This window comes from Daucus carota, chromosome 4 (assembly GCF_001625215.2).
Source record: "Daucus carota subsp. sativus chromosome 4, DH1 v3.0, whole genome shotgun sequence".
In the NCBI taxonomy this organism is placed as follows: Eukaryota; Viridiplantae; Streptophyta; class Magnoliopsida; order Apiales; family Apiaceae; genus Daucus; species Daucus carota.
The window spans coordinates 48847846-48917396 of record NC_030384.2 but is presented as its reverse complement, the minus strand read 5'-3'; the positions used below and the strand labels follow the sequence as shown (position 1 = coordinate 48917396).

At 33.6% G+C, this 69551-nt stretch overlaps 10 protein-coding genes and 1 long non-coding RNA gene across 17 annotated transcripts; 6 read left to right on the top strand and 5 right to left on the bottom strand.

Moving 5' to 3' along the window:
• Nucleotides 1-9111: 9111 nt before the first annotated feature.
• Nucleotides 9112-12634, top strand: LOC108215768 (uncharacterized). 2 transcript variants are annotated; one of them, XM_017388335.2, is made up of 7 exons: nt 9112-9445; nt 9825-9996; nt 10128-10348; nt 10723-10942; nt 11489-11574; nt 11807-11898; nt 11998-12634. In XM_017388335.2, exons 2-7 carry the CDS (start codon nt 9904-9906, stop codon nt 12237-12239), a joined length of 954 nt encoding a protein of 317 aa, XP_017243824.1. In that variant the 5' UTR covers nt 9112-9445; nt 9825-9903; the 3' UTR covers nt 12240-12634. The 2 variants fall into 2 exon arrangements, with proteins under 2 accessions (XP_017243824.1, XP_017243823.1); XM_017388334.2 differs by having other exon boundaries at nt 9177-9996.
• Nucleotides 10654-55073, bottom strand: LOC108218337 (tetraspanin-19-like). Of its 2 annotated transcripts, none has more exons than XM_064091570.1 (6): nt 54693-54982; nt 54318-54417; nt 53906-53986; nt 53720-53824; nt 53162-53357; nt 10654-10664 (listed from the first exon to the last, which is right to left on the bottom strand). In XM_064091570.1, the coding sequence occupies exons 1-5, from the start codon at nt 54842-54844 to the stop codon at nt 53163-53165; spliced, it is 633 nt and encodes a 210-aa protein (XP_063947640.1). In that variant the 5' UTR covers nt 54845-54982; the 3' UTR covers nt 10654-10664; nt 53162. The 2 variants fall into 2 exon arrangements, with proteins under 2 accessions (XP_063947640.1, XP_017246735.1); XM_017391246.2 differs by lacking the exon at nt 10654-10664 and adding an exon at nt 52098-52430 and having other exon boundaries at nt 54693-55073.
• LOC108216835 (uncharacterized) lies at nt 16316-23829 on the bottom strand. Of its 4 annotated transcripts, none has more exons than XM_064091125.1 (10): nt 22465-22843; nt 21693-21795; nt 21125-21225; nt 20857-20925; nt 20477-20592; nt 19539-19593; nt 19231-19351; nt 17775-17822; nt 17588-17646; nt 16316-16852 (listed from the first exon to the last, which is right to left on the bottom strand). In XM_064091125.1, the coding sequence occupies exons 1-10, from the start codon at nt 22666-22668 to the stop codon at nt 16751-16753; spliced, it is 978 nt and encodes a 325-aa protein (XP_063947195.1). In that variant the 5' UTR covers nt 22669-22843; the 3' UTR covers nt 16316-16750. The 4 variants fall into 4 exon arrangements, with proteins under 4 accessions (XP_063947195.1, XP_063947196.1, XP_017245170.2 ...); XM_064091126.1 differs by lacking the exon at nt 22465-22843 and adding an exon at nt 23387-23829 and having other exon boundaries at nt 16319-16852; nt 17588-17682; XM_017389681.2 differs by having other exon boundaries at nt 16319-16852; nt 17588-17682; nt 22465-22841.
• LOC108216387 (ethylene-responsive transcription factor ERF054) lies at nt 34465-36789 on the top strand. The gene has a single exon (XM_017389141.2). It carries the CDS (start codon nt 35051-35053, stop codon nt 36242-36244), a length of 1194 nt encoding a protein of 397 aa, XP_017244630.1. The 5' UTR covers nt 34465-35050; the 3' UTR covers nt 36245-36789.
• Nucleotides 40908-43743, top strand: LOC108219463 (probable polyol transporter 4). Its single transcript, XM_017392929.2, has 2 exons — nt 40908-41375; nt 41898-43743. Exons 1-2 carry the CDS (start codon nt 41150-41152, stop codon nt 43265-43267), a joined length of 1596 nt encoding a protein of 531 aa, XP_017248418.1. The 5' UTR covers nt 40908-41149; the 3' UTR covers nt 43268-43743.
• On the bottom strand, nt 43992-46413 carry LOC108218033 (lanC-like protein GCL2). The gene is made up of 6 exons (XM_017390954.2): nt 46154-46413; nt 45899-46077; nt 45453-45561; nt 45224-45340; nt 44826-45140; nt 43992-44518 (listed from the first exon to the last, which is right to left on the bottom strand). Exons 1-6 carry the CDS (start codon nt 46331-46333, stop codon nt 44180-44182), a joined length of 1239 nt encoding a protein of 412 aa, XP_017246443.1. The 5' UTR covers nt 46334-46413; the 3' UTR covers nt 43992-44179.
• Nucleotides 46845-49128, bottom strand: LOC108217818 (lanC-like protein GCL2). Its single transcript, XM_017390707.2, has 6 exons — nt 48841-49128; nt 48537-48748; nt 48088-48196; nt 47881-47997; nt 47481-47795; nt 46845-47342 (listed from the first exon to the last, which is right to left on the bottom strand). Exons 1-6 carry the CDS (start codon nt 49033-49035, stop codon nt 47004-47006), a joined length of 1287 nt encoding a protein of 428 aa, XP_017246196.1. The 5' UTR covers nt 49036-49128; the 3' UTR covers nt 46845-47003.
• On the top strand, nt 49919-51561 carry LOC108218339 (clathrin light chain 1-like). Its single transcript, XM_017391248.2, has 3 exons — nt 49919-50258; nt 50699-50852; nt 50936-51561. The coding sequence occupies exons 1-3, from the start codon at nt 49999-50001 to the stop codon at nt 51299-51301; spliced, it is 780 nt and encodes a 259-aa protein (XP_017246737.1). The 5' UTR covers nt 49919-49998; the 3' UTR covers nt 51302-51561.
• Nucleotides 55074-55660: 587 nt separating the features above from the next.
• Nucleotides 55661-57348, top strand: LOC108218336 (agamous-like MADS-box protein AGL103). The gene is made up of 2 exons (XM_064091036.1): nt 55661-55807; nt 56232-57348. The coding sequence occupies exon 2, from the start codon at nt 56232-56234 to the stop codon at nt 57216-57218; it is 987 nt and encodes a 328-aa protein (XP_063947106.1). The 5' UTR covers nt 55661-55807; the 3' UTR covers nt 57219-57348.
• Nucleotides 57349-57944: 596 nt separating this feature from the next.
• LOC108218338 (uncharacterized) lies at nt 57945-59851 on the bottom strand. The gene is made up of 2 exons (XM_017391247.2): nt 59536-59851; nt 57945-58340 (listed from the first exon to the last, which is right to left on the bottom strand). The coding sequence occupies exons 1-2, from the start codon at nt 59792-59794 to the stop codon at nt 58111-58113; spliced, it is 489 nt and encodes a 162-aa protein (XP_017246736.1). The 5' UTR covers nt 59795-59851; the 3' UTR covers nt 57945-58110.
• A 1155-nt stretch (nt 59852-61006) lies between these two features.
• On the top strand, nt 61007-64791 carry LOC108218340 (uncharacterized). 2 transcript variants are annotated; one of them, XR_010291199.1, is made up of 4 exons: nt 61007-61111; nt 61396-62100; nt 63686-64384; nt 64506-64791. It is a non-coding gene; the product is annotated as an uncharacterized LOC108218340 (long non-coding RNA). The 2 variants fall into 2 exon arrangements; XR_010291198.1 differs by having other exon boundaries at nt 63686-64791.
• Nucleotides 64792-69551: the final 4760 nt, after the last annotated feature.

Genomic DNA, 69551 nt, shown 5'->3' with positions numbered 1-69551 from the left:
TATATATATAATCTTTAAAGACATACATAAAATAAGCATCAAAATAAAAAGTTATGTAACTTATTCATCAATTCACCTTATAGAAATGTATCAAACTTTTAATTAGATCAAGGAAAAAGAGTGGATATTTTATTTTCTTTCTTATATTATATAAAGCTCAACTACTCCTATACTTATTTTATATATTAAATATCAATTGATCTTACTACTATTCTCATTCTCATTGTTCTTATTTTTTGTTTTTTAATTTATTTTTTTAATCTTGTAGCACAATCAAATATAGATATTTAGGTCCAAGGGAGAGAGTATAATTTTTTATACATCCTGCAGTCCATGCTTCAATTTTTGACTCACACATTGGTTGTCCTTTATTAATATCTAATAACAATGATATATAAAACCTTTGGTTTAGCCTTCGTACCCTCAATATTTTTACGCTATACCTGTCACCTTTTATTTTTAGCCTTCTTGTTAATGATAGCTTGCCTTATGATTTATGTAAAATTCTTTACTAATTGGTGAAAATAAAGTCTATTTGATTTTAATTCGCTATTTCTATATCACTGAGTATTGATATCACGTGTTTTAATTTCAGGTTGGTCGAGAAGAAAGGTGCTTTCTTATCCGTCATTAAAGTTTTATTATCTAAATGTCCCCGGTCATCTTATAAGTTTTCTTGAATGAAAGGAAATCCTCGGTCACTATCTGCCGAATTGCTTGTGAGATTTATTCTCAATTTCAAAAAAAAAAAAAAATAACAATGATATAGAAATACAATAAAAGAATACTGACAAATAGACTAAAAGTTTGGTTTTTTTGTGAAACCACACAAAATGGATGACTTAGTTGTTATTGTCTTTACATACAAAATATATTCTTGTCTATATAGAAAGAATATTCACAACAAAATGATTTTTTGTTAGAAACAATGTTTATTATTTGCTTATACAAAATAGATTTAATTATGTATATAAGCAGACCATATATATGTTACAAATATGTTTTCTATAAAATAATGAGACAGAACATTCATTATTATTCTTGTTATAAGTGATCCATTAATCTAATTATAATGAGTTCAAAAATAAAAATATCTTATACATATATTATTAAAGTTATTTTTCTAATTTTATATCAAAATAATAGTATATCTCATATATGAGAATAGCCTTGGGTCCATTTTTTGAGAGCAGGAATATTTCGTTTATTTTAAACGTGCGAATTTAAGGAGGGTAAAAACAAATTGATCTAGTTTGGATGCTCCCTCGTCTCTTTCTCCTTAGTTGTTTATATAATTGTAGGTGAGGACTCGCTCGCAGGTTAATATTATTTAACGTTTTTGCATTTTTAATTATATACTCTCTAATATGATAAAAAAAATTACAATAATAAATATATCTAGGAATTAATTTAAGTAGAAATATTGTTAATTTGGATGAAATATAAGAAAAGGTGAGAGAATATATATTCACGTGTTTACTGTTTAATATGTGGAAAAAAGAGTTTAGGGTTTAATTATCGTAATAATATATAAAGATTATGGGTTTGTTTGGTTAGGGCTTAAAAGCCGGGATTTATAAGTAGAAGCACGTATTGATGCTGTTTGTGTAAAAGTCAAGAAATGATTAAAATAAATTTAGAATGGTAGATTTTGTTTCACGGTGAGAATGGTAGGTTTTGTTTGACCGCTTCTCTTCTCTTCCAAACACTTTATAAGTTTTAATTTGTTTCTAACTTTTATTTCAATTTTTTTTTTAAATAATAAACATTTATATGAAGTTCACCGTTCATCCAAGCAGCCCTTATGTGACTAGTGGCCAACATCAAAGTTATTAAACTTATTATGTAACAATAAAATATATTTCTCAAATAAAATTATCGTTTTCGAAATTTAAGTAGAGGCAAACATGCTTATTCATACACAGTGATGCGCCTAATAAATACGGCTCCTTTTATCGTTGGAACTTGAAGTGGGTGCGTGAGCAATTATTTGGACCACTCACAAGCAGGCCCGGCTCAGAGGGAGGGCATCCAGGTCAACTGCCCAGGGCCCAAAAAATTTAGAGGCCCAAAAATTATATAATTCATGTATTTTTACTAGTATACATGAGTTTAGTAAGAGGAAAAACTTAAACTTTCTATTATTTTAACCTCGTGTGTGCATTGTGCCTATCCTACCCACGTGATGTGTCTCTACCTAAACTAATAATACTGTCAATTGATCTACTGATTGCTCCACATACACTCATGAATATCATCAAGCATCTGTTTAAATTTTTTGTATTTGTACATCCAATACATATACTAACTCGATGAAGTTGTTTTCTGTAATTTGTTTTTATTTAAACTATAGTTAAAACTTGGGTGTTTCTTACATCATTTTCTTAATGAAGTAAACTAACATTTGAGTTTGTATTGCGACAAGTTATATTTTATGAAATTTAGCGGAATAAAAAAAATTAGGGTCCATTTTCTCTTTTCGCCCTTGGGCCCTCAAAATGTATGGAACGGCCCTGCTCACAAGTCATATCACCATATCTCATCCATATAAACTGAGCTAATTAGAGGGAGTGGAAATGATTCTCAAAATTATTCCCTAATTTCAAGTTAGGAGTACTATAAATTATCTTAGGTTGTAATATACCGTGGTCGTTTGGGTGAGGTTAAAATAAGTGCTTTTTGTTTAAAATAGAAAAGTGGAGTAGAAGTTAGAAGTAAATCAAGACTTATAAGTGATTAAATTGGTTGTGAAAGAAGTAGAAATCCTGAAACAAAAGCTAGCTTTCCTAATTTTTAATAAGTGTTTCTTGACTTATTACACAGACAGTACGAATAAGTGATTCTAACTTATAAACTCAGAAGCCGGACATATAAGCATCAAACAAACACCCCATAGTGTGTATGTATAAGATTTGTTATTTAAATCTATTATACCCTATTTAAGGTTTGTTATTTAATACTCCCTCCGTCCCTCCCATTTCTTATCGAATGGGTTGGACACGGAGGTTAAGAAATATGAATAAAGTAGTTGAAAAGAGAAAGAAAAGTGGATGAAGTGGTGGGACCCACTCATTTTTAATGTATAAAATGGAGATAGTGGAATAAAAGTAGTGTGAAAAGGAAAGAAAAGTGGAGAAGTGGTGGGACCCATTGACTATTTTTGGTAAGTTTTGAAATGTAAAGAATTGGATGGGACATCCCAAAAAAGAAAGTGTAAAGAAATGGGTGGGACGGAGGGAGTACTCCATAGAAAAGCATAGATTGTTGGAGTGGACAAAACACACAAGATAAGATATGATAATCGACAAGGCAACGTGGCTAAAACAAGAGTCACTCACTGCATACTCTCTTAACCCTAAACCCTCACTCCCATCCAAAAAATAATCGAAGCCGTGGCTTCTCCAAAACCCTAATCACTCCCCGGACCTCTCCTCCCACACACCCAATCCAAACTCACCATCACCACCACCTCCACCACTCCATGCCGCCGTAAGGTCATTTTGTTAAGCAGCTGAAATAATCGAATGTACATAAAAGAAAGCATTGCTTGTATATAGTGCCAAGTAGCAAAAAAACACCTGAAGAGATGTTTATAAAAATTTTTTTAAAAGGTTTTGTTTTGTAAAATCAAAGATTTATAAGTTTATATTACGACAAAGGAAAAGATTTTATAATTTAATAGAAAAGGTTCAAAATATTGTTTACAAGTAGATCGAAAAAGAACGGCTCAGAGTACTACTTGCATTTTATATTGTACTGATATCCTTAAAAAAAAAAAGTACAGATATTTTTCCGAACCAGGGGAATTATGAAGTTTATTTAGGTTAACTAAGATAGAAATAGTACTTGTCTGGTTCACATAATTACTGTCTGATCTGATGTCAGAATATTTTTCCATCGACTCTGATTTCCTTCTTATTGGGCCGGCTCGATGTTATGAGGAATGGTTAATGAGTCTGTCAGATACTATGAAATATGCAGCTGGCCCAGGCAATTTATAAGAATGGGCCAGGCCACTTTACTCACCTATATTCGTATTAACGGCAATATATCTATTCTCTGCATAAAACAATAATAATAATACAGCGAACAATGAATAATGAGTTCGTTTAAAATTATAGATGAAGAGAGGGTATAATTAGAGCGTGATATTTTCAAATAATTATTCATATTTTATTTTTAAAGTTCGTTTGGTTCGAGTTTATGTGATATCATGTATGGGTTTTGTTTATTCTAAATCCGTCTCGTTAAAATTTTCTTTCTTCAAATCTATTCCACAAACTCACGAGATATGAGATTTTCATATCTAAGAGGGAGGTGGGTATGAAACATGAGTTTCAGGAATCAAATTTTTTCCTTTTATTTTCATTACTATTTATATCATTTCATGTAAATTATTAATATAAAATGAAATTAATGACTAATATATATATATATATATATATATATATATATATATATATATTTATATTAATTTAATGATATTTTAAATTACTTACAATTAATAACTCATAAATATTATAATTCAACCATATTCATTCCATCACTCAACCAAACACCTGATTTCAGAAATGATATCTCAAATCCATATCAACTTAACCCGATTTCTCATTCCAAACTCATATCTCCTCTCCAACCAAACGAACTCTTAGTGTGTTTAATTAATTTTTAACTAGAGATTTTTAAGTTACTCTTCTATCATGTTTTTTCAAATCAGAGTACAAGGTAACTAAACAAGTACGAGTAGTTACTTAAGTAAAAGTCAGAGTAGAAACATGTAATTTGAGAAGTTTGAGTTCGCCGACGGCAGCCTAATTTTGCAGGTCAAAAAAAATGTGCCCAACACCACTAAATGTCTAAATCATTTTAGTTATGGTAAAATAGAATTCCTTCCAGTCAAATACAACTTGAGTCTTTGTAATTTTTGTTTCTTTCGAAGAACTTAGGTATTATTTGTGAGATTCTGATTTAAATTATGATAAAACCTAATGCCGATATACAAATTCCAACTTTTGGCAGATAAATAGTCAAATAGACATGAATATTGTATTGGTAGTGTGGTTTTTAAGTGACGGCCGGACTTGACGCAAAAGGATCGAGACTGAAAAAAACCACTAAATTATCTAAGAGAGGGCCGACCTAAAGTCTCTAATTTTCTACAAGTGAGCCCAGTTCCAACTCGAAGGCCCACAGATTTAAATGACCTTGTCCAAGATTTCCTAAGATCATGAGATCATAACATTATCTCAAAAGTTCCGCCAATTAAACTAAGTAGATATAAATTATTATCTTGACAAATTAATTTTACATTGTGAGTGTATATATTCGGAGTGTCCGATTAATGATCAACGAGGCCGATTAGTGAATACTAGTTAAGAAGCCGCGCGTTGCGGCGGTCCATAAAAATTATATTAATGATTCAATATTAATATTTGTAGAATAAAATAATTTTATGGCTGTCTATAAAAAGTATATTAATGTTTCAAAGTTAATATTTGTAGGATAAAATAAATTTATATCATAAAAATCTTGATGTAATAACAATACTAATATATAAAATTGCAAAATTAGACTATAATTTATGGTGAAAAAATGAAAATAAATTTATACACGTAATTAACAATTTAAAGCATGACGAATCTTAATTTTATTTGTTTTTTTAAAGTAATCATGTTCTTATATTGTCACCTTCCTCCAATTTTTTTGGATTGATTGTGCACAAAAACATCTAACTTAAATATAACTACCCTCTTAAAAGTTGCTTGAACGGAGCAAACAGATAATGCATGAATAATTTTTTCATGTATACAAAGTAAATAATATAAAAATTAACAACAACAAACATGTCCGATGAACAAAACAAATATTATAAAAGAATAACCAACAAACATACATCACTAATAGTTAATTTATTGACATCAACCATCAATATCATGTCAAGACTATATTCTTTTCCCATGTTTGGATTTGTGGACTCCAATATAACGGTTTATAACGACATTTGCTTGCAATAACCTTTACTGTATAAACAACCTTCACTTATCGTTGCAGAAAAACGACACCTCCGAGTTAGAAATCGAGCAAGATAAAGGTATTTCTAAGTTTTGATATTTTTCATCCAAAAATTTCAGAAAAATAGAACGGAGCGATGTGAGAGGCGTCACCTACACGCCCCTCGCTTCTCCTTTAAAAATCGAGTAAGAGAACTATCAGATAGGTTTGTGGTATTGAGAGAGGAGGTTGTGTTTAGATGATCCAAAACCCTACGATCTATACGGGTATTTATAGGTGCAGAGAGACTTGTTTGCTACTCTTTCCCATAATTAAATAATCTGAACAAAATCAGATTAAAATTTTCAAACTACTATATTCCATAAATAATCTGTCTTTCCCATAATTAAATAATCTGAAACAAAATCAGATTAAAACTTTCAAGTAACTATATTCCATAAATAATCTGAAACAAAATCAGATTCTGAAACTTGCTTCTAATATACCCGAAACTAAAAAAGATAGTTCTAATAACAAAATCAGATTAAAACTTTCAAGCTACTATATTCCATAAATAATCTGAAACAAAATCAGATTCTGAAACTTGTTTCTAATATACCCGAAACTAAAAAAGGTAGTTCTAATAACAAAATCAGATTAAAACTTTCAAGCTAATATATTCCACAAATAATCTGAAACAAAATCAGATTCTGAAACTTACTTCTAATATACCTGAAACTAAAAAAGGTAGTTCTAATTTTTGATATTTTTCATCTAAAAATTTCAGAAAATTAGAAAAATAGAACGAATCGATATGAGAGGCGCCACCTACACGCCCCTCGCTTCTCCTTTATATAAGTATATTGATTTGGGGTGGTGAGAATTTGTGTTTCCCTGATTTAATTATCTCTGGGATATATAATATAAATATTATATTTATATAATATAAAATACAAAATATTAATAATAAATATATTATTTATATACACACATACACACGTATTTTCAGAATTCTAAATAATCATTTCATTTTATTAATTAAATCATTCCAAATTATAATGGCTATAGTTTTTTCTATTATAATTAGTATTAATCTGAATTTATACTTAAAATATGGTATAAAAGTAAAAAAATATATTATACATCAATGTTTTATTAAATTAATTTTAAAGAAAAATGTATTAAAAATATAGAATATACCTTGTTTAGAAATAACAAAGAATTCCTGGATGTATCGGGAATAGAGAAATATTTGTACGAGGGTAGGTTAGGATTCGGGATTTTTTATGATAGGAATAGGGATGGTAAAATAATCCGATCCGACGGATACCCGATCTGAAATCCGAATTTTTGGATATACCGAACCCGAATTTTTGGATTTGGATTTGATTTTTGTACCCGAAATTTTTTGGATTTGGATATGGATATGACCTCTACCGATCCGAAACCCGAAATCCTATCCGAACCCGATCCGAACCCGAAACCCGAAAAAAACCCGAATATTATATATATATATATATATATGTATATATATATATTATAAATAATTTAATATGAATGTGTGTGTGTGTGTCTATATATATAACATATTTATATTTAATTATTTGGATGAATTTAATATAATACTCTCAATATTAATAGACTAGGTTAAAGGAATAAGGGTTTCTATTTAAGACAAATACTTCATTAATAATATATTGTATAAAATATATTGTATATTGGTAATAATGAAAATTAATATGGTTTAAGTTTATATTATTCTAATTTAAACCAATAGAATCCAATCCAATAATCTTAATTTTGAAAAAAAATACTTAATTATAATAGTTCAGACAACTTTATAATTTTTAATTTTTTTTAAGATATCCGGTTGAAACCCGAATCCGATCCGAAACCCGAAAAAACCCGACGGATTGGATTTGGATTTTACATTTTAATATCCAAACCCGAACCCGATCCGATCCGAAATATAACGGATTGGATATGGATTTCATGAAACCCGACCCGATCCGACCCGATTGTCATCCCTAGATAGGAATTTGAAGATAAAAATAATTAGAGGTGAGCAAAATCGAACCGCAATTGAAGCGAACAATGTGAATTTGATTTAGTCCAACTCTCTGAATATCTCGATTCGGTCCATAACAAAATTTTGCTTTGAGAAAAAAAATAAAATTTCAATTCTCGAATTTGATCCGATTTAGACCGAAACCCCCGAATATTCACTCTGATAACACTTTCCAGGCTCAAAGCGACCCGATCCCCAAGAGATTGAATTAAAAATTTTTGTTGCTATCCGGATGTCCAACTAGGTCTTAGGTAAAATTACATATCAAGTATTAAACCGACATAAACCTTTGCATTTCTAAAGATGAAGTGAACTGTAGAAATCCTACTCGCACCGCCACAATAAAATTAAGCGGACAAAAAAAAGTCAAAAATAGGAAATCTTTAATCCGATCTCGTTAGTGTTAAGCGTGAAAAAGACTGATGTAAAATGCAAATAATAAATTAATAAACCATATTATAGTACACCATATTAAAGCCCGTAATGTCAACATTTATATGTGTCCTATTTTCAGCGTCTCGTCAACAGATTTTGCGCACTTTTTTTAACACAGAATATGCTAGTCACATGTATTTGTGTACGAAGGAGCGTCCCTTTTTTATGAATCGGATATAATCGTTAACTAAATTGAACTTACAAGAGATTATATAAAATTTGTTCAACTTGTAAGACATCGTGTTTCGATAATATCAATTATATTGACCGAATATAATTTAAAAATAATATGTTAATAGTATTTAGATTGTCACAAATAGAATATATTATTTCAATATGATAATAATTGATGTGTAATCTTTCTACAGATTTATTACAGCTTGTAGAAATTTCATAATATAATTTTCATTAAGAAGTTGGCTAAAATTACAAAGATATAATTAGAGTGTTATTTTTTGAAAAAATTAATTTTATTTTCTATTTTCGATATACCTGATCAGTTTTTTAATTTACGACCTCTTCTAGCTGGGGATGGTGTAAATAAGTTTAACATCTTGTGTCAGTTAAGGTTTTCATTTGTTTCTTACAAAAGCCTTCCCACTTTATTCTCAAAACCTGGGCTTCCGTTAAACAGATAGATTCGTGTGTGTATTTATTTTACTTCTGCCTCTCGGATCATTTTGGAAATACGTGTCTTCAAAGACTCGTGTTCTTTTTTCTCACACAACTCTCTCTCGACTTTCTCTCTCTGTTTTCTTGCGGGAATTTAGGGAGGTTTTAATGGGAAAGATTATATAAGAATCAATCCACATTTCGTTTTCTTGGGTTTTCATTCATTTTAGCAATCGATATTTTATAGATTTGTGGGTTCTGGTTTAGCTTAAAACTTGAAATTATTTCACAACTTTATTCAACTCGAGTCTCTGCTTCGGCTTGGCCTGTTTTTTCGAGGTGAGTTTGTTTTGAAAGTGGTTTTGATCGTTTCGTTTCGAGTTCATGTTGCTTGTGGGGTGTTTTGGTTTTGTTTGAAGAGAATATCTCGCCGGAGACCGGATTTTCCGGGGGCCAGAAACCGGTTATATATAGAAAACACAACTTTTTTAATGCATACGCGTATAGATGTATAGTTTGTTTCATTTAAGACTCAGCAGAGGGAGAGAATTTAGCTGTCTGGACGTCAATAAATAGAATTCTTGAAGATCAATTTCTCTCTCCCCCCTCTCTCTCCCAACAAGAAAAGATATCCCATTAATCTCTCTCTCTCTCTCCCTCTCTCTCTCTCCCCATTTTTACCTCTCTTTACAGACTCTGTTTTCCCCTGTTTCTGTAGGGTCTCTCTGCTTCCAGGGCAAGGAGAGGAGAAAGCAGTAAAACCCTGCCTTTCTCTCTCCCTCTCTCTTTTCTCCATCATGGTTTCGGAGAAGAAAGATTCAATGCAATCAAATCTTCGATCTCTCCTGGATTCCACAACGCCTGTACCCTCCTCTCAATTTTTATCCAAGGTTTGTCAATTAGGCCTTATCATTATAATCTGTTTCTTGAGCAAAAAAATTAATAAATTGATATACTGTATGCTGTCTTGTGGTATGATGTTTATATGATTGATTCTTGTTTCTTTTAATTAAATTTTTAGAGTGGGATCAAAAAGTTGAATAGAATATGGCATCCTTGGGAGAGGGAAAAAATCGATTTCTTTACTCTGAGTGATCTTTGGAATTGCTACGACGAATGGAGTGCCTATGGGGCCGGAGTTCCTATCCGGTTGGACAATGGAGAAAACCTTGTTCAGTACTATGTGCCTTATCTCTCTGCAATCCAAATTTTTATCAGCACTCAGTCGCTGAATTCTCTAAGGTAAGACTTTTATTTGTCATGTTTTGCTATTGAAGAACTCGATTTATTGTAATTTGCTTTTACCAGAAATGCTGATTTGCTTGTAAATTAAAATTTTGTTGTGATATTTTAGGCTTTAAGTACTGTTAGTCATAGTTATAGAAACTCGATGATTAGAAATCGCTTGACATAGTTTGTTATAATCAGATAATGTTAGACTTTTCATCTTATACAATAAAAATTCAACAGTCTTGCAGTCATATATCCGTGAATTACCTTTATGATATAACCTGTACCGCAGAATCTGTTTATTGCACTCCTATTTTGTCCCGGTTATGTTTCCTGCCAGAAATCTGGCATAATGGATTGAAACTTTTGAATGTGTGTTTATTTAGGGCAGACGCTGATTCCACATCGGAGACGAGGGATACTTTCAGCGACTCGTTCAGTGATGAGAGCGAGAGTGAAAAATTATCAAGGTGGGACGGATGTTCGTCAGAAGAGTGGGTTTTTGAGCAAGAGAACCTCTGGCATCAAAATGATAGACTGGGTCATCTTTACTGTCAGTACTTTGAAAAATCAACTCCGTATGGAAGGGTACCACTCATGGATAAGGTACCTTTCACAATTCATAGTACCTTTGGCCCTTTGAAATTTCAAGTGGTCACGTTTTTTTGTTTCTCTTTTTATATTCGCTCCCTTAATCGTTAACCCTTCTGTTCAAGAACACATAACATGTTATAACAAGTGAAGCTTTGAGAAGTTCTGGATATGTTAGAATCTTAAATATTCTTATCAACATGGAATTTAATAATAATGATCTGTTTATACTTTTGACTGTGGGTATAAAATATCAAATCCAACGTCGTTTCTCTACTTACCTTTCTAATTTATCATGCTGTCAATAATATCGTCTTTATTATATTCTTCATGTTTGAGTGTTAAGTCAAAAAATATAAGGACCTCCTCTTTGCTCTCTTATGCTTATCATAAAATTTATTGTCCCTGGAGCATATGTTCTTGCCTTTGTTGTGTTCTACACCGCCTAAAAAACAGATTCCATGCTAAAGATGAGTTAACTTTGTAATAACAGGGACAGAAAATCCCTATATGTCATATTGATACTATTTCTTAGTGCTCACACCTTTTTCATGGTTTCAGATTAATGCATTATCACAAAAGTATCCGGGATTAATGTCATTAAGAAGTGTTGATCTCTCACCAGCTAGTTGGATGGCAGTTGCTTGGTAATTTACTCTCTTCTTTTGGATGATGTAAATATTTCTTGAACAATTCTTACAACTTGCAATTTGTCTGAATCAAATGATGGATACTTGACATTAAAATTCTTATCAACATTCGTACATTTATGTGATGTGAACCGGACTGTAAAGTAATTGGTATATTCCTTCATTAATTAAAAATTGGGTATGGAGAATCCACTATAGTAAATATTATTGAAGAGAACAAATATCTCAGGTACCCGATATACCATATTCCCATGGGGAGAACAATAAAGGATTTGTCTACATGCTTCCTCACATACCACACTCTCTCGTCTTCTTTTCAAGGTATCATCTCATTCCATTTGCCGAAACGTTTAATGTTCTAATTAATCAAACTTTACGATTTAACCATGCTTAGTTGTTAATATTTCTGTTGATGGACAGATTTGGATGACGATGATGAAATGGCAAACACAAATAGCAAGTGGAAGAAATCCGAAGGCATTGCTCTTGCTCCTTTTGGATTGGCCACTTACAAGATGCAAGGAGATGTGTGGGTCTCCAACAAGAACGGAGGGGACCATGAGAGATTAGTCTCGCTATTAAGTGTTGCAGATTCTTGGCTAAAGCAACTGAGGGTCCAGCACCATGACTTTAACTACTTCACGGGGGTTCGGCGTGGCTAATGTCAACTACACACTCCTGTAACTCACTAAAACACCAAACCCTACGTAAAAAATATTGACTTTGTTGAATGGTTATCGGCATGTCTTGGTTTTGTGTTCTCCGGAGAGATAACTGGCCTCAGTAATGACAGGATTGTATATTACTAGCTTATAACTCTTTGTCTGACTGTCTTTAAAAGAGACCAGAGTATTCTCTACTTATGTTAGTTTCCTACACAGTTTGCTGAGGAACAACTGTGATGATGTACAAGTTGTAACAAATAGTGTGAGCGAGAGAGGCCGGGAGAGAGAGAGAGAGGGAGGGAGAGAGAGGCCTAAGACTAACTGGTTTGTACTTTCTCATGGATTAACAAAGTTCCTGTAAATGATTATATGCTTGTTGGTTTTCTTTTCTTTTTCCTAGTTAATTATTGATGCTTGCTGGATTTGCATAATTCTATCTTGTTTTACTAGCATTTTTGGATAAACATGCCTTTTTCCTTTTTGTCCAGTGTTTGAACAAAAATGCAAAAGTTTTGTATTGCCACATTTTTGTATTTTTCTTTGGTTGAGGAGTGGGTTTTTTATATATAAATTTATTTTGTAATTACAAAATTGAATAATCAATTAAATTATATACTTTCCATTTTGGCTCCTCGGTTGACTCTAGTAGTATAATGTCAAGCTCAAGTCACTTTTATTTTCAATAAGCAAAGGCTGGCTTGCAGTTGCAGTATTGTTAAATAAAAGAACATTACGTCTTTCCAAAAATCAAATTGCCCTGTGGATGATTTTATTTTACAAATTATTTATTTTATCAACAGATATTCTTACGTGACCTTAGTTCAGGGCATTAATTATGCACATTTTGTGCACATGTGACCTAATAGTGATTTACAGCAACACGCTAATCCTTGTTTTAAGCATCTTACTCTCATGGTAAGAAATCCATAAGTTATTGTTAAATCTTTGTATTAAAATTAATTTATTATGTCTTTATAAATTTTAATATATTCAAATTGCATGCGAATGTGACTATTAATTAAGAGATCCAAAAATGATATATCAGTCATAGTTATTTGTGAGGCCAGATTACACTTTTAAAGCTAGAAATGATTATTTCATTAATACAGATATGATTTGTTATGTAATATAAATAGAATGATGATAGTACATTTTATCTAACTTATCTGTGATGATTATATTACTACTGTACGTATCTTTTACATTTGTTGGGAGATTTTACATATCACCTCCATGATTGATCAATCTATGTTTTAATAGATATATCATGTCAGGATTATACATAGGAGTCGTTTGTCTAAATTCAGAGAAGTTAGATTTATAAATTTTAAATATTTGTAATTTTATTTGAAATATCTAATAATTTATAAAATTAAAAAATTAAAAATAAAACAGAAATTTTGAAAAAAATAAGTTTTCTCAACTTTCTAATTTTTTTCCCGTGAATTTTGTTCATAAGTTTTTACTTTTTTACATGAGTTAGGAAAAGTAAAAGTCTCTTTTATTAAAAGAGCTTTGCTTCTTTGTCATCTACAGGGCCGGCTCAAGACATTGTGGGGCCTTAGGCGAAAATGAAAATGAGGCCTTAATTTTTAGAAAAACAAATTTTATATAAATAAAAATATTGATACATCATTTAAACATTACAAAATAAAATTACCTAATAAATACAAGTACATGTACAATTAAAATCAATATATTGATAGAATCAGGTCTTCTCTTCTTCGTAATATTTTTTCTTGGGACTAAAACGATCTCAAAATTTTTTCTATGAGCAGCCAACACATTGTTTCTATATACATATCATTAAATAACTTTTATACATACATATGTAAGATGTTGTATATTTAAAAGTTAATTTTATTTAACATCATTACATAAAAATTATGTTACTTTATATTAGCATTTCTATTATAAAAATATAAAGTATATGTATGGTTTAGTATGAAGATACTTATAATTTTCATGTAAATAAAATATATTTCAATAATAGATATTATAAATTTAATATTAATATTTAAATGATTTTAATCTGCACTTTATTACTAAATAATTTATTATTATTTAGAAAATTTAATGTACAATAGTGTACTATTAAAACTAAAAGTTAGAATAAAAAAAGAGTTAGAAATCAAATGAATTCAAATAAAAATAAATTGATATAAAAATACATATAATGTTCAATATCTCATTTTATGATAATTGTGACCTCTTTTTTGACAACTACAACGTGTATTTAGATTATATTTTCAAGAAAATAATTATTGATTGACATTTATTAAGTTATAGATATAAGTAGAAAAATGAGCATAAAAAATAAATACAACTAGCTATATTTATTTATTTTTATAAAAACACAACGATCATATATAAATTATTATTTATATTCACAATTTTTCCGGATCTATATATTAATACCATATATATATATATATATATATATATATATATATATATATATATATATATATATATAGATAATATTAAAATTTTGGGGCCTCAAAAATTTGGAGGCCTTAGGCGGTGGCCTAAATGGCCTATACATAAAGCCGGCCCTGGTCATCTACATAATTAGATATTTGTTCATTTTTGACATATACTTAACACTTAAAAATAAATCATCCTTAAATTTATTATTATTATATTTTCTTCCTCTTCTTTGCGTGATTCAATAATGAATTGTCATAGGTCATTTGTAAAAACAAATAAAACTTCACTTAAATCATACCAGTTATTTTAATATTTTTATTGTTTTATAACCATGAAAATGCATTTTTAAAAAAATATCAGTTAACTTTTTATAATCATTCAAAGATATTTCAAATATTTTTTTATAATCATTCAAATATTGGGATATTTAATAATACTTGTGATGGAGTTAAGAAAATAAGACCACTATTACGAGACTCCATAATTTATCATGGTATTTAACATTTTACCCCAATATTGGCTCAAAGTCGGCAGGTATTAACTATTAAGCAGCACTCATATTTAAATATACTAATGAGCTAATCACACCTTAACTCGGTAATATTAAACTAACAAGTCGGTAACCTCACGCAAATATTCAATATTATCCACTAAACAAGAAACATTATCCAATCTTAATGGGCCAAAGAGTAGTAAAGCCTATGCAGAAGAACAAATGAGATTAATCTGCACCCACTAACCACATCAGGACGCACTAATAATTAGCGGAATAAATCACTATTAATTAACAAACACAAACATGAAGCCATTAATCACAACTTTCCAACTACCAACAAACAGATGGACTTAGGACTTGCATTGGCTTTACTATGCCCAACCATAAGTGGATGTAATGATTAAACGGCCCAATTCTTTGGTACTTTAATCCATTAACTATTTTTTATAATTGCATTATCACATGTACTGAGAAATGTTGGAGATTGACATATTATTATCACATGTATTGGGTCACATTTGTCAAAGCTTCTGCTGGTGTATTAATTATTATTATTTTGTGTGGTCGATTTTCGGTCAAATTAAAATTAAATAAAATTGAAAATTTATGTTTTTAGAAGCAAAATTTTAATTTTCAGATTATCTCGAGTTGTTTTCAGGTCAATCGAATAATTTTCGGATTATTTTAATAAATCAAATTATAAATTCGGTTCGAATTCGGGTAATGTATGATTTGCCATACGTATGTTTACATGTTTATTGTCTAGTGCACAGAGAATTGACAAGAATTCAACAAAAGAGGCACCAATTACTTGTTTGATTTCACACCCACGATCTTTTACTACTACCTGTTAGGTCATCTTAGCTTCACCCTTCACCCTTGTATCAGCAGTGTATATAATTACAATGATTCGGAAATGAAATTGTTAAAAAAAAAAAAAAGATTCGGAGATGAAATAATAGGCAATAATTTTCACCGACTAATCCGCTTACACAAAAATATTACGAGTGCACTAATTCTTATACTCATTCAGAACTTCACACACTCTAGAACGTATTTTGTAGTTCAGCTGTTTGTCAAATGTTAATTTATGATATAGAAATTATAAAGATGACTTTTGCAAAACCTTTTGAAAAGGATCCTCGGACTTGATTCTTCACAGAAAGCTGATAGTAACATTTTGTATCTAGAAGAAATCTTCAGGACTAATTCTAAATTGTATTCTGAAAATGTAAACGCTACAAGCTATAACTGTACATATGTTTTCAACTCGCATACCATTTCCATTCAACTACAAAACTACTGAATCTACAGATGGGAGAACTAGATTTTTCTAACCAAACTTCTTGAATTTTGGGGTATCACTTGAGAGTTGAGAGTACGTGAGACTAACTTTACGCACAATGCTCAAACTTTGGCTTCGACGCGCATTAGGGGACTTCCAGTTTTCTTTCTACCAGTAATGGTGGTGGTAATTTTTTCTAGAAAACCACTGAATTCATCACAATAAGGACTTTTGTTATCCGGAGAACACGACCAGTGGGCTTTCCAAGGACTCTTCAATCTTTAAAGAAAATAAAACCTATCGAAACAAAAGGTCATATGCTGGTATATCTGAAATTCTTTTAATATCTTCCAGGCACAGTTCTCTTTCTAACTGAATCCGGGTTGTTCGTAAAACATCCTGCGCATAAAAAATAAATTATTGGATCATATATGATTTAAGTGTTGGCAAATTTCAGTTTATAAGGTATTCCTACAGATGGACCTAGTCGACTTAGTCATGTCGTTCTGTAGCCAATGGAGATATGTTGGTAATATCCCTCAATACTAGTAGATGCCTAGATTGCAAGGAGATCAACCATTCATGCAAGGAAGGGTGCAACTCTGCGGGCGCCACCCCAAAATCCCGTACTTTTACAATTTTTAATATTTATATTTCGACTCCTCGAAATATTTTTAATTACTAAAAACAAGTAAATATTATCAAAAACTAACATATCAGCTAAAAAATACCCCCCCCCCCCCCCTCCCCCCAACTAAAAAAATCCTGGTTGGATGCCTACCTATGTCACAACTATGAGAAGGTAACTTAAACTTTGATAAACTGGAGTTTTTCTTGTTAAATCAATGTGCTCATGCCCATAATAAATTATATATTTAAACAACTGAGCCTGTACTAATCTTCTGGTTATAAACTGCTGGTTTTGCTTAACTTAGCCAGAATCTGCCTAAAATAGATGTACAAAATCAACAAGACAATTGACCTTACCAGCTTAAATTTTGTATTCAGTTTTGCATTGGCATTAGTTTTCGTAAAGGGCTTTTTTATTCTATTTAGTAGTCAACAATCTTATTTGGAGAGGCGTTTACCACTTAAATGTCTAAAGAAAAAGGAAGGGGGGAAGGGGGGACTTACATTGAACTCCATATAAGAAGCTTCCATAGCAAGCCATTGTGCGTCCATCATTGCAAAAGCTACACAGTATAGAATATCAAATGCATTTTCATCTTCTGCAAATGTTTAAATGAATATTTCATCACGACAACATATACATATTTATTACCTAGATGATGATAATACAGTATAGAGGAATGATCTTTACCTCCTAATATTCTTACAAAATTTATTGCTGGACGAGCTTTTGGTTTTCCTGCAGAAGTTCACAAAACCAAAAAAAAAAATCTTTACATGTTATTTCATCCTGCATAATTTATGAAAGAATCACCATTATGACACATGACTTGAATCAACAAGCTTGATTTCACAAGTTCTTTACTGGTTATCATTGACATTCTGGCAATGTATTTTAACAACCAATTGTTAAATATAGATGGGATACCAGCAATATACTCGGAGTAAAACCAGTGATAGTCCTGACCCCTAACTGTATCACAAACAATGATATGAAAGCCACTATATGGGGTTGCGGATTTTCCTTTCTAGCATTCAAAAAATCACCTTCCTGAATGAAAACAATTTTGTTTGCAGTTCTTCGACTTAAAAGACACAATCCTTTTTTTTTGGCCCATCAAGATTGAATGTATTTCACACAACTAATATTTTACTCACCATGCTATGCCACTAATCCTCAATCTTTTGCAATGATAGCTATAAAAAAACTAATCATCCCCAGTATGTTCCACTCAGAAGCAGGTTCCGGGGAGTATGAGAAACATGCAGACATCACATCTACTATACTCTCAGGAGTAGAGAGGATGTCCTAAATACTGTTAAACTTACCTATGGACTTTTTAAGAGAACATGCAAAGCAGTATTTATATATAACCATGACAGGTAGAAGCATAATTTCGCATTTCCTCACTCCTCCCTAAACACTTAAAAAGAAAAATTACTAATTCAATGCTATACATATACTAGCAGTCTGGGGCTAAAGCTGCGACTTGGTTCCAGTTGTGAAATCTAATAACAAAGGACAGTATTTGATATTGGTGTAAGAAGGTTTTAAGATAAGTGTTAGAGGATAAAATTGAAGACTCGCTAGGAGGAGAAACAAATAAAGAAGTTAACATTAGGTGCATTGAATGCAATACACTCACTAGCCCTATAATGGCTTAACGGCATGAGAACCACTACCCCTTATATTTCCTATATGCAAAAAGGTAACTTGTTTGGAACGAAGGAAGTAAAATCATTTACACTACACCAAGTAATTTCACTGAAAATGATCAAATGATTTTATTAATCAACAGAAAAAGTTGGGCGAGTTTCAAGGTTCAAAATATCTATAGTATCTGGAACAAGACCACAAAAGGATCAGGGTTGTACAGTATTTGACCTGTCATGTAGGCTGTCAATTTTTTGCTCAACAATCACATTTTTCATCCCTTAAGAATAGAAAGTAACAAATTGGAGATAAATCAAGGTTTGTAGAAGATATAGTTGACTTTCTAAATCCATATTGCCATTAAAAGACCAAAAGATGATATTTTAATTTTATTAATGTATATTTTATATGCAAGAGTAGTAGACATGCTTTGCCCGTTAAGTTAGAACATTAATTACCTATAAGAACAAGTAACTCAACAGTAGATACTAACCTGTGGCCAAGTCCAACATTTGTATCAACATGAATGAGACATTAATGCCAGCTACAGCGAATGGATATTCCCATGCAGCTCGCTTTCCACCCTTTTTGAATAACAACCTAAAAAAACAAGCCTTCATTTTGAATTTTAGTACAATTAGTAATAACAGATTTTTCAGATTCATGCTTCAATAAATCCAAGTGAAAGATTCACCAATTAGATAACAATAATTATACAGTAAATTGAGAGGAAAAATAAAATATAACATTATTCATCTGAATAAAAATAACTGTATTTCTGTGAGAGCCTGACAATCATACCGGGAAAGTTCTTGCAAAGAACAACAAATTCTCAAGTGAAATAAAGCCACAACCCCTGCAAGGAACAAGCATTGGGATTGAAAAAATTTGAAGATGTTAACTACTGAAGCGTAATAATTAGTAACAAGTATTATCCACATTCACACTTAGTTTTAAAATGAACTATAGACTATATGTATGAGGAATTTGGTTTGCCTTTTTTTTTGTTTTATAATCTTTTTTTAAGACACGCATCATTTTATTATTCATAATAAATTTATGCCAACAGTGACTCTGCAGATTGACCAAAAGACTAAGATCCACTATAACCTATCTGCTTGAGTTGATTATATATATATAGAGAGAGTCTCTCCATTTCCACCCATAAGAAAGATGGATCAGTATGATATAAGTTTAGCAAATCATATGCTAAGGTAAACTGCATGTAATAAAGGTCTAGTTATAGACTTATAGTACAATCTACCAAAAATAATTTTGAGAAAATCAGGGCCATACTGCTTATTTCTAGTCTAGAATTTGACATGTTTATATCCAATATGAAAAAAGAGAGTTTCTCTAATCGTAGAACAGAAACAATAATTTGTTTCTTATCAATACAGAGGATTTATTAAAAGATTCAAACGTGGGATACCACGCATGAATATGAAGCAAAGAAAAGGATAAATTCAAACTGGCGTTCAGTTATTAATGCTGTTGCAATTGATGACGCAGAAAACTATCCATTTACCAGTATAGCAAAAGGGTTTGTTATAATATTTTTAATCAAGCATAGCTCTTCCAATACAGTCCTCTGAGTATTGAGTGCAGAAGTTGATTGTCATGAAACTTCTCATCTACCTCCCCTAGAAGATATATGTCAGACTCCATCTTTAAGCAACCTATTTTAGTCTTATTTTGATAGACGACGATAACTACCATCTAAAATTGCAGATAAGTACCTAAAGTCTGTTGACGGATTGCACCCTTGCCAGCCCATTTCCTTCCACTGCTCAGATATAAACCCAGAAAGAGGAACATTTGGAAAAGCTATTTTCCACAGGGCTAATAGAGATGCCTGCTCATAATAACGATAAGCTTGAGTAGAATCTTACAATGATGTACTTCATATGAAAATCTCACGAAATAAAAAAGTAACTAAGAACTCATTGCTGACTCTATGATAGCCCAAGTGGTGGGCTTATCCTCTGTTGTCCCGGGAGACCCGGGTTCGACTCTGGCTCATCCGAAAAGTATTGGAACATATGAGCCTTCATTGTCAAAAAAAAAAAAAAAAGATTGACCAAGTTAATTAACACAATAGAGAGAGAATTTTAGGTACTTGATGGTCAATGCGAGTCTCGTCAAAAGGCATGCTCATTCGTTCTTGAAGTCTTTGCAGTCTTGCTGCCTGATAAAAATTGGATAGCTAAAAAATTAGGAGGCACAAACCAAATATTAGAAAAAAGCAATAACTTCCATTAGACACATATTATCTATATGGAAAAGAGGTATATGCCATGGTGAGAGAGGTGCAAAGGGAGCGAGGGATAGAGAGCAGTAAATGTGCTATCAAACGAAATAACCTGCATGTAACTTCCCACAATTACCTGAACTGGATTTAAAGTAATCTCAGTTGATTTGCCACCTCCAAACAGTTTATTGTTAAATAATCCTCCTATCCATGATCTTGGTCCAACCATAGCATTAGCTACAAAAGAAAATTATTCTGTCAGCCATGACTTCTACTGTACCATCTCAATTACAACTTACAAGTAGATTGCAGAAGATATAGAATTCAAATGATTTTAAGCATTATGTAAATGTGATGAGCTGATGAGCTTCTTACTCCACAAAATGTTGTGCATATAATAATAAAAAAAATTACACGGCATTCCAACAAAAGAAAATACAGCCTTTGCACGATACCAAGAGCAGTAACTAAACAGAAAAATACAAATTTTAGTTACTGCAACCCCACTATCATAACCAAATTGGAAAACAATTTAAATTGGTTGACAAGGGTGTGTTAGTATGGTCATCAGCACGAGGATTTCAATACAAACAAAGACTGGGGAGGATCAATATTTTTTCTCTTGGGGACATCAAATATATTTCAGAAAGACACCCTGAATTTTTAATTGTTGCATGCTCGGGCACAACAAAAGAAATACTCACAAAAACACGGTACTGAGTCTGATGTTACTTGAGCAGAATTTTGTGACCATGCCAATTTGTCATCGTCCTTCCTTTTTGTCCAAAATATATCGTCTTCATCAACCTGAATTGATATTCTAGTCAATAGAAGTAGGACGCAATTAAAGATATTTGGAGGTCCAACAACACATAGAGAAGAAGCAAATGGTAATACATCAAAGACCTTCCACTGGCCCTTCTTATGCACCTTGTGCACTGGGTACAGGTAAAAAGGAGCAAATAATGAAATTTGGAGGTCGGCAGATATAGTGCCATCCAGTATATAGTAAGGTGAAATTTCTTCAAATTACCAATTCTAACCGATTGGCAAAGAAACAAAATGAAAAACAAAGTATATTATCTAGATATATTAATTTTTTAATAGTGGACTATTATTTTGAAACAAATGTAGCATTAGTTAGTGCAGTCATGAGTATTTTCTCAAGTCTTAACTGCAAGAATATATATTTAGGTATGTTCTATACACTAACTAGGCAGAGTGTTCTAGCTGGAAACACTGTGACTCTGTGAGTAGTAAAACCTTTAAGCTTGTGAAAACCTAAACATTGTCACTAAGTGGATGAGCTTTAAAAGCATCTGTTCAATACAATTAATGAACTCTAGAACAATTGTATGAAATTTAACATTGAAAATGTGTGCTGGTAAATCAAAGCAGGTCAAGTCCTCCATCCCTAATTCAAATACAAAAAAAAAAAAAAAAATTAAAGGAAGCAAAGATGAAGAATGAGCATACTCTTTGTCGAGAAGAACAGGAAGGAATGCATTGTCTACGCCTTAATCTCATCAGAGACCAAAATTTTGTGGATGGATAAATTCTCTTAACCATCCAAATAGAAATAAAAAGATAATAAGAGCATCTCCAACGGCGTTGGCTATAATCGTTGGCTAAATTGGACCTGTAAGACTTTATGTAAAATTTGCTGAACCTGTAACACATTTTGCTTCAATGGTATTGGCTATCTTGGTTGGCTATAATTTAAAAATAGTATGTTATTAATATTTCAAATTGTTAAAATAGAATATATCAGTTCAATATGGTAATAAATGATGTGCAATCTTCCTACAGATTTTCTTACAGACCTGTAGAGGTTCGACAAATTTAGCCATCCATAGGAGGTTGTCTAAAATTATAGACAACAGGTGGGCGTGGTTGGAGTGTACTTTTTTGACGATATTGGCTATAATTTTTAATTATGGTATGCCAACTCACATTTTAGCTAAGGGTACTCTATGGTTGGAGATGCTCTAATGTAACTGAAAATGCATGATGGTGGCACCAACTTAAATTTCATCTTACAATTCAACATCAAATCATTCCAAAATTCTCTCCCACGATTTTATAGAGAGAGTAAAAATTAGAACGCAATCAAAGGGATCCTCTTTCTTGCATCAACTTTATGAAGCATCACTAAAAACATCAACTTTAGCACATAAAGGGTGATTAATAATGATGGGCCTCGTTGATATAGCAGAGTCATTAAAAGTCTAAAAGCTAATGAAAGTCTAGACAACACACAAGACAAAAAGATTGTGCAGCATTGCACCCGCAAACAGGACATAAAGTCATAAAGTAATAAATATTTTTCTAACATGCAATGGTATAAAATGATGAAATAGAAACACGAGTGTAGCAAAAGAGATTTAAAAAGATGTACCTTTTCACTCCTGCATTTGAGATGGAAAAATGACGGTGAACCAACGGCCTATTAATCAAATAGTCACGGGATGTCGAGAGTTCGATACTCGTAAAAGACGGGATACTCGTCAAGGACGGGACGGGTGCGCGAGTGCGTTTAATAATTAAGAAAAATGACGGTAAAAAACAAGGTACCAGGAGAGGAAAATAAGGAGAGCAGGAGGGCACTGATAAGAAAGAAACAGGGAAAGCCAAAAAACAGGGCATCTGAGTTTGTAGTGGTGGTGCATGCAAAAACAGGGGAGAAAAACAGAGGAGGGGGAGGGAGTGAGGAACAGGGGAAACCCAATTGGCGCCATTAACCTGAGATGTGTTCCTGCCTTTGCTTTTCCGTGACCAGCCATTCATGTTCCTGGTTTTTCGCCCCTTTTTTCGCACCCCCTTTTATTCACTTTGCCGTTGTATGAATATCTGTGTTGTTTTCTCATAGTGCCAAAATCTTAGATAAAAGATATTGCAAATAAGATAATACATAATTTCGTTTAATACATAAATTATGCATTTTTCTTTTCTAAAAACTTAATTTAAATATTTGTTATATTGATTGAATATCTAAAACTTTATAGTAGAATTACCATTTCATTAGACTTTATTTTTGTATATATTTTATGAAATTTGATTTTGTAATTAAAACTAATATTTTGAAATTTTATTAGATATATATATATATATTATTCTTTATTAAAGATATTGATTGTAATTATTAGATTTAAACCTCGTAGGTCACATCAATATCCAAACAATAATACTATAGAAACTTAAAATGACGGGGTTTTCAACTTTAAATAAAATATTTTATATTTTATTATTTTGAAACGTGTAAATATAAAGAATCAAAAAAGGGTTTAATTTAGAAAACGTAAAGAGTAAAGAATTATAAGAGACAGTTGATCTAATGTAAACAATTGTTTATTATTTATAAGAAAAAAATTAATTTAAAAAGATTTTTATTTATTTGTTTGAATAAAATTATTGATAATCATAATTTATTCGAAAAAAGTAGTATATAATATAAATTATTTTTTTAAAACAATTTTAAATTATTTATATATATTTAAATTTTAAAATAAAAATTATTATTAAAATCATTATGATTTTCGACTTGGGCTGAGACTTCGGTTGCATGAACCTCTTTAATTTATATATGGCATGTGCTTGGGCTCTTTTGTGTTCGATATTAGTATCCACTTATCGAGCCCAGTAAGACAGTGACCCTGTGCCACTGTCCACTTCATAGTCATGCACCTCAGCACCAAGCCGCCACCAATGCAAATATTTTATAAAATTATTGGACTGACCTCTTTTTTAATCGTTTTCGGTCCCCTGCTAGTATGATATTAAAATAAAACAATAATCATTTTACATCTCTTTTTCTAATATTAATTTTGATTTATTCTCAAATTATATTATTTGTCATATTATATTTTTGAATTTTGAGATATTTTAGTTTGTTTTCTTTTAACCAGATATCATCTAAATTGATTATTATCATCAGTATAAGTCAGTATAAAGTATAAACAGTCAATTTGAACGGAATTTAGTCAAAATAAAGGAAAATGAAACAAGTTAAGGGACATGTAAAAAAACACATAATCTGTGACAAATCCAAGTGCGTCCACATATAAGGGATGCAAATGCTAATTACTCTATTAAAGTATTATGAATTTTATAAAAATTCAGATAATAATAAATTATTATTTTAAAACTGATATTCTCTCCGTTCCATTTGTTTTTATATAACATATAATTCATTTTAAATTTTTTATTTATAAATAAATATTCATAACATTAAATTTGTAGTAAACTGTTGTGATCTTTTTGAAAAAAAGAGCACGCAGCATTATGAAAATGGACCAATAAACAAAGCATGCTGGATTGCTAGTGCTGTGCAATGATGTTGTTGTCACATACTCGCAAGTGCAGTTGACTCCCTCCACCGCCCAATTGGATTAGTTTAATTGCTTATTATTCTTAAGCTTATTCTATCCTTTAATTTAATTTGCTCGACGAAACCTATGTTTTGTTCCTCGTCGAATGGCTACCCTCCACCTCTTAGTTTATTGTTACAACCATAAACCCAGTTCAACTTGTATCATTTTAAACAAACGAGCGTGTGATCAGCCTTGTAATTTATTCATTATGGCGCTTTTAATTGATACTTTATTTATAATATTAACTGTTTATGTTGTGTAATTGCAGAATAAAATATATTATAATAGTTTTGATTTTTAATTTTTATTCTAGAATAATTTTAAGCATCTGACAAATCAAAATCTAATCAATACGAATAACATTTATTTTTAAATCACATAATGTCATATGTAAGTAAGATAATAATTTAAATAATTGTTAAAATTGAAAGTGTTCATGATTGATTAATTATGATATTTAAAGTTATGTATAAATGATAAATTATAACCGATATTTCAAGTCTCTACGCTAAACATCCACTATATTAATCATAGCTAAAATAAATAATTATGACCAGATATTTCAACACTCTGGAGTCTAGATTAAAAAACCTGAAATACTTTTACCACCTATATTATTGTTGTAATTAATCTTATTAAGACAAATCATTACGGGTTTATGGTATCGGCGTACTTTCATGATTTCGAACATAATTTATTTGATAAATATTAAATTTGTATAAATTATTATGTTTTTGTCCAAATTTATGTGTGTATTTGACTTTTGATATTAAATCTACTTATCTTTACGTGATAAAAAAATCTACTTATCTTTAATATATATAACAAATATTTTGATATTATATAATATTTGGAAAATAAATTTAACTTTTTAGTATTTATAAATTAAAATTTGATTGACTCAATTTTAAATAAGAGAAATTGCGATAAACACAATTTTTAAAGAAAATATATGAACTCCTAAGCTTTGCAAATAAAAATATATGGGTTGGTTGGTGGCACAATGATGCGGTTTTTGTGAGCCCAAGAATTATTCTATCATGTTAATATGTGATCTTGCGGGGTCAAAGAAAACGAATGTCCACTTTACCACCATTGCAATCTTATTCTTTTTATCTTTGTTTTTGAATTCGCTCCAATCATGACTTTGTATAAATCATACGTGGCTAGATATACATCAATCTTATTTTATTATAAATCAGATGTTCGACTTCACGCACACCAGTACACCACTCGCAAAATATCTGCAGACTGCAGGAGCCTGCTTCTTTCTTTACAAAACAACATATCAGTTTCTTTGACTTTGATTATTAATGCAGTTAAAGTAACGTTAATATTATTATTCTTACAAGTGATATTACTTTGAAAGAAAATAATTATTTGAAAATCGTTATGAAATATATGCATCATTATTTTGAAACAAAAATAATTATTTAAAAGTAATTATAAAATACATGCATTATGTGTCGTAAAAATAAATAGCTAAAGTTTTGATGAAGGATTTTTTCAGTAAAGTAAATAATACGAGTTTATGATGTTCCTTTTTTTTTTTCTGACGAAGTTTGTGATGTTCTAAAATTCAGAACTAATTACTTAAATAATCAGAAATTAATCAAAATAATTATACAGATATATTATATTCAAATTAATGAAAAGTCAATACTTAATTGATCAAATAGATAATTTTTGAAACAGAAGCAAATAGAGAATGGGTCGCTAATTTACAATTTGAATTCATGGTCGTATAAATGGAGAATTCAAAATAATCAGAAACTTTTAATTATATCAAAATATAGTTAATAATCTATAAAATATATTTAAAAAATTAATCATTTTTCAACAAATGAAAATGTTTAAAACAGAAGGAAATATAATTTAGACTGCACTACGTTTGTTTAGTATATATGTCACGTTCAAATATTAATTATTAAGAGTAGAAGTTTGAAACAATAATGAGAAAAGGTGAAAGACCGATGGATCACCGACACGTGCCGATTCCACCGACTGCCACAGACTTTCGCAGATTTTTAAATCGAGACGCTACTAAATTCTAACCTCTACACCGAAAGTGAGGCCCCCCTCGTTAATTTGTCTCAATATTTAAAGCATTAAAATATCATGCAGGAATCAATGATTGTTAATCGTGATTACTTCAACTAGTTATCACTAATCAAAAGCAGTAGTTATCCTGAAAGTCTTGTGACAGAAAAAACAGAAAAAAACAGTAGTTATCCTAATTGGGGTTAAAAATTGAGGTTAAATATTAGCCACTAATTTTTCATGTCAGTGAGATATTTATGTGGTTAAGCTTGTGGTGCCAAAATAAGTTTTGGATTAGAGTTTGCTAGTACCTTCACAGCGTCATAGTTGAATTTCAATATGACATGTGGCTCAGCGTAGAGGCTACTCAACCAAAATAAACCATAGTCTAAGAAGATGAACGAATAGCAGGTGGCCACGTATGGTAAGTAGACGAAAACAACTTTCTAAAAGCCTTGATAGTGGAATGACGAATAGAACGTTAGATTCATTCCTTTTTTTTTTTTACAGACGTTAGATTCATTCTTGATAATTCATTCATTATCACGGTTCTACGAGCGCATCGAATAATATTTTTAATTAATGCAATTCAACATCCAAGCTCATAACAAACCATCTGCTTAGGAGTGTTTAGGAATTAGGAGTCGCGTTAGAAATTATCGTGTTGTTAGAAAAAGAGTGAATAAGAAATTTGTTGTTTTATATTAAATAATATTTTGATATATATAATTTTAAATATAATTCATCCATTTTCCGTTAACTTTTTTAGTAAGACAAAAGGATTGGTAGGCATTTTAAGATTTTTATAAAATATAGCTTAATAAATTATTTTAATTTTCTTACAAAAAGAGAGTCTAAAATAAATTCCGAAACTATATTTTATAGGAATATTAATATACGTGTCAATGAGTGGAAAAATATTTTTGTCCCTTTGTTTTTAACAAGTAGCTGCGTCTGACTTATGCTTTCTTTGACCCGTTTGCGTAAATAAATAAAAATATTTTTAGGAAGTCGGAGCTTCTTTTTTTTCCAAACAATTTATTAACTTATTTACCCCAAACGTCTAGTCCATTCTTTTACTTGAAGTATTTTTTTTTTTTAAATTTGCTCATCTACTTTTTATTTTAAGAAATAGCTTTTTTTAAGTTTGTCTAAACGGTCTCATTATAAAAATATTGAAAGGATGGGGGGAATAATACTGAAAATGTTTGGTGAAATTTGATAGTGTAATCTTTGGCGACTTTTCGCGAAAATTCAAAATTAATTTTCTAAAAACACGTAGACATGTTTTTTAGAAACAGCTTCGGAAAGTGGTAACTATTTTCAAGTTTATTAAATATTCCTATAAAATATAGTTTCGGAATTTATTTTAGGTTAAAAAAACTATTTTCTCTTCGCAGGTCAACGTGTCATAAATTAGCCGCGTTGCGGAAAAATCACCTGTGAAAATTGTTTGGGTTGCTGAGGCGCACATTAGTTGAGGATTGTATTTTCAACATGATTAAAAGCACATAATGATACCTGACCCAAAAAAAACAAACACACGTTCTGATTAATTTGAAAAAAGAAGAAAAAAAGCAATTTTGATTTGTTAAATATATTTGTTAGCTATGTAAACTAAATATTGACAAGTTAATTCAATTGATAAGAAAGTAATTTTTCATCCTTTTGCTTAATGTGATATTTATTATAAATATATTAATATATTAATTTATAACAAATAAAAAATATTTATACATCAAATTCAAATTTGACCAAACAACTCCAGTCTTCCTGGAATTGAAATAATAAGAGTCGTGTGAGATCTAGAAGGCCAGTAAATGAAGAATTTATGTTTTAGTAAACGGTTCCTCCACCAAGGAATTCTCACCGTCAAGAGGGCTTAGACAGGGCGACCCCATTTCCCCTCTCCTTTTTAATTTAGTAGGTGAAGTGCTAAACTCAATGCTCACACAGGCTGCACTTCAAGGCAGTTTTAAAGGTATGACTGTAGGAAAAGGTACTCAGGACATCACTCATCTGCAGTTTGCAGATGACACGATAATCTTTCTAGATGGGAAGACAGATTCAGCTTGGGGAGTGAAGAGGGTGCTTCAAGTTTTTCAAATGCTATCAGGTCTTAAAATTAACTATAGCAAGAGTGAAATCTTCTCCTCAAGTTCAGTTGAAGCATCTTTGATAGAGTGTGCGTCAATCCTGGGATGTAAACTAGGACAGTGGCCGTTAATATATTTGGGAATGCCTGTAGGGACTTCTTCGAAAAAGGAATCCTTCTGGGAGCCAGTGTTATCCAAAATGAATCAAAAATTATCCAAATGGAAGGCTGAATCTCTTAACCAGGCAGGTAGGCTCACTCTTATCAAAGCTGTGATGGATAGCCTTCCTGTGTATTGGATGAATTTGCACTACATCCCAGCTGGAGTAGTGAAGAAAATGGAAAAAATTAGGAGAGACTTTCTGTGGGGGCATACAGGCACTAAGTTTCAGAAGGAAAAATGTCTTCACTTGTTATCTTGGGACAAAATGTGCAAACCAAAAACTCAAGGAGGACTGGGACTGAATCCCATCAGAACCAAAAATGTAGCCCTAATAGGTAAATGGTATTACAGATGGGACAAAGACAGGAGCAGCTCTTGGAATAAATGGATCAGATGTAAATACAATCTTTCAAAAAGCGTTAGCTTAACTGAGGCTACAAGCAAGAACTTGTCAGAAAGTATGAAAGCAATCAAGAAAGTGCAAGCTCACCCCTGGATGATGGAGAAATTGTCACAAACAAGTTTTGTTTGGAAGCTGCAAAATGGTAAATCCATTTTATTTTGGGAAGATATGTGGCTAGGCAATACTCCTCTGAAAGTCAAGTTTAAAAAGTTATACAGATTGTCGAATCATATAGAGATTTCAGTGGCAGAAATGTGCGAAGTTGGGAGAAGCACAACAGACTTTACTTCTAACGTCTTCTGGAATAGACCTCTCCGACCTTGGGAAATCAAAGAAGCTGAGGATTTGAAAGAAGTAGTAGACAGAGTCGATCTAAAGCCAGGAAAAGATGTGCTGATTTGGACGCACAGCAATAAAGAATATTCGGTTAAGGTTGCTTCCCAGTGTAACTTTGGAACACAATCAGTAAGTTGGGATTTCATTTGGAAATTGAAAGTACCTCACAAGATAAAAATTTTCCTTTGGAAGCTGCACTTAAGCATCCTCCCTACTAAGGTCCTACTATCTACCAGGAATATTATCCCAAATGACGTCTCATGGTGCCCATTATGCTCAACAGATAAAGAGACTATTCCTCATCTTTTCTGGAAGTGTAGTTATGCAAAAATGGTCTTGTCACAAATGTTCAGTTGGTGGCAAATTAATCCGATTCCTGAGGAAGAGATGTCAGTGATGAGTTTATGGAGTCAAGTCAGGCAATTTTCAATTAAGAAAGCCAAAATAACTTGGAGGGTCAGTGTAAGTGCTACTTTCTGGAGCATTTGGTTGGCAAGGAATCAAAAAATATTCAGGCAAACAGATATTCCAGTCCTTTCCCTTGTGGTTTATATAAAGCACCTTATTAAGGAGTGGTGCCTTGCTTTTAATCTGATTCATGGCAGCTCAGTTTCTTGGTGGAATGCTAATCCTATGGGGGTGCTTACTAGTTCAGGGAAAATTCAACTTCAGGATCTGTTGTCTGCTTCTGAGGACTTAGTGGGTTTTACGGATGGGACTTTCAAAGATAAAGGAGGCAAACATTTGGTGGGAATTGGAGGTACCATTGCGAATAAAGCTGGTGAAACTATATTCTCTTTCTCAGGTCCTTCTACTGCTAATAATCCGTTTGAAGCGGAATGGGAAGCTTTAGAATTTCTTCTAATCTCGTTTATAAATTCAGTCTGGAATGATCACCATATAGTAGTCTTCTCGGATAATCTTAAAGTTATTCAGAAAGCTCTGGAGATACTCACTGGAAATTGTAAGTTGGAAGGTAACTCTGTATGGGACTCGATCAAGCGGTTAAAAATTAGAATTAAGCACATTCCAGGGGATCTGAATTTTGATGCAGATTTTCTAGCCAAAAAAGGCTCGAGATCCATTAAGTTAATTAGCTCTTGGGCTGTCAAATAATTTTCCTCTCCAGCCCATTTGGTTACCCAGCCCTTTTAGTGCCCCAACCCTGGCTTTAACCTAAGGTTAACTTTTAAGTTTTCGAGGAGTTAACTCGGTTTACCCTCTTATCCCCTCTATTTAAACTCTTAGTTCCTTTTACTTTGCCTGCACTCAGTTAAAATATCTCAGTAAAATAAACAGTTCTTTTAAGTAAGATGGCAGATGTTGTGAATGTGGCTGCTCTTCCAAGGTGGAAAATGCCAAGGCGAGGTTGGGTTAAGATCAACGTGCATGGCTGTTTTTTTGTAGAAGCTTTGCCTAATGGAAATGTAACAGGCATAGGAATCGTCATAAGAAATAGTAGGGGAAGGATCTTGAGGATGTTAGCTGGGTCTCTTGAGATTCAAAACCAAAGGGAGAATGAGTTTTATGCACTTCTGGAGGGTTGCAAGCGTGCATTCATTGAAGACTGGGAGCATTTCATCCTGGAATCCGATCATGTGCAGGCGTGTTGGGTCTGGAACAACTCACGACTGGAAGGAGTGCACCCAGACCATGCTTATGTGGTGCAGCAACTTAATCAGCGAGAGGAGGATGAAAACTTTGATATGGAGGTTTCAGTTTGCGATGAAAATGCAAATGAGCTCGCAGCTTTCTTAGCAGATCATGGTGCAAGAAATTATAAGATGATGGTGGTAATAGCTCAGCCCTTTGGAAGGGTGTTTGACATCTGGAACCATGATATGGGCTTAGGTCCTGCAGACCCTAGATTCCAGGCTGTTGACGAAGAAGATATTGGTCTGGGGGCTGTTCAAAATGATGCGGAGGTTGTTGACCAGGAAGCTATGAAGGAAGTAGAAGGTTTTGGTCTGCCAGGGGGTGATGGTGGTTTGGTGAACGCAGAAGGCGAGACGGTCGAAATCATTGAAATCCAGGATTGAATCTCTCCAGCATGCAGATGGTTTTCCCGAAGTGGTCTATAGTTAGGGTTATAATTATCTATTAGTTGGGTTTGCATGAGCTCGTATGGGGGAATGTGTTTTGGGGGCTGGGGCAATTTTCCTAGGTAGTAAAGTTCAAAAGTGAATGGGTTTTTAGCTGATTGGGAAGTTAGTTTTTCAAGAAAGCTGTTATGCTAGCTCCCAGTGAGCATAGTTCTTGGTTTCTCCCCATGTACTCAAATATTTATAATATATCTGCTCCTTTTGCTTTTCAAAAAAAAAAGTAAATGAAGAAAATACAATAAATGGAAAGCCGTGTGAGCCAGCTATCTAGTGGGTGTTTGGCAATCCCGGCTTATGGCTTATTTATAAGAAAAAGTGGGCTTCGGTTTTTTTCGGAGCGTTTGGATGATAGAAAGAAGTGCTTAAAATGGTGCTAAAGAAGCCAAGAAAAAAAGCTAGGAAACCTAGCTTTTTTTTGATTTGGAGCTTCTTTTCAACTTATAAGTCACGGGTATCCAAACACTTTTAATAATTTATAAGTTTAAGCCAACTTTTCATTTATAATTCACTTCTTTACTTTAAGCAATAAGTCACTCCTTTTAAGACCAGCCAAACGGCCCCCTAATGTTTTCCTTCTTCAACTCATGATCATCATAAATAGGAGTAGCTCAATTTCACTAACTCGAAAGGATAAATTATAAAACTAAATTTAGTAGAGATATTTTACCACAATAATTTTCTTATCACAAAGAGATTTTATAAGAGCATACTCCAACCATCTAAAACATTGGGTCATTTGTTAAATCTGGATAGATGATTCTGGATGACTGGAAATCTGGATGAATAGTTAATCTGAATTTCTGAATGAATAATTGTTATTTGTTAATAATTATTTAAATTTATGGATGGTGATAATTTTAAATATATTCCTATAAATGACTAACGTTATATTTGTAGAAGCCTTCTTTCAGTTCTGTATTCATTTTTATTAATAAAAAATTTATTCTCTTGTTCATTCATAACTTTTTCCATCATTTTAATTTACATATTAATAAAACATAAATTAAAAAGGGTTATAAGAAAATTGGTAAATTTGACATCTTAAAAAAATATTTATATATTCAATAACAAACAAGTATATGAAAAAACACTATTCAAATGATTTTGAAAAGGGAAAAAATGTGGCAGTAATTATTATTGTTATCAAAGAGAGAAGTGGAGTAGAGCAGGATTATTAGCTGGACGATTGAGTGAGGGTAAGCTAGGCTCTGTAGTCCAGCGCTTTTCTTGTATCGTCCAGTTGAAATAACTGCTAAACAAATGATCTTAACGGGACGAGGTTCTGAGTGAGCCAGCAATCCACTCATTCACTTGTTATCAAATGGGACCTTAGCTAAAAGCTGAGTTGCCAACCTCCTATGGATGGCTAAATTTGTCGAACCTCTACAGGTCTGTAAAAAATCTGTAGGAAGATTGCACATCATTTATTACCATATTAAATTGATATATTCTATTTTAACAATCTAAAATATTAATAACATATTATTTTTAAATTATAATCAACTAATATAGTTAATACCATTGAAGCAAAATGTCTTATATGTTCAGCAAATTTTACATAAAGTCTTATAGGTCCTATTTAGCCAACGATTATAGCCAACGCCGTTGGAAATGCTCTTATCTGTAATAACTTATAATTTTACAAAAATCGTAAAAATAGACATAAGTCAGATTTTGCGCAAACAAGTATTACCTGCATATTCTGAAAACTTTATATGAAACATAAATTTCAATGCAATTTTTTAAAATTCCGAAATTAAGTTCGAGTCGACTAGCATTATATCAATTCAAATATTTTACGAGTTCGAAACGATCCCGTCGGCATAAAAAATAAGACATGAAACTTTGACCTATTTAGGCGCCTTTTGTTCTCAAGCAATGGCTATTGCTCAACTAACCCTTGCACAAACGTCCTCATGATAAATATGAGGAAAGGAACCAGAAGCCAAAACCTTGACCAAACTTAAAGCCACAGGTCAGAACAACAATACATTCCAACAACGATGTTTCTACACTCTTGTAAATATCTAACCCCTCCCCCACTCAACAAAAACTAAAATGAGTTGCTGGCATGCCATATCTTTTACTGGCCTCTTATAAACCCACCTCTATTCTCAAATCTACACTACACAAAAACAGAGTCCTCTGCTTTTACAGCTCTTTCTGATTCTGTTCCACTCTCACGACGCCAACAAAATACAAACTGTTCATATCAGACTCTTAGCCATTCGGAATCTCGCCTTCTTCCCTTGAAGCCGCTCGCTCTCTTACGCTTATCTAACACCTCTAGTAATCTTCATCACATATTTCAGATGGGTTACTACTTTTTCATTTCATTCTAAAAAAATTTCGAAAATTTTGCTCTGTTTTTTAGCACTCCCGGCCTTTCAAATGACTCTTTTTTTAAATTTTCGATTGAATTTATTTCCGGGTGCTAGATTTTGATCATTTGTTTTCTTTAGAAAATTTTCCATTCATTTTTTGTTCAAGAACTTGAATTTAAATCCTTTTTTAGAAAACAGAGAGCGAGCGGCTGATTTTCTTGGCTAAATCATGTCTGGTAACGCGAAAAAAGTCACGGGTGAATCTCAGATGGATCATGGCAGCAACCAAGACTTCGATTACACTAGCTTAGAAGGTAGACAATGGAAGACAGTTTTTGAAGAAGCTTCCATGTCAACTATTACTACTGATAGGCCTTTTAAGCGCCAACACTCATTTCAATCCTCCTCTTCTTCAGCTTCCTCTTTTCCAACAACATCAACACCGCAATCTTCAAGGCTTTTCCCTTTTGCCTTCGACGACAACGGGTCTCAGCAGTCGATGGAAAGCCTGCAGAAGTATCGGACTAGTCCTCTTCCGATACTCCCTGCACAGAATCATCACCAGCAGCACCATCACCAGCAGCAGCAGCAAATGATATCGTTTGCTCCGAACCACCAGGGCTTCCCCCCTTATTTTTCGGGAGACCTGGCGCAGTATCAGCAGCAGCAGCTGTTTCAGTACTGGACTAATGAATTAAACTTAAGTCCAAGAGGAAGAATGATGATGATCAATAGGCTCGGCCAAAATACGAATAGGAACTCTATGTTCAGGCCTCCAACTCAACCAGTCACACAAACTAAGCTCTACAGGGGAGTAAGACAAAGGCACTGGGGAAAATGGGTAGCTGAAATTCGCCTGCCTCGCAACAGGACTCGTCTCTGGCTTGGCACGTTCGACACTGCAGAGGACGCTGCCATGGCCTATGATCGCGAGGCCTTTAAGCTGCGAGGTGAGAACGCTAGGCTCAACTTCCCCGAACATTACCTAAATAAAAATAAACCAAAATCTCCTGATTCTTCGTCACAAGCTCCTGAGCCGCCTCAACAGCTCCCTGAACCCCCTTCATCTTCAGAACTTGCACCAAGTATCGAATTAGGTGACAACAGTCTGACGGATGACTCGGGGTTCGGGTCGAGTGAGGTGACCACAGGAGGTGAGGCCAATGTTGTTAGCTCCTCAGTGTCATCTGAACTTGTTTGGGGAGGTGTTGGAGAAGATTGGTTCAATGCAGTTGCAGAAGGTTGGGGTCCAGGCAGTGCTGTTTGGGATGATTTAGACACTAGCAACAATCTCTTGTTGCCTTCCAATTATTCTTTTGGAAATCCTCAAAATCAAGAACCTCATAGTTCTGATCCTCAAGACCACAACATTTTTTCGGCCTTTTCATCTCATTCTTCTTCTTATCCTACCGATCCTTTTTAAACCAAGCACGGAACTCCACTTCGAGCAGAGTTCCGTGTTGGCAGAGGTCTCGAGTCCGACTCCTCAATTCTAAGGAGCTAAGGTTGTATATAATCGCCTTAGCTTCCTTCTTTCACTTGTTGCTGATTTTTGTAGCAACTTTTGAACCTCTCTCTCATTCTTCTTTTTCCCTTTCATTTCAGCTCATAAACATTCTTATCTATCTTTTTTACTTTTAAATTTCTACCTCCACTGATGCAAAAAGAAGGTTGCCTATTTCAGACCCTTTTTGCATTAGTAACTAGTTAATTTACATGTATTAGGAGATGTAGAGTTTGTTTCAGCTGGGATAATTTGCATTAGTGTTGTAGTTAAGATTAATTATGTGTAGAGACTAGGACAGATTGGTAAGGAAACAGTTTTGTGATTTCCTTAACCAAACTGCCAGTCAATTGCCAGCCATCTCAAAGCTCTGGGTTTTATCTGCATAGATGGAAAATATAAGTAGCTCTTCTGTTGTATATATTGTGCTTGCGGTGTTTATGGCATTGTTATGTTTATCTGAATTATTTTTCTTATATTTTTTAATTAACGATATTTGCATCGTAAAGAAGTAAAGACTAAAGAAGCAAGAGAGACACTCAGACTGTATGCCTGGTTTTAAGCCATTTTCGATTGTAAGTTGAAAATATATGTTTGTGTAATAAATTAGAAATCGATTTAAAATTAGAAATATTAGAAATGAACGACTTAAATTCATAAGTTAGTTTGGGATATTTTTTCAGTAATATAATTTTTCTAAATTCTCAATATTCTGAAAAAGTCATTTTTAAGTCATAAGTCATAAGTTAAAACTAAGCTAAACGAGCTGACAATCATAGCGAATGAAATTATGTTTACCGGATGTTACGTTTGGAAGTAGTTTAATAGTTCCACTACTTGGCTCCACTAAAAATATCTTACCTAGAAAGATTAATAAACTCACAACGGAAAGAAAGTTAGAGAGGTCAGTTACTTGAGATTATTGTAATTCCATTTTAAGTAATCACGTAGTGTTGAATTATGTAATATTCTTTGGCATATCTATGTCTGAGGAGTTGATTAACATATCTATATGGAGATGTATATTATTAACAAATGAACAAATCAATGACTTTTGTGTTTGTATATACTATATATTAACAAAAGGATGTTGACACCCAATAGCCGTCCCTCTATGTAAATTAGTAAGCTGGAGTGCTAATTAATTTATTTTGAGGCACTAATGCCATGACATTGACGTCAAGGACCACACTATAGTCTATATATGTTAAATAATTGTAGTAACCACCCTAAGTATTTTTATATCAGAAAAGTATAATGGTTAAAGAACTAAATTCAACAAGCCAGATAGAAATAAAATTGTACAAAATTTGGAAAAGATAATCAACAACATCGCTGAAAGTATCATAAATAAGTTTCTACTGTTGAAATAAGCAAAATGAGCCAAAACTCATGTAGGAATAGGCAACATCAACAAGAGGGCTGGAGGCACTACTCTAAGGCCAAAGGCCTCGACTACATTTTATGCCTGAAATTTTGAAGTAAATAAATTATTTGTAAGATTCATTTTATCGAAACAAAGGGCTGAACTTTATATCAGCTTGGCTGCTGTATATACAGGAGAATGTCCATGCCGTGATATTTTCTTGACCACTGCCCTAATATTAAGATCATATGTAACATTTTTGGCCTAATTTCTTTAAAATTTATATGTTAAATTAAAAACAAACTGCAATCACACGAATCTTTTGACTTAATTTAAAATAATTTATAGTCGGTTTAATTTAAAATAATTTACAGTCGCTCAAACCGAAGAAGTTAATTACATTTAACCAGTAGTATTTGGATAATTTGGTTTATAAATTATTTAAACAATTTTACCAGTTAAGTATTGATATTGTAAATTCATAAACCATAATAATATTTTTCTGTCCCATTTAAACTGATATATGACTCTTTTATCACTTTTAAAATAATAATAATTATATTTAATAAAAATTCCAAGTATTTTATCAATTTAAATTTAGATTCTCAATTTTTATTAATATAAATATATAAAAATAATTATATCAAATATAAAATTTTGTACATCTTAAAATTTAAAACATAATTAAAATGAGGCGGGGAAGTAACAATATAATAAGTGTAATATATTTGAATCACAAACATTCTTGCAACAGCGAAGCTGCCGGCTTGTGCGTTTCGCTATGTATGGGCTGTCGGCTGAATACTTTTATGCAGATCACGCGGAAAAAAGACAATCTTACCTTAAACTAGGCCCAACAGGGGAGGGCCGCAAAAGCAAATCGAACCCGACCCGAATGGATATAAGAATAAGAAGCGGAATTGGGGAAGAAGACAGAAATGGATTTATATAAACACACAAGACAGGACAGGATTGGATAAGGATAGGATGACGATGAGCAGTGGTGACTGGTGACGGCAGTTTCAGGTGGGGAGAAAGAGGTAAAAAATTTAAAAGTATACTCCTACTTTAGAGCATCTCCAAGGGTCTTATTTATATTTGTTAGCTATAATATGATATATAAATAATCATCTAAAATTATACCTAAGAGGTTCTAGTTTCACTCCAATGGTATTATGTATAATTATATTATCTAAAATTATACATAACAAATGTAGCAACCCTAATTTTAGTTATCTATATTTTTTTTGCTAAGGGATCATGGTTGACGTGTAGAATTTTTACCTATTGTCTAAAATGTGCCACATAGATGCCATGTAGGTGCCACATAAACACTTTTACCTAAGAGGTCTAATGCCTTGGAGTTGCTCTTATAAGAGTATATTAAATTGCGTGTCCATCTCCCAATATATATGTGGGAAGTAAAAAATTACACCCTCTGTCCCAACAAACCATGGAAAGAGGGAATAGAAAACTACACCTCTGTCCAACATGCTTTACGTTAATATTGTAATTTCATTATAAGTTTGAATAAAAATTTAATATTTAAAATTTTATTAAAAAAAATAAATATTAAGAAAATGTTATACAATTATATTTTATAAAAATTTAACAAAGGTGCAAACGGTGAACGTTAATACAATAATATGACACGCGGAGGGAGTATCATCTTGTGTGGACTTTTAGCAGGTTTAAGAGCATCTCCAGCAGTGTCTTAGTGTCTTTCTTATAAATATTATAAAATATTGGATCCTAATGATTTAGGACAAGATTTTGTATTTCAACTCCAACAATGATCCTTATAATTCATTCCTTATTATTATAATAATAATAAATTTGGAAAGAGATTGATAAAAGATGGAAGAAAGAGAGAGAAAATAAGTTACAATAAGAGAGAGAAATGATTTTTTTATTAAAGAAATCAAATAAGGCATGGCTAGTGGTGCCTTATTAATAAGGCATGGAAGGAGGATCCTAGTGATTTAAGGCACCTCTAAGATACTGCTGGAGCACTAATTTATGTCACATTCCTTATAATTGGACTTAGGACCTGAAATAGGGAAGCTGCTGGAGTTGCTCTTTGTGCCTTATTTTTTTTTACTGAAAATAGTAAATAAACCAGGCCCAACAGGCTGACCCAAAAACTATAGGTAAAAAGGGCACCTAAAAGCCCAATAATAATCCAATAATTTTTGAGTTGCTTGAGTAGTTTGTCACTAGCTTGAAGCCTTGAACCGTGAGAGAAGTGGCAGGACATATGTATCAGGTATTTCATATTTGGCATGTAAATCTCCTTTTTGCGGGATAATTTTCTTTTTAAATTCAGAATTTAATCAAATAATATAATTAAAGAGTAATGAAAAGAATAGTTTCGAAAGCCAGGAAACTCAAAATTTAATATAAATTTTAAAATTTGAAATGATATTCACAATTTTATAAATTCTACTCTAAATTAAAAGATAGTAGTGGAAAACTGAATTTCAAAAGTTTAAATTTAGTAAAGTTGAAATTTCATTAATATATGATGTTATTTGATAAGAATTATAGAGAATCTTTTAAGTTTTATATAAACACAATCATTTGAATTTAGCAGTATATCACTGTATTATTAAAAATAATGATATTACGAGATTTATTACCTTTAATTTTCTATGAGTTGATAAATTTGTTAGATTTTTCCCCATGTTTAAACATAAGTCTAAGTGATTATATTTGACCTCAGGTATTCTTTATAAAATCCGAATTATCTCTAGATTCAAATATATAAGTTGATTAATACTTACAAAAAAATATATTAGTTTTTTTTAGTAACCAAAAAAATATATTAGTTGATTAACAATAATAAGATAATTTTATTTTTATAATATAATATAATTTGAATACCTGAACTTACTTGACAAAAATATTTTCAGTCATTTGATATTAAATAAAACAAAAATAATGAGAATAATCTAATAAAGTTTTGTCCTATATTGAAAGTAGACTAATTTGAATAACAACTTTGTTGGCAGGTTGATTTTCCAACTGATAATTTACCTCCAAAATTACTTGATAAACAATCGATCTCTGCATGTTTGAACTTTCTTGAAAATGTCACATATTACCATTCAACGATCAACACACATATAAAGTATAAACAGCTGTTGCTTAGAAAGCTCCTTGTGGTCTAATTAAAGTACAAGGTCAAGAACGTGTGATAACAAGTTAACACCACATAATTACCACTTGATTGGTCATTTAAACTTTCTTAATTCTTACTACAGTACAAATTATAAAACCCCACTTGCAACTAAAACTTTGGTCCACTTTTATTTCAGATCTAAGAAAGAGTACTAACAAGTGTTGATGAGGTTCTTGTCTGAAAGTTTAAAATAGACCAATTTAGAAACCCATCAGTAAAGATCTGAACTTTTCTTGATTCTGGTCCAGAACAGAAGAATCTGTCAGTAATCAGAGAGATGGGCTTGGTGGGTCTCCAAGAAAATGGGAATGGTGAGATGGGCTTGGTCAGTGGTGCCAAGAATAAGTATAAAAGAATGGATTCTGAGCTCACAGATTTTGATGATGACATTGATGAAGCTACTCAACATCATCATATTCAGCTGGAGAGGAGCAAGACTACCAGGAAATATGTTTTTGCCTGTGCTGTTTTTGCTTCTCTTAATTCTGTGCTTCTTGGCTATGGTAAAAAGTCTCTCTTTCTCTCTCTATATATGCAATATACTCAATATATGTTTCCTTAGTAAATGATCAGAACTTGTAGCCTCTTTGTTTTCAGGGTTTTGCATGTTAGATCTATAATTTTGACCTCATGTGTTTGAAGTCAATATTTTTGTGACAAATGTGTGTTGTTTTTCTTGATTTTGGATTTTGAGATTATATCCTTTCATATGTTGAATTTTCCATACTTCATCTAGAAATTGGAGAAGTTCTTGGCTTCGATAAATTAGTTCATGCATTCAAAACTCAAAAGGGATTCTTGGCATGTAAGCTCTATAATTAAAATTACTTACAGTATTCATTTACAATACCAAAATTTTAATACTTAGAATAGAATGATTAAGTTAAAAAATCGTCTACCAGTTAAAGGCCATTAGTTACCAACATTAGGGAAAATGTGGATGTGAAATTTACACAATTTCTCTGTCTACACCACTAGACAATGTATTTTACCATTCTCAGTAGTTAAATATCCTTGTTTGGCAGATGTTGGTGTCATGAGTGGAGCTATCCTATTTATTCAAGAAGATTTGAAAATAACAGAGGTCCAACAAGAAATCCTTGTTGGTTCTCTGAGTGTCGTTTCAATCTTTGGTAGTTTACTTGGTGGAAGAGCATCAGATTCCTTAGGTAGAAAATGGACAATGGGGTTGGCTGCAGTTATCTTTCAAGCTGGTGCAGCTATTATGACCTTCGCTAATTCGTTTGAGGTTCTAATGCTTGGAAGACTATTGGCTGGAATTGGTATTGGCTTTGGAGTCATGATCGCTCCTGTTTACATTGCAGAGATATCTCCATCCATTGCTAGAGGCTCCTTCACATCTTTCCCGGAGATCTTTATAAATCTTGGAATCCTCCTTGGGTATGTATCTAACTACGCGTTTTCAGGCCTTCCAGCACATACAAACTGGAGGATAATGCTTGCTGTGGGAATTCTTCCTTCCATCTTCATAGCAGGGGCTCTGTTTATCATACCCGAGTCACCAAGGTGGTTAATTATGCAGAATAGAACCGATGAAGCAAAATTGGTGCTAATAAATACGAATGAAACTGATGCAGAAGTGGAGGAGAGGCTTGCTGAAATACAAACAGCTGCAGGGACTACAAATGGAGAGAAATATGAAGAAAAAGCTGTCTGGCGTGAACTGTTGAGTCCTTCCCCTGCCCTCAGGCGCATGCTGATTACGGGATTTGGCATTCAGTGTTTCCAACAGATTACTGGAATTGATGCAACTGTATACTATAGCCCCGAGATTCTCAAAAGTGCCGGCATTGAGGACAACACAAAAGTTCTTGCTGCAACTGTTGCTGTAGGAGTCTCAAAGACTGTGTTTATACTTGTCGCCATTATACTTATTGACAGGGTAGGAAGAAAGCCACTTCTTTATGTTAGCACAATAGGTATGACCATATGTTTGTTTACTTTAGGCCTCAGTCTATCTTTACTAGGAGAAGGGTCCGGGTCTCTCGGCATTGCCCTGTCGCTTGTAGCTGTTTGTGGGAATGTAGCTTTCTTTTCCGTGGGAATTGGCCCTGTCTGTTGGGTTTTGACATCTGAAATCTTCCCTCTAAGACTGCGCGCTCAAGCAGCAGCACTCGGGGCAGTGGGAAATAGAGTCTGCAGCGGCCTAATTGCCATGTCATTCCTTTCAGTCTCCCGTGCAATTACCGTGGGTGGAACATTTTTCATCTTTTCAGTAATTTCAGCCCTGTCAGTTGTTTTTGTCTACACCCTTGTTCCTGAAACAAAAGGCAAATCTCTGGAGCAAATCGAGTTGCTATTTCATAAAGAACATGATAGGCAACGAGGCGAAGTGGAGCTCGGAGATGTTGAGCACCTTGTTGCAAGCAAATAGTCTCTCTACTATAGTGCTGAAATGCTCAGAGCTACTAGCTTACTATATAATCCAATATATCAAATGGAGATGCCTATTCAGATTAGAACATTGCCGGTATTCACATTCCTGGGATGGCTAGAGAAAGCTTCATTAGAACGAGAATTGTTCATATTATGGCGGCATTTGCAATCTGGCTGCTATACTGGTAACTCATAGACCTGAAGTTTAAGGTGAAAATGCTGAATGCCATTGTCTCTTCCTTGGTGATTTGTCAAGTTCCACATTACATAAGCAAATGATATCATATCTGAAACCATAGTGGAGTACGTATTTTTTTTGTTGCCTCGGCAGATTTTACAGAACATAATCAATATATATTACCGATACTTTCATCAATTGTAATTGGTTTGGGGGCTGAAATGCACAATTGGAGTGTTTTGGTTGAAATGAAATAAAATTGAGAGCAGAATAGTAGTCACCTATATTTTAAATAATTTATTGTTATGAGTATTATTTTTATCTTCATATGATCTAGCTCAACACATTCAGCTTAGCACTTGCATCAGATCACACTTTCCTGATGTGCTAGAAAAGTCTGGCGACAAAATATGGTTGTTTCTAAGGATGCCAAGGTTATGTTTGTGCTCAAAGTGAGCTTGAGTGCTGACAGTGACAGGCCTGAAAGCACAATTTCAGCAGAGTTTATTGCAGACTTTTTAGTCATTCAAATGAAATGAGAATGTGTAGATAAATCTTTGAAGTTTTATATTGAATGAAGAACCTCATTTAAAGATTCTTCACTTGCGGTAGCCAGCTTATTACAAAAGTTAAACAGAAGAAAAATAAAAAAAACAGCCAGTGCATAAATTGATAACAAACATTACCATTCAGAGAAAACGAGTTTAATTCACTTCACTTTTGCAAGCTTTCTTAAAGTTCATAAGCTGGAAATTTGGCCTCAGTTGGCTGTACCATGTCCAGAAAAAGATACGGCAGGCCACCAAGTCCTTCAAAAAGCGAGTATGGGGCATCTCCTCCATGCATTTCTCCTGATGAAATAAGCTTGTGAGATCTATCAAGTAAATATGATGCAAATGCTTTGGACCGGTAGAGGAACTCCTTTTGCTTTGTCAGTTGGTAAAGTGACAAGAATACATAAGCGTTTCCACTGATACCATGGCAAATGCCGACCCTTCTGAGTAGACCTCGTTTCCAGACGACCTCTGCCGCATCTATGGCTGCTTCCAGAAATTTCTCTTCTTCAAAAACCTGGTTATTTGTTTGCAGACTAAGTTAAAAAATTGGGAGGCATCCAATTCTAGAAAATTGCTCTGGCATCACTAACCTAATGAGATTCCACTATCATGACAGCTTAATCTGTGCTCTTAAAACATTGCAGCTAAGAACAAAATTTCGGATTGTTATGAGGAACATGCTCGAACTTTGTCCTTACTTCACTCTTGGTGATATTACCGCACAATTCAAATTGGATCAAGATAATAAAAGCATATAGCAACATAAGAAGTATATCATGGTATTCTACTTTACTTCATAGATAATAAATTAGCAGTTCTACCTGAGCTGCCTTGACTAGTGTAAGTGCAACACCAGGAGCTCCACGGCACCATTGCACAAGAACATCATTTTCATCATCTTCGGCTGCAGGATAGTTCCCGCTAGTAAACCTATTATTAACCATATACTTAAGAGTGGCCTTAACATCCTCCCGTTCATCTGGCTTTAGTTCTAGCTCCATCAAGACATTCATGATTCCTGCTAGACCATGGGCTGTGCCCCAGAACTTCTGACCCCTGAATTCATACATCAGCGGGCACCTATCCTTGGACCCCATTTTTCTCCCATTTGCTATAATTTCATTAGCAACCACACCCTGTCACAGTTGCACAAAACAAATAATCCTCACACCTAATCTTCCGCTTCATGATTTTAAAAATAATTAAGGTTACAGGTTACCATGAGGGCAGAAGGAATAGTATCCTTGCCTATATGCTTATTAAGATATAAGCATGACCATAGAAATCCCGCTCTCCCGCGAAATAATTCATCAGAGAGGTCTTTTGGCAGCTCAATCTGTTTAAATAAATCGATCAAAGAAAGTTAATGTCAAGAAAAATAAAAAAAATTAAAGAAAGCACACTCCAAATAATAGTGCAAGTACAACACAGTTCAAGATGCTAGGTACCTCCTTGAACTTGGTCAAGTAATAACCAAGCATCTCATTGTCTTCCATATGCTTAGATATAACAGCACCAAGTGCACAAACCCCAGCTCGTGCGAAAAATGTCACATGGCTACCATTAACAACCCATAAAAAACACCCTCAATCAAGATAAAATCATAATAATATCCGAGTACCCTTTACTTTCTTGTTCAGTTGCATAATAATAATTATTCATGCTTGTCAATCTGAACAATTACGAGATGACACGCTCATATACAGGGCCAGGGCGGAACCACTGTTAAGTGACCAATTCTCCTAAAATCTCCTAAAATCTCGGGGTACTCCGATACCAGGTTAAGTGACCAACTTAACCAATTCTCGAGGAGGACTTACTAGGATCATATTATATTCTAACGACTACGATTTCGATACAGAGTGAGACAGGTAAACAGATAAACAAAGGGTACCTAGATTCGGAAGAAGCAGAGTCGCAAGCCTTAACAATCTGAGAAGAGAGCTCCAGGTCATTCCTATTATTAGTAACCTGATAACATTTGAAGAGCAAAAAGGCAGTTCCAAGTGTTCCTGTATAAAGACTAAAGTCTTGGACATTTTGCCTGCTAGATCCCCATGTCTCAGCCACCACCTAATCAATCCACAAACAAATAATACACTTTAAATATACATATATAAACAAAGCAAACAAGGGTTCAATTTTTTACAGTTTCTTTGAGGTCCAAAGCAGCTCGCTTGAGCCTCTCAGAAAACGAGTCATAACGCATGCTCAGAAGGCGCATCAGCGATTCTTCACTTCCTTGAGCTACAGCTTCTTCCTCTTCCTCTTCCCCATTTATTTCAGCTACGAAATCCGGCATATTGTTAGGAAAATATCGATCAGCCATCGTCTTGTTTCTCAGGTTTTGATCAGTTGAGATCAGCTCAACTATGTATTGTTACAAAATAAACTAAGATGTGACGATGCAAAGACGTGATTGTTTTGTTCTTGACATGTGTATCTAAGACTGGTATGCATGTGTAATAATCTAGACTGGCTGCTACAACAGTTGATGTACACTAATCCTCGTATCCACGCTTACACGTGGCATGCACTAAGCTCCTGTAATGACACTTGGCTGCTCACATTTCTTCTGATTTCTTTCCCAACTCATTTCATCATATTTTCAGTTGTTTTTAACTTTTAATTGATGGACAGAATGTGAGGCTTATAAGTTAAAATTTAGTCAAGTATTTACTTAAAAGTCATTTTTACACCGTTTCTGACTTATAAGTCCGGAAACTGGACTTTTATAAGTCCGGAAACTGGACTTTTAAGCCCGGCACCCTGTGTCAATCATGACTCTCCACAGCAATGCTCTTATTTACTCTTAGGTATACTATTCCAGAAGGAACACATTCAGAAAAAGTTGTTATACATAAAACATCCAGCTGAGTTCAAAAGCCTTAAACACATTCAGTTGTATTCAAAAGCTACAAGCAGAACACTACAACTTCAAAAGGACGACCACAACACTTAAGTTCAGTATACACATTACATTTGCTGGCTATTTCTTCTTATAGTTCATAGCCTGGAAACTTTGCCTCAGTTGGCTCTACCATGTCCAGGAAAAGATATGCCATGCCACCAAGTCCTTCGTATAGCGAGTACGGAGTGTCGCCACCATGCATTTCTCCTGATGATATAAGCTTGTGAGCTCTGTCGAGTAGAAATGCTGCAAATGCTTTGGCCCGGTAGAGGAATTCCATTTTCATTGTCAACTGGTAAAGCGACAAGAACACATAAGTATTTCCACTGATACCATGGCAGATGCCGACCTTTTTTAGCAGACCACGGTTCCACACAACCTCTGCCGCGTCTACGGCTGCTTCCAAGAACTCTTTATCTCCAAATACCTGGTAATTAATTTGTTGGACATCAGCAGACTATATTAGACTACATTATAACTGTCAGTTTATAGAAAATTTCTCTTCAGTAAATTTTTTTCTGCCGAATTCTGGTTTACTTTATTGAAAGTAAATTAGGTGTGGTACCTGTGCTGCTTTGACTAGTGTAAGTGCAATCCCAGGAGCCCCATGACACCAATGCACAAGAACATCTTTGTCATCTTTATCAACTGCAGGATAGTTCCCACTTGGTAACCTGTTATTAACCATGTACTTGAGAGTGGCCTTAACATCCTCACGCTCATCAGGCTTTAGTTCTAGATCCATTAAGACGTGCATGATTCCTGCCAAACCATGGGCAGTACCCCAGTACTTCTGACCCTTGAACTCATACATTAGCGGGCAACTATCTTTGGAACCCATTTTCCTCCCTTTTGCAATAAGTTCATCAGCAACCACTCGCTGTCACATTCTCACAACAAAATAAATTAATGATCACCAGTCCTCACATTGGAATAAAACCAAAATTTTACTACGAGAGCCTTACCATGTGCGCGGAAGGGATTGTACCCTCGCCTATATGCTTATTTAAAAATAAACATGCCCAGAGGAACCCTGCTCTCCCAAACAGTAAGTCATCAGGGAGGTCTTTTGTCAGCTCAATCTGCGCTTGAATAGCAGCTGTTCAGTTACATAAATTGCACTCCCAACACAAAAAATAGTGGCACCACAACAAAGTCAATATTCTAAGTACCTCTTTGAACTTCGTTAAGTAGTAATCAAGCATCTTACTGTCCTTCATATGCTTAGAGATCACAGCACCTAAAGCATAAACCCCAGCTCGCCCAAAAAAGGTCACATCCCTACGTTACATAGTAAAGTATTAACATCCATATGTTTCCAACTCACCCGAGACTCATGAAAAAGGATAATACTTCAAATATTTCGTTTGGTTGGGAGGAAGCAAATTAAGGCAGAATATGAAGAAATTTGTATTAATTTGCAGCTACCTCGATTCCAATAATAATCATATGCATTTAAACAGCGAGAGGGAGGGAGGGAGGGAGGGGGGGAGAGAGAGAGAGAGAGAGGGAGAGGGAGAGAGAGAGAGAGAGAGAGGGAGAGGGAGAGGGAGAGAGAGATCAGAGAGGGAGAGGGAGGGAGGGAGAGAGAGAGAGAGAGAGAGAGAGAGAGAGAGAGTACCCAGGGTGGGGAGAAGCCGAGTCACAAGTCTTAAGAATCCTTTCAGAAGCAGCGTCACAAGCCTTAACAATCTGAAAAGCGAGCTCCAAATCATTCCTATTGTTGGTAACTTGATACGATTTAAACAGCAAAAGGGCCGTCCCAAGAGTTCCCGTATAAACAGTAAAGTCCTGCACATCTTGCCTGCTAAATCCCCAAGTCTCAATCACCACCTATGCAATTCAAAACCCACAAGCATAGTCATAAACTCATCACCTATTTACACTCACAAGCATACAACATAATAAAAACGAACAGTTATTACCGTTTCTTTAAGGTCCAAAGCAGCTCGCTTGAGTTTCTCAGAAAAGGAGTGATAAGGCATCGAAAGAAGGCGCATCAGTGATTCTTCACTTCCCTGAGCTACCACTCCTTCTCCTTCACCGTCTGTTACACCTGTCTCCGCCGGCGTTTCATCCACGAAATCCGGCATATTATTCTTAAAATATCGATCAGCCATTTTTTTTTTAATCTCCAACTCTGATCAATCAGCTATAGCCTGTACATAATGTGGTCGTGTGTGTAATATACAGAAGTACACTAAACTCTTCTCCAGCGGACACGTGGTGTCTACCGTCTACGTGTCTTCGTATCACGAGCCAAGTATATACTAAGCTATCCGCTTTATATACAATAAAAATTTTATCGACCGAAAACAATAATAAGCACAAATGTTTTGAATGCAATATAATTAGTAATATTTAGATATACTTGTCAATTCTGTTTTTTCTTGGATCATATAATTACACATATACAGTCTTTTTATATGTTGTAAAAAGTGGTAATTAAAAAAATTCAAGAAACAATAACTAGTCAAAGATCCATTGAATTTATCGAATATTAATCAGACTGATTGGAGATTAATCATAGATTTAATTATTTCGACGAGATACCGAATATGATGATTAATCACCAATTTTTAGAACAGAGGGTATAAATATGAATCCTTAGTGACGACTTGCTAATAAAAATAAATATTAAATTCTTGTATGTACTCCATCTACTTTAATTTATATATCCATTTTTTTCAAATAAAATATTATTTTCACTTCAATTTTCAAAATTAATATAATATACTCCATTACTTAAAAGATAATAAAATATTTATATTTCTATTTTCAAAATCAATTATAAAGCATTGTTCAGTATAAATTATGTCGTCTGGTTTCGACTTCCGATCTAAACCCATATAGCTTGGTAGAAAATATATAATTTAAAACATATACCTCTAGCATTCCTTTGACATAAATAGTTACCACTTTTATCGGCAAACTTTTGGCATTTGAACAGATCGAGATTTGCAAGTGTTTTCCTACCAAAACTCTGTTAACTTAATTGCACTACCCATTCTGATCTGAATCCAAGAAAACCAGATTTACATGCACATGCATACTCACATTACACTAGAATTTATATCAAGGGAATGGAGGGATTTGATGATGCATCTGTGAGCACTGAAGAAGTAGGCACCGTAGAAGAGTCCGAGGCTACAGGTGTTGCTGCTGATGATGATGATCAAGCCTCTCCCTCGCCTTTCGAATCATCTGGTTCCCCTCCTGCTGCAGAACCTATTAATCCAGGAGCTGGTACCATGGGAATCTTCACTTCTCCTAATGATGGCCCGCTGCTCCCTGATCCGAGTCGTATGCAGGAGGAAAGCTCTGCATTTCGTGAGTGGCGTAGGTGAGTGAGTTACTTCTTCGTATTTACATACACATACAGTTCTTTCGATCTGATGAAATGTAATTAGATCATGTGTTAGAATATAACATGATCCTGATAAGCCCTTCTCCTAACACTTTAAGTTTTTAGGAGAATAGGTCACTTTACATGGTTTCAGAACTCGGGCTAATACCTTGAGGTTTTAGGAGAATTAGTTACTTAACTCTTCCACATTTGATATTCCAAATTGTATATGCTATGTGGTATGCTTCTCACTAAAGCAGTGTTGATTGCAATTGTAGCTAAATAGTTCACAGCCTACTCACCTATGTTCCACAATATGTTCTGGAATCAGAATTAGTAATGCCAAATTTGCCTTAGATGATGTGTTTAGTTTTCATTATGCATTTACCTGTTACCTCCAAGTCAGCTATATTTCACAAGTTACTGGTTTTGGGTAGGCAAAACGCTATATATCTCGAGGAAAAGGAAAAGAAGGAGAAGGAAATGAGGAATGAGATCATCAGAGAAGCTGATGAGTATAAGAAAGCGTTTACTGAGAAAAGGAAGGTCAACTGTGAGACGAATAAGACTCATAACAGAGAAAGAGAGAAGGTAAAATTTGCGAATATCCAATTTCTTTTTCTACTACTGTGTTCTTTCATATTTCAGGCAGTATACAATTTGTGTCAAGACAGATATACCTTGCCAATCAAGAGAAATTCCACAAGGAATGTCACCAACAGTACTGGAAAGCAATAGCAGAGATCATCCCTCGCGAGGTTGCTACTGTTAAAAGACGAGGAAAGAAGGAAGATGAAAAGAAAACCTCAATAGTGGTCATACAAGGACCAAAGCCTGGGAAACCAACTGATGTCTCCAGAATGCGGCATTTGCTTTTGAAGCTGAAGCAAAATCCTCCGCCTCATATGCTCCCCCCTGCAAAAGATGAAAAAGACGCTAAGGATGGGAAAGATACAAAGGATGGGAGTAAACCTGGTTCGCCTTCCAAAGATGCAGCTGCTAAAGGCACTCCTGATGAATCTAAAGCTGCTGCATCTTAGGCAACTGAAGGTAAGCACAGAATCAGAATCCGGGCCAACTGCAAAATGGACAGACATTGCATGTTTCTCATTGCCCTCTAAAGTATACTATCCATAAATAGCATTTTATACCTCGCTTAGCATCATATATGGAATAAAGAGTAATTAGCCAATCAGGCCCTGATGCTTAACCAGCACCCCAGACTGGAATACCTATTTTCTAGTATCAACCTTTCAATGCAGTTTTGATGCTTATACAGGGATATTTTTTAAGGGGAGCCCTTTTAGTTCAAAATGTTAAATTTTTTGCCTAAATGCAGAACTTAGGATTACAACTTTGAGCATGGACGCACCCATATCAAATTTTCTACAAGTTAAAGCAGAACGTAGTTAAGATATTGTAAGTTTTGATTTGCCTTATCCTGGCCAGAATTTTCCAAATCTGTGGTAAAAAGAACCCACCCATCTATCTCCAGTTAATCCACTCTTGGTGCAGGGACGCGATGCACTAATTGTAAGGAGCTAGCGCAAAAAAATAGTGGCAAATGTCCGGAGCATTTTTCACTCTTATTGTAAGGAGGCTATCGGAGCATTCTCCACTCATATTGTAAGGAGTCCAGTGCACAAAAGGAAAAGAAATTTGCCGAGCTCCGAGCTCCTTGTTTGGCTCTAGCAACCACGCATATTCACATGGTAGGTGCTCAAGCTAAACTATAGCTTAGAGCATAATCCTACTCCCACAGGAATCCCATCCACTCTCCATATATGATAATTTCTGGGAATTTTAAAGCTACCAAGAGAACTTTTACCGAAATACTAACACGATAAGACACTCGACAGGTATATTTATATAATACAAGAATTATCATCTACTTTAACAATCAACAGTGCATATGCAGAGCGCATTGATCTGAATGGGAATCCAACTGTAGTATCAAGATGCTATTGTTACTGAGAGCATGTAGATATATACACCTTATGCACATTACATATTCAGTTTCGCTTGTTTGTGAATTAACTATAATTTCTGTGAGCACATATTCCTTGTAAATCCTTCTGGCTGACTGCAACTTTTTATCTTTTCAAATAACTTTCCCCTCTCATGGCTGACTGCAACATTCATTCATTTGAAATCTCTTTACCCGGTTATCTGAAAAAGTTATAATCAAGAAACATATAAAAAAATATTAAACAAAATGAGGTACAAAGATAAGAATTATATTTATGTATCTGTGGATTTTAAAAGGGACACAACAAAAAGAGTCATGATCAAAAATAATTACCAAGTGAATCATTAATTTTCTTTGTTTACCCTACAACTGAAAACACAGTCCAGAAGAAGCATTGTCAAACTGAAAATATTGGAAATCAAAGAGAGTTTATATTGTATCAAATGGTCCACTAGTGTTTGTCCAGTGAGTCCAGGTGTAGTAGAGTCATTTCAAGTTCAGTAGTCCGGATTTGGGAGTATTTATATATAGCACTAGTAGTTGTAAGCTTCACTATGTTGAATATTATAAAATGGAATTCATTAGACCACTCTTCTCTTTTTCTCTCTCTATAAATACAACTAACTTCTCTATGTTCTCTACCCCTATCTCTCTGATCTATCTCTCTCTCTCTCTATTACTCTGTTCTCTACTCTATCTCTATATGTCTCGTATCTCTCTACTCTGGATATCAGTTTATTTCTACATTTCTACTGCTTTTATCTATATTAATGCACTTAAAAACTGAGAACACAAAGAGCATTCGAAAACAGAATTAAAAACCCTAGTTCCTGAAATATATATAGCAGAAAGGACAAGAATAAAGGAGACAGTTGTCACATTCAACAATAGATCATCTACAAGTCCACAACCCTGATTAAGAGCACCATACCTTATTTGCTAACTCTTATGTTCCATGATTCCTTCCTAGATCCATACAGAGGGTCCTTGGCAACATAAGAAGGTTGATGCACATAATTTTTTAAGAGTGGGACACCTTCTGGAGTATAGTCATCATCGCTTTCATAGGAAGATTGACGGTGTGGCCCAAGAGCTTTGAGGATCATAGCAAACAGCACACATAGTCCCTGCATGTTAATAACACAACTATTTATTAATACAACACAGGAATTTCGAGATTTTGCACATCAGTGACTCACTTCTACTTCTACTATATATTATATGTAAGTGTTACCCTATGATTACTAACGAGAAGTTTAAAGATCTATGATCTTAAAACAAACAAAAGACTTCAACAGCAACCCTGATTCTATGAAAGCTTAAAGATTTCTGACAGAGCAAGCCTTAACTGTAAGTGTCATGTCAAGCACAATGGGGCGGAGGAATATTATATGGGCTGATTCTTCAAAAATCTCGAAATTTTATGGATTGAGCGTGTGTATGTATATTTTTAATATGAAGTGTGTGTGTGTGAGAGAGAGAGAGAGACCTGTATGGCCACAATGGATAAGCCGATCCATTTGCACATCTCAAAGTTCTTCCTAATAAAACCTTTCAAGTCATCAAATTTACCAGTTGAGTCCTCCGGAAAGTCCTGATACAAAGGGTGAACAATTAGGAAAGTCACACAGAGAAACATTATAATTAACAGAAAAGCCTTATAGCTACTATGTACCTCTTCCCAATCTCGGTTGAAAAACACATCCACAGTAACTGCAGCCTCCAGCATGAGTAGCAAAAAGACAAATAACATGTACTAATTTCAATTTAAGGTCGACAACTAATTCATAATTTTTAATTATAAAGTCTAGAATTCTTTGTAACACATTTCCAAAAACAAATATAAATGACAAGAAAAAAAAAGTGATATGCAACATCATTTTTTTGCTAATTCATCAGTATCATTCCAAGACAAGGTAGAAACTAGCTGCATCTATTTATGTTAATAGATGATTATGGAGTAAGTGTAATCTTTTACCAAGTTCCAGAAAACATATGATTCGACCTACTTAAGAAGATTATGGAATAAGCATGCTTATGTTTGGTTTGGCTATCGTGAACCAGAAGAACTAACGAAGAAAGGATACTAGGAAAAGGCAGCATCCATTAGCCGTCTCAGCAGCAATGTGACCCGAGCAAGTAATCACACACAAAGAAGCACCAATGCCAAAGAATGTGTAAATAAACCTACACAGCATATAAAAAACTCAGTAGGTAAAAATATACCATGTGCTAAAGTTCATTCATTCCCCCAAAATACAAATAAAGTTCACAAAAACATCAGAAAAATAGAATTAGTAGCATATCGTATTTAACCACAAAATTTAAATGACTGAAGAATTACACACTCACACGGGGGAGAGGGAGGGAGCGAGAGAGAGAGGGAGGGAGAGGGGGAGAGAGAGAGAGAGAGAGAGAGAGAGAGAGAGAGAGAGAGAGAGAGAGAGAGAGAGAGAGAGTACCAGGGAGGTAAGAAATCAGAATCATCAACATTCTGGTGCCAAACCCTAAACATCCACAAGGCGTACAGAACCATAGCAAGCCCCACCATTGCCACGAGAGAATTCACAAGCTTCAGCATTGATTGAAAGCAACTCCTGATCATGCTCCCCATTCTTGGATTCCACAATTCCCAATCTCTATTCAATCAGTTTGTCCAAAGCAATCCCTAAACCCCCTTTATTGAATTAAGGGTTAGAGAGAACTTCGAAATCGGGGCCCCGACGACAGTTATTGACCCGTTTAAAAATGGGCAATTACAGCTTTATTTAATAGCAACTTGGTTCCTTAACTTTAGCTAATTACCTAGCTGTCACATGATCAGTCATTCAGTCCGGCTTCCTCACCAGGTTGTACATCTGGTCCAGTTAAAATACAATTTATTTTTCTTCCGTGTACAGCTGGGTACAGTTAAAATACAATTTGTCAAAAAAAAATAAAATAAATACAATTTGTCTTTTTTGCTGTGTATAAAATTTTGATTGATTCTTAATTTACTAATTATATTGAGATTTGATAAAATTTTCTATTTTATAAAAAAATGATGAATCCTGAATTGGTAGATCAATTGATTATTTCGAATTCCCAATTTATACGATCATGGTTATAATAGAATAATATATTAAAATTTTATTATATATATGTAATTATTATTAAAATAAATGAGTGTATTTTTAAAAAAATATTTACAGTTCACAATATATAAATTTTGATCATAATTAATCTTCTATTCTAAAATTTTGCATTGTGATACTCGACAAAAAAGAAATTTTGTATTGTGATATAGTCGCTAAATTGCAAATTCTATTTCGATCTCGAATGGAAACTTTAACTAACATAAAAAATAATATAGTTTTTTTGTGAGAAAAGGAAATATCCACTTTCTAAGTATAAGATTGATTTGATTGTCTGTAATAACGATTCACTTCCATAAATGTAATGATTTTGCATGAACAACTTACCAAAGTGTAAACAATTTGACTACCCAGTACAGATCTCCATTATCATTATATAAACATTATACAAGGACATTGTTCTTATAGAATTTCAAGAATCCCTAGAGAAGCTATTGTTTAAGGTGTGTTTCTTCAACATGTAAACTAATCACTGCTCTACTTCTATTTTACTGCTTATGATCTATCTTTGTACATTAATTACAAAGTTTCTTTCTTATGTTCTTTGCTCTTTATTGTTTGATTTATTTCCGATATTTTAACAATGTTGCTTTTTGTTGTTCCGTTTGTTTCCGATATATTAACACTTGTTGCTTTTTGTTGATTGATTTGTTTGAGACGTTTAAATAATTTTATTTTTCGATGCTTGATTTGTTTCGGATTTCTTAACAATGTCTGACAGATATTTATTGATGCTTATAAAAAAATTATAACAGTAAACCTCTAAGGATTGTGTAATCTGAACAATTTTATAGTCTAGAAACTGTTGCTGGTTCTATTGTATATGCTGTTAAATTTTTGGTTATCTTTAAAAATTGTAATGTGCAGATGGGTAGAGCAAAACTGAATATGGAACTCATAGAGAAGGCAAAAGTTCGAACTACTACTTTTCTTACAAGGAAGAAGAATCTGACGAAGAAAGCTAAAGAGCTTGCAACGCTATGTGGCATCAAAACTGCGGTGATTATTAACCCTCCTAGACAAGTTACACCGCAGGGTCGTCCTCTTAAGCTCGAGACTTATCCTGAAAATGATGATGTGGTTCTCGAATTGATTGACAAATACAAAGGCCAGTCATCTGAGGATCGCAAAAAGAGGACGTCTCTTCTTCCCTGCTTTTTTCAAGAAAGGAACAGGAAAGTACAGCGAGCCCTGGCTAAGCTGCGTAGCACTAATGTCAGGTCCAAGTATCCGACATGGGATTTGAGGTTTGATAACTTCATGGAAGAAGATCTTAGAAATGTGGCTGTATTTCTGGAGAACAAGATTGTAGATGCCAAGGGAAAATTGGGGCAAATGAAAGCTAATGTTAGTAATAGTAATAATATCTATAATGCCTATTTGCTGCAGCAGCAGCAGATGATGCTGACAAGGGAAAGGAGCATGGAAGTAGGAAATCAAAATGGTATTAATTATTTATTTACGATCAATCCGCCCCAGACAGGTTTTATGCAGGTGCCAGTTCCAATGCCAATGCCAATTCAGCAACAGAACTTCGCTTTTCTGGACCATTACCAGGATCAAAGGATGGTCACGTTTGGTCATGATTATATTGGTGGCGCGCCAAACATTGAGTATAATGCTAACTCATCGACACCTCTTTATAATTATCCGATGATGACAGGGGACAGTATAACCTATGCTAACAATTCGTTGAGGGATCCCCAAAATTACTCTGACGAAGGCAGGCAGCCGTTTGCACACCACCAAATGGAAAATCATCATATGAGACTAGGCTCTACCCCTCACCAAATGGTTGCAACTTCTCACCAAGTTGACGCTCATGCTCAATTTGATGAAAATCACATAGAGTAAAAGTAGATAGTCTGGGTAATTACTCTAACGGTTCTAGGGTTTGGGTTACTTAAACAATTACTAAGGTGCCTTGGATTTTATTATCTAGTATTCATAACTACTGCTAATCTTATGTTTGGCTTATTGTCTAAAGTACTCCGTGTTACTTCTATATAGTAATTTCTTATGTTTTACCTTGCTTGTGACTTAGCATGTATTCTTTATTATCTACTAGCATCTATTTATTGCCCAAAACAACATGATGAACATGATCTAAGGTGTGTAATTACTAACCATTCTCTGTATATTAGTTCTTGTCCGAATTGGCTGCATCTTTCACGACTGCATATCTCCTGCATTATCACTCTGTCTCTAGAAGAACACAGCACAAAGTGTTTCCACTGAAGTAACTTGCTTCCAAAGTGCAATGGTAGCAACTAGCAAGCAGTTCTGATATGTTATATCCACTTTTCCATTCAGCTCATTTGTCTGGTGAGATCTTTCTGCAATTATAAATCATCGGATCTGGCTCTATCCTTTCGTGCTGTCACAGTTAGCCATAAAGTTTAACTTCTTCAGCCTTCAATTCCATGTATTACCCCTTGCCCTATCAGTAGTATTTCACCTTGTGAATAATGAACCTAACCTTCATTTTTTCACCTTGCATACGCATTTAAAACTAGATTTAATTCACGGAGCAAGTCTCGTGCATAGCAATATTTAGTTCAATAGCTACAGCTACACAAATTTACAAAAACACGTAATAAATAGAATAAATCAGAACTTCCGCACACAATACATCAAAACTTCAATGTTCAACCCTATTATGAGTCTACCGATTATAAACATGTTTTGCCAAAACTAATCAAATTGAATATATAAAGATTCTACAAATGCATGGACATGGACCAGGCTAATATACTTCAAAATCCAAGTACATTCTGTAAGCATCTCTGTCCGATGAGTAGTACTTTTCCACAAGACTATCAACTTGAAAACCAAACTTCTTGTAAAGATTCAAGGCAGCAGTTCTTGACGGGTCTACATGAAGTGATATTCGGTGCACATTTCTAGCTCTGCATTTCTCTATTGCTGCACGTAGCAGAGCCTCTCCTTGGCCTTGTCTCCTGTACTTCTCTTTTACTGATTTATGATTTAACGCAATGAAAAAAGATCATTACCTAAAAATTTAATCCATAAGAATAGCGAATACAGGATACTGTAACTCATCCATATCACTATATGACTTCCTAATGCGCTTTTAGCAGTTAAGAAGTTGTTTAGGTTCCGCCATATTGCGCAGGGATGGACTAATGGCATTATACAATTAGATGTAAGTCTGTGACCGCCTTCCTTACCTTGCCTACTTATATGCCTAACATGTAGTCCAACACACTCACAAAGAAAAGATTACAAACCAGCTTAAAAATTTTACCACTTTAAATAGATCTATGAAGTGTGTGCGCATATATAAGCATATACAGATGAGGTCAATTTCTAGATACCGTGAATGTTCTGCAGCAGATAGTTATGGCTTGATTTACGCAATCTAGCTTCCAAATAAAATAGAAGGGGCCTTGCCGCCTAATTGATTTGAGGCCAGCTTGCATAAGCATGATAATTTTAAATGCATATATTGCTGGCTTGCTGCGACTGTTGGTCCACAAAAAATCTATATAACTAAATTTATTATTCATCCAGCAAGCAATTTCCCTTGAAGCAATGCTTAAATCTAACAGTAAGAGTACGAAAGAATCTCACTATAAGAATTTGTCAAAACCTAAAATTTCTAAAAACTACCCACGTCTTTTGTTTGATTTTTAAAAAATTATTTATGGCTTCACCCGCCCGCTATACGTTCCAGCAGAAAAGAAGCATTGCGCTCCTTCGAGCAGAAAGAATTCACTATATGACTGACATTTTGTTTTAATCACAGCCGTTGGATATGTTGTGTAATTGGTCACCAACAATTGTGTGGTGATGGCCCTTAAGACCTTGACACCACTTACCAAAACCCATGAGTACAAAAAACAACTACAATAACAAGCTCATTACTGAATATCGAAAGCGGCCATGACCAAATTCAAACCAGTAATCTCATTAAATCAATTTCTTTACCACACTTGAGAACCAATTCTGCAAGTAAAACATAAAATCTCGAAATGGGCTACTCAAGAATTCACAAAAAGATCAAAACTTCACATATAAAGCTAAAAAGGGCAAACCAGTACCAAGAACCAATTGTGCAAGGAAAACATAAAATCTTGAAATGGGCTTTCACAAATTCACAAAAAATCAAACCTTCACGCGTAAATCTCAAAAGGGTCGCTGAAAATACCTGCAAGTTTGGTTATGGAAGCAGAAAGTGAAGAAGGCCAAGAAAACATGACATATCCAGCAACGTTGTCATTATCATCAGCAGCAGAGTCAAGAATGTAGAGCAATCCGCTGTTCTTTTTAGAAAGCTCGGTGTCGAAAGATCGAGCAAGAGATTCGTGTTTGGGGAAAATCTTTTTTTCCATTCGAACAATTTGGTCAACTGTTTTGTCCCATTTGTTTGAGTTTTTTTGGAGCTCTGTTATGTTCAGGCCTCCCATCTTGTCTTCTCGGCTGTGCAGTGACGATGGCTATGTTTGAACGTGATATTGGGGGTGAACTTGTATTGTGAAAATAAAAATTAATAATTCAATTTTTTCAGTTTTTGTATTGTTTTCATGTTATAAATTAATAATTATTATTATTTATTAAAAATAATAGAAATTATTCGAGGACAGGGGAATAGCGCATGTAAATCGTGCGTAAGCTTAACGCGTGAAAATGTAGCGTTAAAGCTAAGCCAATAAAAAAAACACGTTGCAAAAAGACGTGTGTAACGCGTTGCGCTTCGCGTTACTCGTAAGCAAAAGCAAACTCTATAAAGAGACTTTCGTACAGTAGTTTAAAACTCGCCCGTGTCCGGTTTTATTTATTATAATTTTTAATAATTTAATATATATTTTTTTGACAATGCAGATATACCTTACAAATTAGTATCTCCTCTCTGGTGAATCTTGAGCCAGATTCGAACTCCGAATAATTAAAAATATATATAAAATAGTGGAAAAAAGAAAAAAAACAAATATATTTATTTTTTGATAAAAAATTTGTCTTATAATAATATAATTTTTTTAATTTATAAATTTAAATTATCAAATACTCAATTTACCTATAAATAAAATTATCCAAATATATTTAATAATTTATCTTTTTAAATTTAAATTTAAATAATCGATAATATTTTTTAAATCAAGCCAAACCAGCCAATTGTATTGTTTGAAAACTACTCTCATCACAACAGTTTCGCTTCTTCCATCACCGAACAAACTCTCAATTTAAGCGACTTTATTCATTTATAAATTAATTAAATAATAAATATGACCCTTAATAATGTTAAATAATATATAAAAAGTGGTTTTATATATTAAAGTTAAATAATAATGTTAAATAAATATGACATGTAATATCTGTGCGACACATTAATAGCGACACATAAACATGATTCATTTCAGATAATATCATAATTCAATTATTTCAAATCGTCGCATTATTTTTTATCTTCAAAATCAAAAGTAATTAATATTTATTTAAAACAGCAAAAAGATATCGAGGACTAAGGACAGCTGGAAAGGGGGGGCAATAACGCGTGTTTATCGTGCGAAACTTAACGCGTAGAGCTGTATGTAACGCGTGAAATAGTAGCGTTACAGCTAAGCCAATCAAAAAAGACGCGTGTAGGCGCGTTGCGTTACTGGTAAGCAAACGCGAGGCGCGTAGCGTTACTGGTATGCAAAAAGCATACCCTATATATAACCATGCAACATCGTCCTAAAATCGCTTCTTCAATTACTCTCTGGTCTCCACGCTTCACAAATCAAGTATGTCTCTTACTTTAATTCACGATTTGTATGTGGTTAAATAGAGTTCCATTTTTATTTTGATCTTTTTTCTAGGGTTTATTACTTGTAATCGTATCATCCAATATTTGTCGCTAAACCAATCATAGTGTTTTGATTTGAGTATTGCTATGAATTGTTTTCCAGAGTGTTTAATTTTTTGTTCTCTGGGATTTGATAATGTGTTCTATGTTGTCTTATGAATATTGAATTGCTGTGTGATTTTAGTTTCTGTGGTTTCTGATTGTTGTTCGCTAATTGTACAGATGCAGAATTTTGTTAAAAAGGCTTAGTGGCAAGACTATTACTACTGTATTTTCTCTCGAGGTCGAAAATTCTGTACGACGGATAATGCTAAGGCTAAGATCCAGGAAAAGGAGGGGATCCCTCAGGATCAGCAGAGGTTGACCTTTGATGGAAAACAGCTGGAGGATCGATGAATCTTCGCTTGATTATAAGATTGAGAAGATATCGACTCTGCATTTTGGGTTCTTCGGCTTGGAAGAGGATGCAGATCTTTGTTATTGAGACTCTGACAGGCAAGACTATTACTCTCGAGGTTGAGAGCTCGGACATAATTGATAATGTTAAGGATAAGGAAAGGGTTCCCTGGACTAGCAGAGGCTGATATTTGCTGCTAATCAGGTTGAGGATGGTCATACTTTGGCGGATTATAATATCCAGAAGAAATCTACTCTTCCTTCTTCGACTCCTTGGTGGAATGCAAATTTTTGTGAAAACCCTTACTGGTGGGACCATTGTGTTGGAGGTTGAGAGCTCCGATACTATCAATAATGTCAAGGCTCAGATACAAGATAAGGGTGATATTTGCAGACAAGCAGCTTGAGGATGGTCATATAGTAGCGGATTTCAACATCCAAAAGGAGTCAACACTTTACTTGATTCTTCATCTTCGTGGTGGAATGCAAATTTCTGTGAAGACAATTAATGGAAAGACGATTACACTTGAGGTTTAAAGATTCAGGACAAGGAGGGGATCCCTCCAGATCAGCAGAGGCTTATTTTTGCTGGGAAGCAGTTGGAGCATAGAAAAATGTTGGCAGGCTATTATATCCCGAAGGTGTCTATTCTTTATCTTGTCCTCTGTCTTCGTGTCCGTGTTAACAACTGTTCTATCTTTCTGTTGTTCCTTCCTTTTGTCAAGTGAGCTAATATTTGCATGACAATGATTATATTTGGTATTGATGACTGCTACTACACTTTAAGTGTTAAATCTATATTCAGTTAATTCTGTTCTCTCACTTTTCAGTTGGTAGTGCACGTAATGTGCTTGAAGAGCAGCAGCATCTGTTGATCCTCTGGTCCGATGACAATTTCTTCTTTTTGTAGAATAAGTTTCATTGATCAGAACTCTTCTGTTCTTACAGTTATACAATCAGGGTACTGAGATCTCCTAGATTGTTGTATTATTCTTCTTACATTATCTCTGTTCTGCATGATATGCTAGACAGTTGTCACACTTATACAATCAGGGTACTGAGATCTCCTAGATTGTTGTATTATTCTTGTCACATTATCTCTGCTCTGCATGATATGCTAAACAGAGCTAAAAAGCTCTTATTGTCCGGATGACGGGATTGAACTTGTCACATTTGTTGATGTTTATGATCCAAGGTGTGTATTGTCTACTATTTTTTTCATGATTGTTCCTTATATTTTTCTCATGATTAATTTTGTGTTGCTAAAATTTTTAATCTCACGATACTGTTCCACAAGAGTAGTACCGTTCCACAAGACTATCAACTAGGTAACCAAACTTCTTGTAAAGATTAAGGTAGCAGTTTTTGGCGGGTCTACGTGAACGTAGCAGTGCCTCTCCTTAGCCTTGTCTCCTGTACTTCTCTTTTACTAATATATAATTTACAAGCAATAAAATAAGATCATTACCTAATAATTTAATCCACAAGAATAGCGCATCCAGAACACTATGACTCATCTATATGACCTGCTAATGCACTTTTAGCAGTTAAGAAGTTGTTTAGGTCATCTATATGACTTCCTAATGCGCTTTTAGCCATCAAGAAGTTGTTTAGGTCTGCCATAATGTGCAGGGATGGACCAATGGTACAATTACCTATTAGTTCGTAACAGCCTACCTTACCTTGCCTACTTATATGCCCTAACATATAGTCCAGCACATTCACAAAGAAGAAATTACAAGCCAGCCTAAATATTTTACCGCTTGAAATAGAAAGATCTATGAAGTGTGTATGCACTATGCATATATAAGCATTTACAGATGAGGTCATAGATAACTTGAATGTTCTGCGGCAAATAGTGTTGGGTTGATTTACACAATCTAGCTTCCAAATAAAAAAGAAGAGGGGCCTTGCTATCTTGCCTATCTACTTACACACATAGCACTAATAACCACCAACAAGAATGTTTTATGAGGTGTTAATACCATATAGGAGAAATATCAAAAGGTTGAATTATAAGGAATTGACTTGAGACCGGCTTGCATAAGCATGTTGATTTTAAATGCTTAAGCAAATTTTTATAAAGACACTTGCTGGGAAGATGATCACACTTAAGGTAAAGAGCTCAGATACCATTGATAATGTGAAGGCAAAGATTCAGGACAAGGAGGGGAGATCTCCAAATCAGCAAAGGCTTATTTTTGCTGGGAAGCAGTTGGAGGATGGAAGAACTTTGGCAGACTATAATATCCAGAAGGAGTCTACTCTTCACCTCGTCCTCCGTCTCCGTGGTGGTTTATCAAGTTTGAGTTCAGCGTCTTGATCTCTGGTCTGTATAAACAACTGTTCAATCTTTCTGTTGTTTTCTCCTTTTGTCAAGTGAACTAATATTTGCATGACAATGATTATATTTGGTTTTAATGGAGTGTACTACAACTTTTCTAAGTGATAAATCTATGTTCAGTTAGATCACTAGCTGATATATATTAAATAAGCAGCAATCATCTGTTGTCTACATAATTTCTTCATTATGCAGAATGAGTTTTTATTAATCTAAATACTTCTGTTCTTACAGTTAAACAATTAGGGTACTGAAATTTCTCAATTCTCACACCTTTGTGTTATTCTTAGTTCATTATGTTCTGCATGACTAAACAGAGTTGAAAGCTAATATCGGGATTGTACTTGTCAAATTTGTTAATCCTCTTGACTAGTAGATGGTTTTTTGTCCTTCAGTCACATGTATTGTCGAAAATAATGTTGATGCAGAGATTTGTGGATTGCATTTTAGATATCTTGCCTAGAAGGCTTGAAGGTGTGTTCACCTGTTCTATCAGTTAATGTTTCTTGATAGAAGTTTTTGTATATAATAACTTTGTCTGAAGAAAATCTCTTACTATGGTTAATTTCATTGTGTTTTGTTTGTAATTTTGCAGATTTAAAGTACAGAAGGCATTTAGTTCTTTGTTTCAAAAGATACAGATGGGCATATAATGTTCTGGGGAAGGAAACATGCATTTGAATGAACAGCGAAAGAACAAGCATATTTTAACACAAGGAATAGAAGGTGATGTCCAGGTGGATTTAACACTTCAGCACTTGTTTATGATTATAAGAAATTCTAGTAGATTAGTAGATCGTCTGTAATAACGATTCACTTCCATAAATAATGAGTTTGCATGAACAACTTATCAAAGTGTAAACAATCTGACTACCCAGTCAGATCTACAGTGTCATTTAAAGGATCCCTAGAGAAGCGCTATTGTTTAAGGTGTGTTTCTTCAACATGTAAACTAGTCACTAATCACTGCTTTACCTCTGTTTCACTGCTTATGATCTATCTTTGTACATTAATTACAAACTTTCTTTCTTATGTTTTTGCCATTATTATTTTTGTTACTGCGGGCATCATAGATATATGCTAAACTAGGCAGTACATAGTCTTATTGTCTTTATTCATCTGATACTCTTGCTCTTTGTTCTTTGGTTTGTTTCTGATATTTTAACACTGTTGGTCTTTGTTGTTTGGTTTGTTTCGGAATATTTTAATAATGTTGTTCTTCGCTTGACTTTAATATTTTAATAATGTTGTTCTTTAATATTATAATTTATTAAATAATTTTAATTTCAATTATATCATTGGAAATATATTATAAATTTTTAAGTCAAAAATTAATTTAATGAATTTATGTGGGAATCACATTCCCACGTTTAACGTTCAAGACGGGATAGAGTCATAAACTATAGAGTACCGTTTAAGCTTTGGATGGGTGAGGAAATAGCTTGATTCATTTTCTTTCAATTTTTGCATTGTTTTTATCTTATAAATTAATAATTAGTTATTAAAAATAATAGAAATTATTCGAGGACAGGGGAATAACGTATGTACATCGTGCGTAAACTTAACGCGAAGAGACTGTATGCGAGTTGTTACGCGTGAAAACTCAGCGTTACAGCTAAGCCAACAAAAAAACGTGTGTAATGCATGCCGCGTAGCGTTACTGGTAAGCAAAAGCAAACCCTGTATACTATACAGATTTTCGTAGTTTAAAACTCGTCCTGTGTCCGGTATTTTTTATTAAAATTTTAAATAATTTTTTATTATTTTAATAGGCTCTAATGTTAAAACATTAAAATAAAATAAGATAATATATTATATTTGTATTTTAATAACTATTTAATATAATCACAAAACCCTAGTTTTTTTTTTCTCTCTTCTCTCTAGCCGCATCCTCCTTCTTTTTTCATTCCGACGGGGATTCCATTGTTTTTCCGATGGAAAGCCCTAAATTTTTCTGTTTAATTCCTAGCGTGAGTGTGTGACTTTTCTCTTTTTTTTTGTGAGAGTTGGTTTGAATTTATCAATAAAAGCATTCCTAGAATTATATTTGTATTTGATGGTTCAAACAAATTTTTCGGAAAGATGGTGAAAAGAGAGTAAGGATCTATAAATATATCATCATCAATTTCAACATCGCTTATTTATTTCATCCTAGGTACGAAGACTCGCGTTTAATCTATTCTATATTTGTTCGAGTCGATCATTCTTGTAGTTGTATGGTTGTTATTTATTAAATTATCTTTTTCCTTTAAAAAAAATTATTAATTAATATATTTAGATATATAATATTGAATTGTCCCGTCCCGTCAATTGTTTATAAATGATTTGAACACATACTTTAAAAAATATGTACAAAACAATAGGAAAAAACGATGAAATAGTTTTTTAATGTATAAAAGAAATATTGTGGAGTAAAAATGATGTGGGTGGTGTTTGGGAAACGTTTATAAGCCCGGCTTCTGGGCTTATAAGTTAAAAGCACTTATTTGTATCGTTTGTGTAAAAAGTCGAGAAGCACTTAAAAGAAGTTAGGATTACTAGCTTTTGTTTCTGGACTTCTACTTCTTTCCCAAACAGTTTAATCACTTATAAGTCTTAACTTGCTTCTGACTTCTAATTCACTTTTTTATTTTAGGCAAAAAGCACTTATTTTAAGCTCACCCAAACGCCCCCGTGAAAGGGAAAAACAAACAGAGAAGTGATGAGATCTCGTCCAACAATGTAAGGAAATGATTGGTATGGTAAAAGTTAGAAAAAAATTATTTTAATTTGTTATTTTTTCTCGATTTAGATTTTACTATAATAATTATAAAATTACAATGTGTAATATATTTATTTTGAGTATATTAATATTTTTTTTTGCATTTTAATAATATGATTTTTATTTTATAAATTTAAATCATCAAAGACTCAATTCACTTACAAATAAAATTATCCAAACATATCTAATAATTTATAATTATTTTTAATTTTTAATTTATAAATAACTTTTTTTAATCACGCAAACGAGCCAATTGTATTGTTTGAAAACTACTCATCAGTCATCATCACAACACGTTCGCTTCTTCCATCACCGAACAAACTCTCAATTTAAGCGATTTCATAAATTGTATTTTCTTTAATATTTATACAATGCATTATATTTACAATTTTATTGTTACAGTCATATTAATTTAATTGTAATTTATATTATAAAATGATATATTGATATTATAATTTAATATTTCCAATATATATTACATTTAATAATGTTAAATAATATATAAAAAGTTGTTTTATACATCATATAGTTAAATAATGATGACGATACATTAATACTAAAACCTGATTGTAGAACAGATATTCATTTATAAAGTTATAAGTCATATTTGTAAAAAAAAATAATACTAAAACCTGATTGATTTCGTATAATATCATAATTCTATTATTTCAATTTGTTGTATTAATTATTTCTTATAAACTAATAAATATTTATTTAAAGTTTCAATAAAACAACAAAAATATTTCGAAGACAGGGGGCAATAACGCATGCTTATCGCGCGTAAGCTTAACGCATAGAGGCTAGAGCTGTATGTAACGCGTGAAAACGTCGCGTTACAGCTAAGCCATCCAAAGAAGACGCGTGTAACGCGAGGCGCGTAGCGTTACTGGTAAGCAAAAGCAAACCCTATATATATAACCATGCAAATTATTACATCATCCCAAATTCGCTTCTTCAATTACTCTCTGGTCTCCACACTTCACAAATCAAGTATGTCCCTTGATCTAATTTATAATTTATAATTTAGTTTCGATTTGTATATGGTTATATATAGTTTCATTTTTATTTTGATTTTTTTTTCTAGGGTTTATTACTTTGTAATCGTATCATCCAGGGTTTTACGCTTCAAATTGATATAATCATTTCTCATTAAATATTGTCGCTCTATCAATTATTGTGTTGCTGTTTTGTTTTGCGTTACGTTTTAGTGTTTTGATCTGATCCGACTTTTTCGGGATTGATATCTATATGTTTTACCTGTTTAATTGCCATGAATTGTTTTCTGGAGTGTTTAATTTTTTGTTCTCACTGTTATATGTTTCCGTGGTTTTTGTTGTTCGCTAATTGAACAGATGCAGAATTTTGTTAAAAAGGCTTAGTGGCAATGCTATTACTCTCGAGGTCTAAAGTTCTGTACGGCGGATAATGCTAAGTCTATCCAGGAAAAGGAGGGGATCCCTCAGGATCAGCAGAGGTTGATCTTTGCTGGGAAACAGCTGGAGGATCGATGAACCTTTGCTTGATTATGATATTCAGAAGGAAACGACTCTGCATTTGGTTCTTCGGCTGATGAGAAGAGGGATGCAGATCTTTGTTAAGACTCTGACAGACAAGACTATTACTCTCGAGGTTAAGAGATCGGACAATCAGACATAATTGATAATGTTAAGGACAATGGAAGGGATCCCTGGACCAGCAGAAGCTGATATTTGCGGCTAAACAGCTTGAGGATGGCCGTCTTCTCTGACTCGGTGGTGGAATGCAAATTTTTGTGAATACCCTTACTGGTTCACTTGGTTCTTCATCTTCGTATTGGAATGCAAATTTTTGTAAAGAGGATTACACTTAAGGTTTAGAGCTCAGATACCATTGATAATGTGAAGGCAAAGATTCAGGACAAGGAGGGGATCTCCCTCCAAATCAGCAAAGGCTTATTTTTGCTGGGAAGCAGTTGGAGGATGGAAGAACTTTGGTAGACACAATATCCAGAAGGAGTCTACTCATTCACCTCGTCCCCCGTCTCCGTGGTGGTTATCAAGTTTGAGTTCAGTGTCTTGATATCTGGTCTGTATTAAGTATTTACGACTGTCAATTTTTCTGTAGTTTTCTCCTTTCGTCAAGTGAACTACTCCCTCCGCCTCCATCCTTTTTAGTTGTCAGATTTGGTTTTGTGCCGGTCACGGTAATTCACTAATATTTTATCAATTAAAAAAATAAAAAATATATGTAGTCGGAAATAACTTTTAATTTACCTTAAGATGTAATTTTCAGTTTTTTAAAATAATGAAAGACTGACTTATATGGTTAAAAATTAGTCAATTTTACCAACAAAAAAAAATGTGACAACTAAAAAGAGACGGAGAGAGTAATATTTTTATATGACAATAGTTTCTGTTTGTATTTTTATATTATTGTAATTTATTTGTTAGTTTTTTGTATAAATATTATAATACAAATATAATAATATACTTTTGAAATTTAAATTTTAGATCTTTGATAGCATTATAGACACAAATATATTGAAAATTTAATCTAAAATTTTAGTTAATTTGATTTATTGATCTAATGATTATAATATACAGTATCAAATTTTTATAGAAAGTCCGGTTAAGAAGCCGGTTTTTCTTTACTAAAACGAATTTTAGAAATGAAAGCCACACATGCACACATTGTATCGTCTGAAAATTACTATCATCACAGCAGGTTCGCTTCTTCCGTCACCGAACAAACCCTGAATTTAGGGTAATGCTATCGAGCCAAAGTTTGTTCCCAAAAAATTGTCCATTAATTATTAGTACACGAGTACCCAATCATGCATTGCCACTTAGAATTCGGGAACAAGAGATTATCTTTTGGTTATCTAGCATTTTTCCTCAATTC

Bases quoted from the DNA above. Each gene is read 5' to 3' on its own strand.
- LOC108215768 (XM_017388335.2), top strand. From the start codon at position 9,904: ATGGTTTCGGAGAAGAAAGATTCAATGCAATCAAATCTTCGATCTCTC. The intron at 10,349-10,722 runs GTAAGACTTTTA...GTGTTTATTTAG, and splicing joins CAGTCGCTGAATTCTCTAAG to GGCAGACGCTGATTCCACAT. The intron at 11,575-11,806 runs GTAATTTACTCT...CAAATATCTCAG, and splicing joins AGTTGGATGGCAGTTGCTTG to GTACCCGATATACCATATTC.
- LOC108216835 (XM_017389681.2), bottom strand. From the start codon at position 22,668: ATGTGTTACAGGTTCAGCAAATTTTACATAAAGTCTTACAGGTCCAAT. The intron at 21,796-22,464 runs GTATGCTCATTC...ATATCAATTCAG, and splicing joins CCTGTTCTTCTCGACAAAGA to GTTGATGAAGACGATATATT. The intron at 21,226-21,692 runs GTGAGTATTTCT...TTTCTTTTGTAG, and splicing joins AGACTCAGTACCGTGTTTTT to CTAATGCTATGGTTGGACCA.
- LOC108216387 (XM_017389141.2), top strand. From the start codon at position 35,051: ATGTCTGGTAACGCGAAAAAAGTCACGGGTGAATCTCAGATGGATCAT.
- LOC108219463 (XM_017392929.2), top strand. From the start codon at position 41,150: ATGGGCTTGGTGGGTCTCCAAGAAAATGGGAATGGTGAGATGGGCTTG. The intron at 41,376-41,897 runs GTAAAAAGTCTC...CTTGTTTGGCAG, and splicing joins TTCTGTGCTTCTTGGCTATG to ATGTTGGTGTCATGAGTGGA.
- LOC108218033 (XM_017390954.2), bottom strand. From the start codon at position 46,333: ATGGCTGATCGATATTTTCCTAACAATATGCCGGATTTCGTAGCTGAA. The intron at 46,078-46,153 runs GTAAAAAATTGA...TGGATTGATTAG, and splicing joins CTTTGGACCTCAAAGAAACT to GTGGTGGCTGAGACATGGGG. The intron at 45,141-45,223 runs GTAACCTGTAAC...CAACTGTGACAG, and splicing joins CTATTCCTTCTGCCCTCATG to GGTGTGGTTGCTAATGAAAT.
- LOC108217818 (XM_017390707.2), bottom strand. From the start codon at position 49,035: ATGGCTGATCGATATTTTAAGAATAATATGCCGGATTTCGTGGATGAA. The intron at 47,796-47,880 runs GTAAGGCTCTCG...AGAATGTGACAG, and splicing joins CAATCCCTTCCGCGCACATG to CGAGTGGTTGCTGATGAACT. The intron at 47,343-47,480 runs GTACCACACCTA...ATTAATTACCAG, and splicing joins CACTAGTCAAAGCAGCACAG to GTATTTGGAGATAAAGAGTT.
- LOC108218339 (XM_017391248.2), top strand. From the start codon at position 49,999: ATGGAGGGATTTGATGATGCATCTGTGAGCACTGAAGAAGTAGGCACC. The intron at 50,259-50,698 runs GTGAGTGAGTTA...GGTTTTGGGTAG, and splicing joins GCATTTCGTGAGTGGCGTAG to GCAAAACGCTATATATCTCG. The intron at 50,853-50,935 runs GTAAAATTTGCG...GTGTCAAGACAG, and splicing joins ATAACAGAGAAAGAGAGAAG to ATATACCTTGCCAATCAAGA.
- LOC108218337 (XM_017391246.2), bottom strand. From the start codon at position 54,844: ATGGGGAGCATGATCAGGAGTTGCTTTCAATCAATGCTGAAGCTTGTG. The intron at 54,418-54,692 runs GTACTCTCTCTC...TATGCTGTGTAG, and splicing joins TCTGATTTCTTACCTCCCTG to GTTTATTTACACATTCTTTG. The intron at 53,987-54,317 runs GTATCCTTTCTT...AATTGAAATTAG, and splicing joins ATGGATGCTGCCTTTTCCTA to TACATGTTATTTGTCTTTTT.
- LOC108218336 (XM_064091036.1), top strand. From the start codon at position 56,232: ATGGGTAGAGCAAAACTGAATATGGAACTCATAGAGAAGGCAAAAGTT.
- LOC108218338 (XM_017391247.2), bottom strand. From the start codon at position 59,794: ATGGGAGGCCTGAACATAACAGAGCTCCAAAAAAACTCAAACAAATGG. The intron at 58,341-59,535 runs GTATTTTCAGCG...ATCATAAATCAG, and splicing joins TTCCATAACCAAACTTGCAG to TAAAAGAGAAGTACAGGAGA.